This window comes from Spinacia oleracea, chromosome 4 (genome assembly GCF_020520425.1).
Source record: "Spinacia oleracea cultivar Varoflay chromosome 4, BTI_SOV_V1, whole genome shotgun sequence".
In the NCBI taxonomy this organism is placed as follows: domain Eukaryota; kingdom Viridiplantae; phylum Streptophyta; class Magnoliopsida; order Caryophyllales; family Amaranthaceae; genus Spinacia; species Spinacia oleracea.
Genome location: NC_079490.1, coordinates 89328674 through 89400762, shown reverse-complemented (window position 1 = coordinate 89400762; position 72089 = coordinate 89328674). Strand labels below are relative to the sequence as shown.

General features: G+C 38.7%; 4 protein-coding genes across 4 annotated transcripts; 1 reads left to right on the top strand and 3 right to left on the bottom strand.

Moving 5' to 3' along the window:
• Positions 1-15132: 15132 nt before the first annotated feature.
• Positions 15133-15936, bottom strand: LOC130471693 (DNA repair protein XRCC3 homolog). The gene is made up of 2 exons (XM_056841958.1): positions 15825-15936; positions 15133-15680 (listed from the first exon to the last, which is right to left on the bottom strand). The coding sequence occupies exons 1-2, from the start codon at positions 15934-15936 to the stop codon at positions 15133-15135; spliced, it is 660 nt and encodes a 219-aa protein (XP_056697936.1).
• A 327-nt stretch (positions 15937-16263) lies between these two features.
• Positions 16264-20311, bottom strand: LOC130460042 (protein FAR1-RELATED SEQUENCE 5-like). Its single transcript, XM_056827694.1, has 3 exons — positions 18433-20311; positions 16875-18330; positions 16264-16769 (listed from the first exon to the last, which is right to left on the bottom strand). The coding sequence occupies exons 1-3, from the start codon at positions 19263-19265 to the stop codon at positions 16554-16556; spliced, it is 2505 nt and encodes an 834-aa protein (XP_056683672.1). The 5' UTR covers positions 19266-20311; the 3' UTR covers positions 16264-16553.
• Positions 20312-23337: 3026 nt separating this feature from the next.
• LOC130471692 (uncharacterized) lies at positions 23338-24117 on the top strand. Its single transcript, XM_056841957.1, has one exon. The coding sequence runs from the start codon at positions 23338-23340 to the stop codon at positions 24115-24117; it is 780 nt and encodes a 259-aa protein (XP_056697935.1).
• An 8327-nt stretch (positions 24118-32444) lies between these two features.
• On the bottom strand, positions 32445-33677 carry LOC130471691 (uncharacterized). Its single transcript, XM_056841956.1, has 2 exons — positions 32896-33677; positions 32445-32790 (listed from the first exon to the last, which is right to left on the bottom strand). The coding sequence occupies exons 1-2, from the start codon at positions 33675-33677 to the stop codon at positions 32445-32447; spliced, it is 1128 nt and encodes a 375-aa protein (XP_056697934.1).
• Between the last annotated feature and the right edge of the window lie 38412 nt (positions 33678-72089).

The window sequence follows — 72089 nt, the reverse complement described above, 5'->3', positions numbered from 1 at the left end:
TGAAGATAATAAGTTAATTATTTTAGTAATCATATTTGCTTGCTAGAGAATAAATGTGATTAGTAGGACAATATTGATTGGACCTACAACTAAAATAATTTAATCCTATAAGGTCACACATATAAGCACTAATTGGAATGGGCCCAAAAGGCCCGATGGCAACCGGTCTATTAAGGGAAAGTATGTTGGGCTTTGGTTTTGTGTTAACCTAAAACTCTCACATTATAATAGTTATAATGTCAGGGATTTAGAAATCACGTTCATTCAATATCTGACAAAAGGAAAAACACAAAAACCCTAATTCTAATTCTCTAAACTCTGTACATCCCAAACAAAGCAAGAGACAGATTGTGATCGTTCTCTTCCGTACTAGCATACGTGGGATTCAATTCGTGCTTATGGACTGAGTAGAGGAGCAACAAGTGGGGCTCTAAGATCTTCGAAGCTTGCATACGAACGGGAGAACACGCTTCAAAGGTGATTATTCTTTCGACTTAATCTGATCTATACTATTGTTATGCATGAGATCCTGTGATAGATGTTAGGAAATTGTTTCCTGAAATTCCGCTTTATGCATCTATATGTTCCTACATTTTCAACGCATGAAGTGAAATTACAATTTTACCCCGGATATGGACAAAATGGGTCGCTGGTGACCAGCGGCCTAGCCAACCTCCTCTCGTTTCCCACCACGTACTTTGCTTTAATAATATAGATTGATTATCTTTCTCTCATAGTCACCGCGTAAATAATTTAAATAAAATCGTCACCTCTCACATGCTGTCACTATCATGGTCCTCATTATTGTTTTACCTTAATAAATAAATTTTACAATGGTCCACTTGCATCATTTGATAACATTTTTGCACAAATCTCTTAAAACTATACGCTTATCCAAGTGATGCCATTTTTTCAAAAAACGGAGAAAGTTTCTGCAACAACAATAGACAAGTTGAATGAGAACAACCTTTACTTGCGAGAAAAGGAATACGAGTATCTGTCTTCTTTACTTGGTAAATTCTTGGAAGAAGTGGGTTACTAATTGACTATAGTTATATATGGATGGACACTAGCGAAAATACCTTTGTTGATGTGGGCTTTTAAGGGCCTAATAACAGGCTTTTTGGTACTTTGGACCGTCTTAACTGAACAAACTAATAACAGGCTTTTTGGTAACATTTTACTAGCATTCTTTGCATCTTTTGTGTTACCGTTTGAAGCGAAATGAGACAACTTCATACAAGTATGTCTGTATGTGGATGAAAAATAATTAACCAGTCAAGTCAAAATTAAAGGGGCATTAAAAAATTGAAAGGAAAACAAGAAACCAAGATTAACAAGATTTATTTTTGGACATTGAAAATATTACTTCGTATTAAGTAGGCTCTAGGCCTATTATCGGGTTTACGGTCCGACTAATCTATTACCTAGTATTTAAAAAACAAAACTAAACTTTCTAAGAGGACACATGTCCCAACAAATCTATACCTTACTAAAATGACACGTGTACACCATCATGTTACATTGTTACTCTCCTCTTCGTTCATTAAACATTCCCGCGCAAAGGCTATGGATACACAGAGGGTAAGTGGTCCCTGTGTACCCTGGCCATATATTGGTTCAATCCACCTCAGCATCGCCACATCATCCCCCAATTTCAATTTGAAATTTCAGCTTCACTTTGAATTTGAAATTCAAATGGCTGAGAATTTTTTTTTCCTTTATTTTCTGTCGATGATACCAAAGTTAGAAGGAATTTTTTTTTTTCCATTTCATCTCATCTCTGTCAATGGTAGGTGATGAAAGGCGATACACCATTTTAATTAAGGTCACCATGTTAATATCGCTGTAGATTGCAATTTCCGTCGTGTTTTTGGATTATTTTGTTCGAATTAAGAGCTGTTATGGGCACGAAATCAATATTGTCGAATTGATTAATGTTTAATTTGTGAAAAAAAAATTCTGCATTTCAGATTTGATAAGATCCAATCGGAGAAGATGACTGCGGAGTTTCCAAAGTAAATATTCTGTTTTAAAAAGCGCCCAAAAAAAAAATTGAAAAATAGTGGTTGTCAAGGCTCGAACCCCGTACCGCAGCGTGGATGAATGAAAGAGTTATTGATAATGCTAGTAACCATTGTGACAGTGAGGCAAAGCCATTGGCAATTGTCATGCAAATTTCTAGTTAAGCACTCCTTGTAGTTCTAAACGTTAATGAGTAATTAATTTTACGTTGTATATCAATATTGACTCCCCATCATTGTGTTGTACGTTTTTATATAATGTATGATGATACCTCCCCTATTATGTTATACATTTGTATGTCTTATAAAAATGATGCCCAAATTTATTTTGTATTTTATTATTTTATTTTTTTGAACCGAAGTTATAATTTAAATCAATCATTTCATTAATAAACTATAATTGCAAGTTATAAGAATATTCAATAATTAAAATTTCTTGTTAAACAAATAGTACATCAAAATAACAACTTATAATATATATCCTTTAGTCCACAGTCGTACGTTGTTATATCCTAATTGCGTACACAAATGTTACATCATAGTACCGTACACAAATTCAAAAGTGTCATACCAAAGTCCTAAACCCCTCCGAAACAGTATTAAGTACCGTTTTTACTACTTAAATTAGACACTAATAAGTAACGATAAACAAAATGTTACATATTAGTCTATTGCCGAAAACCTATTCCTCAGCGAACAACCTACGCAACGACTCCCCGTAATCGTCGTCGTCCCAAATACGTTTCCATTCCTTGCAAACAGCTCGAATTATTTTCCCTTGACGGGCCGAAAAATTCGGGAAAATATGAAGAGCTAAAATGAGTTCGTTATAAAACACATCATGCGCCTACAACATTGAACATTTTAGTTAGGAATTGTTGTTTAACTAAAACTAACATTACGCAACCTAAATTAAAATCAAAATAAAGACCAAAACATAATTTTCAAAATTTCGGAATAATAACACTAACAAACATAATTAAAACTTCTCACCTAAATTATGTACCAAAACCAAAAATAAGAATAGAAAGTAACTAATATTTTCACCTTAAATTTTGTACAAAATATTATTTTCAAGTCAAAATTAACAATATAATTTAACTAAAATTAACACTCATTAAGCCTAATTGACCCTAAATAGAATTGAAGTAAAATTAACAAAAATAACCCTAAGTTTAGTGGTAAATTTGTTACGAAAAAAACTTGCCAAAATTACCAAAAAATGACTATTACTAAAAAAAATCGAAATCATGATCTTACAACCTCCCATTTGAGTAACTAAAAAAAAGAAAATGTTTAATTACCTTGATCTCCTCCATTGTTGAGTGGTTTTTGGTGGAAACTTGAGGGTTTTGGAGAGTGTTGGGTGGAAGAAAGGTGAAGTAGGATTTTTCAAGTGAACTTGAAGATCCTATTTATAATGTGTTTCCAAGTAAGTGTTTTAGGGCAATGTAAACTATAATGTGAGGCTTGAATTGTTATTGTAATACGAGAAACTTTTGAACTTCCGGATTTTATTTTCACACTGCCAAATGAGTTAAGTTGTATTGAGATGTTAGAGCATTCCCCAGCTGTGAACAATTAATTGTTGCTATTTACAGTTTTGTTGTATATGATTTTGAACAAATTTACTTTCGTTGAAAAACGAAAAAGTAAATCAGCTTTATTGATATAAGTGAGACGCGTGGTGCATGTAATAAATTAGAGGAAGCCAGCGCAATAATGCAATAAAAGTGGGTTCATTTTTATGTATTTTCTGAAAAAATTCGTAAACAATTTTGGTAAATTTTTTCACAATTGTGTAAAATTCATTTGGTTTATTTACTAGTAAAAGAAAAAATCAGATAAGTTGGTATATATATTGTTTTATTTCGCATGTTAGTTTTATAACGACATTAACAATATTAGATAGATATAACAATGTAAATTATCGTAAAAAACTCATATTTTAAAGAGTGGTAATGAAAAATTTATTGATTTAAATAAGTATATAATTTATAATATATAACCATAAATTAACAATTTTAGTTATCAGATCTTTTTGCATGTTATGTCAACGAGCCGAGCTCAACCGAGTATTTCGGTGTTCGACCTAGGATTAGGCTTGATGAGAAATTTCCGATCTCGAGCTCGAGCGGAGCTTAAATGAGCTTTCATTTTTCCGTTGTTTTAGCTTAGGTCACGAGTAGCTTGTTTAAGTTCAAGCTCGAGCCTAGCCGAGGTATTACCAAACGTGCCTTAATAAACGAGCGTTTAACAAACACGCCTTAAATTACCAATATCGAATTTAAATGATCATATGAATAAATTAAATATTATTTAAAAATATTATAAAACATAAAAACATATCCAAATTAAAAGGTAGCACAGTATCCTATTTATATTTTGTTAGCTGAGAAGATTAATAGGACTAAGTTACATTTGCTGTGAGGCTTAAATTATCACTGCATGGCTCGTGTATTAGGGCAACTCGAGCAGTGTAAAACCCTTCGTAATGTAAATATTCAGTTTTAAAAGGTGCCCAAAAAAAATTGAAAAATAGAGGTTCTCAAGGCTCGAACCCTGTACCTCAGCGTGGATGAATGAAAGAGCTATTGATAATGCTAGTAACCATTGTGACAGTGAGGCAAAGCCATTGGCAATTGTCATGCAAATTTCTAGTTAAGCACTCCTTGTAGTTCTAAACGTTAATGAGTAATTAATTTTACGTTGTAGATCAATTTTGACTCCCCATCATTGTGTTGTACGTTTTTATATAATGTATGATGATACCTCCCCTATTATGTTATACATTTGTATGTCTTATAAAAATGAACTCATTTATTTTGTATTTTATTATTTTATTTTTTTGAACCGAATTTATAATTTAAATCAATACATTCCATTATTCGGTAATTAACAATAAAACTAGAATAAAAACCTGTAACCAAAAAAATAATAAAGAAATATATTGCGTCCAAAGAAACCCCTACTTTATTATCTACTGTTACACTCTCCAAGTATTTAGAGAAAAAAATAATACAAAGAATGTCAAAATAACGCACATTCTAAAACTTAGTTTTTCATTTGATTTTGATTCATAAAAGCGTAGCATGATATCCTCATTCCTTGCCTCCAAATATGCAACTTTTTCCAACAGCATTTTATTTTCTAGAAATATCTTTTCAACTTGGAATTTCAAGCGCACAGTTTCTTGCTTGAGATTACAATTCTCATCTTGTAGCTCATCTAGAATGTTACCGTTTACCTCACTTTCCCAAAAGAAAAAACCACAAGTATCATCCTGTAAAAAAACCGATCATCATTCTGAAAACCAAAATGTTGGGAAAAAGTGATTTAAATCTACCTAATGAATCGATTATATTACCTTCCATACCGGGCAAGAGTAAAATTGTTGGCCCTTGTTTTTTGTGTGTTTGCATGTTTGTAGCTTGGCCTTGTAACCATGGTAACATTGAACTTGCTGTGCCTTACAAGAACTGCCTCGCGAAGAATTTGCCGAATTGGGTGTTCCTTGCTCAATAGCCATATATATTCTTACTAAATGTTAATTTTTGTTTTTTTTTTTTTGGGCACGTAATGTAAGTAGATATCCCACAGAAACGGTCATTATATAGAAGTCCAGATTGTTACCGTTGCAATTTAACTTGAATAAAAAAATAATAATCTAATAACAATACAACGAAAACCTAACCTAGTTAAATAATAAAAAATTAAAAAATCTAATCGTGGGAGATAGGATAACTAAAATGAATACAACAAATTAATAAAACTATAGGAAAGTTATTTGGACACATACTTGAAAATTGTTTGCAAACAAAGTCGACGACAATTATTAAATATTCCCATACACAAATTCTTCAATGACGGGTCCAAATCCGTAATCACCATTTGGTCCTTGATCTGCTTTTAATGTCCTGTCAATGTCCTGTTGGTCCCATACTCGTACGCGGCAGGCGTCGGGTGCCATGTTCAGATCAGCTCTGGACGATGCTAGCCTATCGATATATATGATCTGTTATTTTTAAGGGAAATAATTGTTGTTAGGTACATGTATACCTATGGTTTTCATAAACAAACGAGTGTTTGTTATTAATGTTGTTATAACTTACAAGCAGTAGAAGTGTGCATCCACCATAGCCCTGAATTGAATTTTTGAATTTTTCCCCGTATTTGACAAGCCAATCCAACACATATGCTGCCCAATTATACTTTGTTGCCTCTGAAGCTTTGTCTAAGACGGTGATATGTATCGGGCTTATCCAACCACATTTTTGTGTAGGACAAAGGAGAGTTCCTAAAGCATATAGTAAGAAATGTTTTTTGAAACTAATCTTGTCTATATGACAGTCGATTATTTTTGAATAAACCTCAGATTCTGTAACCGCACCATAAGATGTGTTTTGTTTATACTGCCTCTTTGTGTGAATATCTACAAGTTTTGAAGAATTATTTGGTAGCAAAAGGTGCTTCCCCGAATTTAAACCTAAAACCCAACTAATTGTTTCCTCGTCTATTTTAACGTAGTAATTGTCCCGTATCTTCAGCTCTAAGTTGTCCGGGTCAAACCTAGACATGATCCAATAACCAAATGTTGCGTCAATATGATTGACCCTTATATACAATAGTTCCTCGAAACCCATTTCCACCACCCATTTTTTTTGTGGTTCTGTTAATTTTGCAAGCATTTGTGCAAATTGACTTATACCACAACCCATTCCAGGAATCTGACCAAAAAAAAAAACAATACAGTACATGAATTTAGTGATTTATTTAAAACTATAAACATTTTAATTAAAAAAAAATCCATACATTTCTAATTATACAATCCCTATTTCTAAAAACTTCGATCATATTTAAATAATATTACATATGTAACTCATAAAATGTCACTAACCGTTGTCGAACATTGACCATAGTCGTTATGTTCCCCTTCATTAGCCTCCGTATGCTGTTGTGCATTGATATTCGGCTATACAACAAAAATGAATTTAAGTTACTATAATAAGACAAACTTTAAAAATCTAAATACCTTAATCGGCATAAACATACCTTTTTAATTGGACTTAGATTTGTAACATTTTTCTTTTTTTTCCCAGTTGGATGAGTTGCCGCATAGTTAGTGTGTTGGATAATGATGTTAACCAATCTTTTCTTCAGACCCAAATCCACCATTGCCTGAAAGTCTTCTGAATTTGAAAGTAACCTCCCTTCGCTGTGAAATTTTTTAATGTCGGCGACATACCAGATCTTGTAGTCATAGTATCCCATAGATCTAATTATATTATGCAGATAGTTGAAGTTTAATATGGTCGTTGCTATCATATACAATTTTGACGACCCTTTTTTATATTGGCGGCGTGGATGGAAAACAATTTTCCCCTCACGCCAAACTACAAGCCATATTTTGGCGGTCTGTGTTATTGGTTCTCTGCGATAAAACGATTCAATTACAAATTATTCAACAAATTAAAAAACAAAAACAAACCCAGATAAAGGTAATCGATTAACATACCTTAATAGCGACAGTCCTCTTTGATTATTCATTATCTGCCAAAAAAATTGAACTCAGATCTGGTTGTGTAGATTAATTTGAAGAAAGGAGATTTTGGTTTCCGGTAAACTAAGTGTGGTTGCTGGTGATATTTACAAAGTATTCCCCACAATTCCCGTAAATGTCGAAATAGTATATGCAAAAGCAAAAGCAAAAGCAATACGACGAATATAAAAAAAAATTATATTTCAATACGAATAAAACAAAGACGTCATTGATTTTAATATAAAAACTTTTTCAAGCCGTACAACGTAATATTTAAGAAAGTGCATACGATAAACGTTGCATGTAACCACTTCTACAACAAAATTCCCTAGTCTTCTTGTGTTAAATCAACGAACACTATCTTTTTCTGTTTCCCTTCCTTGAGCAAAAATTCGTCCTCTTCTAAAGGTTCTCGCTTTAGTAGTCGATCATCCGCTTTTGCTACCGCAATTAGTCGATCTCCCTTCTGGTTTGGTTTAATTTTTTCAAAAGACCAATTCTCAACTAAGTAATAGTCACGTTCTTCCATAAATACTTCACTTACATTAGGAGCGCATCGTAGATCGCTTACTATCTTGGAAGTTTCAGAAGGTCCTAAACGCTTGATAATGAACCGCATAAATCTCCTCCAATCAATTTTGAATTGCTCCTGTTGAAGTTCCACCGCCAAGTACTTACACCAACGGGGTGTAGATGGTACATCTACAACAAACATGTCCGAAATCCATGTTATATTAGGCTATTTTAAGTGTAACTCGCTAATAATATTAAAACGCCGTTTTAGTAGGAGTTAGCTTACCTTTTCCACATACTCGAATTTTTGATATTTCCTTCATTCTTGACGAACTTGTGACGCCATGAGTTAGCTTACCTCTTCGATTCACCGGTGCCATTCCCACAATAGTTCTTGATGTACTTAAATGTTCAACAAATTGTATTCGTGGTTTGTTTGTAGTTGTTGAATTGCTATTTCATTTTGTATGTCTTATGTATATATATGCACCAATGCACCATATATGGATTTGGAGCACATGTGTTTTCTGGCGGGAAAAGTAGAACTAATTAGGCGTAATTTAGTGTGTTGTTTATCACGTCGTTATGAATTTTTCAGACCAAATTAATAGTTTTGTTGTTAATTACGTAGATAATCGTAGACAAACATGGTTGTATGTAAAGTAGTTTCGTTATATATTGAATAGCGTAGTTTTCCCGCCAGACATTTGCATTGGTAGTCCCAAAAGCTGAAAAGTGGTTGCATTGTAAAATGTGCTATATAGCACTAGCTTCGATACTTTGCAGAAGTGAAGTTTAATGGGTTAAAGATTTAAGTTGTATAATATTATGTATGACTATAATGGGTTAAAGATTTAATTTGTATAACATCAGATCTTTATTTTGTATTTAACTAAAGTGAAATGAATGTCTAAAGTCTTCGTCACTTTAACATGATTTGATTGGGTTCAAGAGTCAAATTAACCTAGACAACCTTGGTAACCAAGATCAGAATGAGATTTGATTCGAGTATTCAAGACCAGATTAACACTTGTAACTCTTGTTTGTTCCTAATCCGTCGATACAATTGGTTCTACTTTGATCGGACCAAATGGCCAACTAAACCTAATCACCCCGTATTGAAACAAACCGTCTAGTGATTCGATTTAAGTGAGTGAAGTGTTTATTGTTTTGTTCAATTGGTTGACCTTTGATCGGAACGAATGTTCACCTAAACCTAATCACCCTGTGTGGAACGACACCATTTAATGAGATTTGATTCGAGTATTCAAGACCAGATTAACACTTGTAACTCTTGTTTGTTCCTAATCCGTCGATACAATTGGTTCTACTTTGATCGGACCAAATGGCCAACTAAACCTAATCACCCCGTATTGAAACAAACCGTCTAGTGATTCGATTTAAGTGAGTGAAGTGTTTATTGTTTTGTTCAATTGGTTGACCTTTGATCGGAACGAATGTTCACCTAAACCTAATCACCTTGTGTGGAACGACACCATTTAATGAGATTTGATTCGAGTATTCAAGACCAGATTAACACTTGTAACTCTTGTTTGTTCCTAATCCGTCGATACAATTGGTTCTACTTTGATCGGACCAAATGGCCAACTAAACCTAATCACCCCGTATTGAAACAAACCGTCTAGTGATTCGATTTAAGTGAGTGAAGTGTTTATTGTTTTGTTCAATTGGTTGACCTTTGATCGGAACGAATGTTCACCTAAACCTAATCACCTTGTGTGGAACGACACCATTTAATGAGATTTGATTCGAGTATTCAAGACCAGATTAACACTTGTAACTCTTGTTTGTTCCTAATCCGTCGATACAATTGGTTCTACTTTGATCGGACCAAATGGCCAACTAAACCTAATCACCCCGTATTGAAACAAACCGTCTAGTGATTCGATTTAAGTGAGTGAAGTGTTTATTGTTTTGTTCAATTGGTTGACCTTTGATCGGAACGAATGTTCACCTAAACCTAATCACCCTGTGTGGAACGACACCATTTAATGAGATTTGATTCGAGTATTCAAGACCAGATTAACACTTGTAACTCTTGTTTGTTCCTAATCCGTCGATACAATTGGTTCTACTTTGATCGGACCAAATGGCCAACTAAACCTAATCACCCCGTATTGAAACAAACCGTCTAGTGATTCGATTTAAGTGAGTGAAGTGTTTATTGTTTTACCTATTTAACCCTTAGTGAACGATAATGGACTTTTAGTTAGAAATTTACACATAATTTATAATCGGGCCTAATACTCACCTAAAATATGTCTTGGCAAGTGAAATTAAACGTATACATACAATTTAAAGTTAACGGTGTCCTTAGCTATGTGTATTTATAATACAATAAAAAACATTAAGACCGAAAAAAATTAAATAAATTTGAATTAAAGTTAAATAAAAAAAGGGAAAGATAATAGTGTAATTAATGTCAACAAAACTACATTTTGCTTTTCTTTTGTGTATAGGAAGAATCAAACGCGTGCCATTCATTGCAAAAAGTGTCTCCGTTTTGAAAATCTGCCAAAAAAAAAAAGAAGCACTCAATCTTCTCATCTCTGTTCACACTCCAAAACCCACCCCAACAAGGTGAACATCCGATATTCGTTCGCCGGAAACATAGGAAAATTCGTCAAGAGTTTCTTTGAGCCAATTGAAATGTAAGTTCTTAATTTGTTTCAACCATTACATAATTGTGTAACCGAAGTATTAAATTCGCCAAAAAGTGAATCCGAGAAGCTATGTTTGAGTGTTGCATGTAGCTATTCCACATTAAAAACCCGGAATTTATTGATTTGTTTGTGTTGCTCCGTTGTTAATGTTTGAATTGTGTGTAATAAAACCCCCAGGGAGGCAGATCCGGCGCATACGCACTACGATTGCATTCTTAAACTAGCGGCGTGCTACAGGGATGACTCCGACGACGATGACTCTAACTCCGGCCAGCCGCACAAGTCCCAATCCACCCAACCTTCTCAACTCTCAGAGGTACAGTATCACTTAACTTGTAATTTTAGATTTATCGTAACTAATTATTGTTAGTAGCGCTTCTCTAATTAGTGTTCCTATAAAAACCTTTGTTAGCTCGAACAAGAAACTGTCGATCCAATTGGACAGTTCGTGGGCAATGAAACTGAGGTATTGTTTGTAAAACCAGTGAGCCTTGAGTATGAATTACATGTTTATCTTTTTTGAATTTTTTTATTCACTATGTGGATTGATTTTAATTTGTAGGATTCTAATTTCATTGATAAGAACACCCAGAAAAGTAGTGGAATTAACAAGTCCGGTGATGATTTCACTAGCAATGAACCAATTTGTATGCAGCCCTTGTTGGGGGTAAGATTGTGTTGAACTGGTGACTAAAAATTATTTATTGGTTAACTTTTGTTTTTCGTTGTATAGTTATACCTTCTTTACCAAAAAAAAAACTCTTGTTTTTTCTGTTATAGGAGTCAAACACAATTAATAGTGTCACTGATGTTCGCGGTGAATTTGAAAACCCCGCATTTGCGGTGAACAATAGTCAACCATTAAATTTCAATTTTGATGATAATTTAACTTTCGAAGATTTCTCACAGGTAATGACTGCATCCCTATATTGATTTGGTTTGATTTATCCATACGAAATATTTAAATCACTTATTAAGAAATAATCACAACACCGCTTGACAACACATTTTATGTTTTGTAGGACAACATATGGAACGACATTAACTATTCCAATCCTGACAACCAATGTGACATACCTTATGAGGCTCCCACGGGCACGAACAGAGGGGTAGGAAACTTTTCATATATTCGTTGCCATTGTTTGTGGGTACAAAGATGATTATCTTTAACCAAACTTTTTGTTGTAGGATATCGAGGGTCAACAAACTAATAATACAATTGAAAGCGATCCAATATTACCCAATGAGGGTAATGCTGCTTCTGGAGTAAACAATGATCTGCCGGTTGAAGAGGGTAAGGTTCAAAACAAGCATGGTCGTCCACGAACGGTTAAAACAGCAACAGTTCAAAAAAAAAAAACGGGTGGTAAATGGGTAAAGGGCGGACCAGGTAGACCACCAAAGGAACAGGGGCCACGAACTAAGGTATTGGTCGTACAACATTATCTGTACTTTGTGTAATTTTTTGATTGACATTATCCTAACTCATTTAAACTATTTTGATTGACATTGTGTTGTAATTTTTGAAATATTTCAGCACACTGCCCTACGGACGTACCCTGGCCTTGTTTGTGACATCCTAACCGAGTTGTGTCCTATAAGGAAGGATTGGGTCATAGCTGCTGGTTTTGGGTCTATTTTGAACCTAAAAATAAGTAAGGTAGATAGATATTTCATTACCTGGTTAGAGAGTAGGTGGGATTGGAAAAGACGAGTGCTTCGCATACGCGATGATTATGAGATAGTGATTGATGAGAGAATGGTTTCTTGGATCACTGGAATTCCTGTAGGGGTTTATAGAATCCCCTTTTTAAATAAGACCGATAAGGAACTTGGAAAATTGTTTAAGGAGTACGTCAGGGAAAAGGATGGAGGAATAGACTATGTCTGGTTGTATAACAAGTGTTTATGGGAGGTTCAGGATGAGATGGTTTTTCTTCGCGATTTCATACTACTGTCATTTGGTTGCTTGTTTTGCATGACCAAATACAACTTCATATCCATCAAATTATTGGCACTACTGAAATCAACATACTTTACAACACCCCGAGACTGGAATTGGTGTGGGTTTCTTTACGACTGGATTGCAGGTCATGAGAAGGAGAAGGGAAGACCATCTTCGATTATTTTAATGGTTAGTGAGGATAGACGTTGTGCGCATCGTCCGTGTTTTTTTTTTTTTTTGTAATTAGTTATTCCTCCCCGCGAATGATAACTACTCCATCTTTTGGCAGATTGCTTACCTGGACAGGTTAAAGTATGGTGTTACTCCGTTGGCTTGGAAAACTGATACACCTAGATTAGGGGCATGGCTACAAGATGATGTCACAAACGCTATTGCACAAGATTTGGGACCGGATGGCGAATATGGCCATGCAGAGGTAAAAACCAATATCTAACTTTTTTGTTGTATTGAACAATATATGTTATTCAGTAGTGATCATTTATACGCCTATTTAGGTTGTACTGAATGTTGAGTATGGGAAACCATACCCCATTGGCAAGCCGTTAGAGCGGACCCCATGGGATGCCCTTGCTGAACGAACACTTCTTAGTAAGAGGACTGGTACACCAATGTTACCCTCTAAAGCGTCAACCAAAGCGGATAGTCGATCAAGGAACGTGGATTATAGATGCCGGGGCAAGAGGAAGAGGAAGGTACGAGTCTTTATTATATTATTGTTTGTTGTAACTGGTTTTTGTTACAACCTACTTCACCGTGATAATTATCACTAAACTACACAGGCCACACTTGAAGGCTCCGTACAACAAAATGCTTATGATACAAGGCGTGGACGAAGTTATAGAGCTGCCAATAAAAACATTGATGACCTTGATGGTCCTCATCAGGACGAGGAATACGCTACGGGGCCTGAAAACAGAAACCTGAATGAGGATGATGGTGTTGAGGAACCTCAAAACAACACGGGTGATGACATTGACAGTGTTGGAGTTGTTGATGGTTACACAACTGGCAGCGATGATGGACTTTCCATGCCAGATGCTTTACAGCATAAAACTGTCATTGAACCAAGAACGTTAAAGATTTCAACTATGATTTTGACCGTGAACAAGTTTCCAAACCAAATGGTGTTTAAAGCTGGTGATATCACGATTGATCGGATCATGCTTCAAACGTCCTTTAAGTCCAAAGGCGAAGTACATGATAATGTATGGGGGTTGCATTTTGTAATTAGTTAATAGGTCTCTGGATTAGTTTTCTCATACTAACATTGTCTTATTGGTTAGGTGATGTCTGCATGGTGCGCGTGTTTGAATGCTGATACGACCTCCGGAGTTGGCATAAGGTCTTACGTGCTTATGCCAGATCTCATGGTAAGCTTATTATGCAAATACATAGTAGTAGACACCCATTAACCTTATATACGAAGTAATGCTATGGATGTTTAAAACGTAGGGTGAATTGTTAGACCTTGAAGAATCAAGTGAGAACTACACAGAAGCTTTGTTAATGAAATCAAAGCAACTACTTGAGGACATCAACTACTACCAGATTGATTTGGGTGCAATACAAAAGGTAAGTAGTCTTATTTTCGCACAGAAATGGTGGTTTACGGCTATTAACTCTATGTTGTGCAATCAGCTTTATGTCCCGATTAAACGCCGAGGACGGTGGGTGGTTGTTAAAGTGGACCGTGTTGCGCATAAGGAGGATCTTAACTCAAATATGTTGAAAATGACTATTTTTGCACCAAGGCAAAAGGTTATGGGTTTAAATGCTAGGGATAAATTCGTATACAAACTGGTACGTACTGCTATTTTCGGGAAACATACTTCCGCCTTAATCTCGTATTAATTCGATAAAACCCAATTGTAACAGGAACGTATGTTTTTGGGTTTTCAATCGCACTTGGGATTAAAAAATGATGAATTGACCTTAAATACTGCCTCTTTTGATCTATGGTCAAATGGACCAAAAGAGAAATGTCGCCAGGACGGGGGTGTACTGTGTATGATCTACCTCTTGTCATCCGTTGAGAACGTGGCAGAGTGGTTGGAGGTAAGACTATTTAATTTACATGTGGAAATAAGTTGTTTTAATTTTTTTTTATTAATCACTACACTAACCGTGTGTTCATTAATTATGACTAGGGCTACGTAGAGGAGGTGAGGGACGTCCGGAATTACATGCTCGGACGGCTAGTTACAAACCCACACAATGAAATCAAAGTGGACGAGCTAATAAGGAAATTGACTGACGGACAATGATGGTTATTGATTTGGTTGTATGGTAGGATTTCATTAACAAAAAATTTAGTAGCGTATTACTCGCAGCATAACTGCGTCTTTTAAACATGTTAAACATTTTCTAATGTTCATTGGTCTTATTGGCACAATTTCTTAGTATCTTTTAACTACAAACACCGACAATCCCCTCTTCAGTGATGTTGAACATACATGCATCTACCTCTAATGATGGTGAAAATGCAATGTTTATAAATCTGTCAATTTGTTGGGTAAACGAATTAAATCTTTTGGACAACATTAGACGAGTGCGTACATTGCGTGTCCATGAGGCGCCCAAAGCCGGACGGACCTTTCTCCCGGACGATATAATGAAATTTTGCGTTGTATCGTGATCAGATGGAAATACGTCAATCACATTGTTAGCCACAACAACGGCAACATGATTGGATGCGGCAATTGTACGTAACCCATAACCAATAGCTTGTATAAGATCCTTTCTTTCGGTTGAGCCAACAACATTGTTTTCAAAATGACCAGTGAACATACTACCTATTGAATCAATAACAACAACGCGGATTGGCATTGATGAATTTTGAGACATTTTAATAAGTTTTACAGTCCATTCTAGCACATCCGGTATTTCATGAGGAGTGTCAACTTGCTTTGTAGTTATGTAATCCAAAGGATTTCCATTTAATGTTTCAAGGTCCCCTAAAACATATGGAACTAATCTACTTAAACGACGTATGGGAAAGGGACCAAGTGAATGGATATATATAGCCGAGGAACAAATACCACCCCTTGAAGGCGGCAATTGACAAGAGAGACTAATTTGAAGGCAAAATTGAGTCTTACCTGATGCATTTTCGCCACACACCTCAGTCACTTCACCGATTGTTATTCCCCCACTCAACATCGAATCGATTTCACTGCATCTCGTTGTGATTTTGTTTACACTAGTAGCCATTCTTTGTGATGTAGTAATCTCTTATAATTACTTTTTCTTTGAAATGGAGGGATTGAACACACCCTTATATTCACCTAGTTCTAACATGTCATTGATGGATCATGTTGTTTCCAATAAATAATATTCATATATTACAAAAAATAAGGGGCTGACTTTTGCATGACATGGGAATGCATTTTTTGACTACAATGACCAAACACATCATGTTTACATTTGGTAAGACTAGTATAATGAAGTCGTTGTTTTTATAATTGTTTCCCAGTGTAATAGATTCGTTGTATGTACATTATTAATTAATATAAATTATACAATAAATAGTATTGTTGCCCACAAATATCACTGGCTTAGCCTCACTGTCACAATGGTTACTCTTTCCTCCTCATTGAGCATATTGTCTACCCGTTGGTTGTGGGTTCGACGCCTAATACAACTCATTTTGTATTTTTTTTTTTTACACTGATAAAGTAATTGAGGTTACATCAATTACATATATAGACATAACGTAAAGTACATAGCAAAAAGGGAGGATTGGATTAAAAAATTCAATTCTTAAAATACCGTTTAAACGAAAATATATCTTTGAAGAAATCAAATTAAATTACATTTACACAAAACATTCACAATCTGGTGCGCCAATCGTTAATATCAAATTCAAATGACTGTGAACAATCCTGAGACAAATGTAATTGGGACGGGTGTGCTTGAGAACTTTGAGAAGGATGTACATTAGAACTTTGTGGGACGTTCTCCGCATATGTACCCCCAACGTGATTCGCGTGTTGTTGCCTAGCACGGTAACTTGGAAGATTTCCAAATGCGTTGCAAATAAGTTCCTACATTGCACAAACAACATTTAAGTAGAAAAGTAAAGTTATATTTCCTAATGAAAACTTGCATATACGATACGAATCACCAAACAAATAAAATATAAATTTTACCTCATTAGCAATAACTTCCTCTTCAGTAACCACTTTTTTGTTCTTAGAATTCCCACCGGCCTTTCCACCAAAAGGAGCATTCCTTTTTGTCTTTGCCCTACCAGTATGCCGTTTGTCAACCGGTGTTTTGATCCTGTTCTCGTCCACGACCGGTTCTACATCCCTTAATCTGGCTCTCTCACCAAATTCTCGTGGACGTAGCCTTCGACGACCAAATACATTTCTCGCATCTGGGTCCCACCAACATATAAGGTCGTCCCCTTTTTCCCCAGTCTTTCGTATTCCGACTACATCCTCCATTTTTAGCCGCACAACATCCATAGCCTCCTTGTACAACCGAAGTGCATCATCATTACGCATAGCTAATTCAGACAAGTAATTATGCCGTTGTGAAAGCTCTTTGGCTTTGCCCAATCTGATAGATTCAAGAGGGTCGAAGTAAGATACTCGAATGCTCTCGTACGACCTAACACACTTCATCCACCGTTGTAGTATGTACTTTTCTGGAACAAATTGAAAATCCTCTACATCCATTGCACGCATTATATGTCTACAAAGTATTCCCGTAAATTCAAACAAGTTACAAGAGCAATGTAAATCACCATTTTCCTTATCCACCCTAACATCATAACTTTTAAACCTTTTCCGCCAAAACGGTGAGGTTAGTTTTTCATCAGCTCTATACAACACCACTGATCCATGACATGAGGTTTTCGTGACATTTGTGTGTGTCAATCCTCTACGCTCTTTAACAACCTCAGCAAACTTCTCACTAGTGTACGTCTTAACCAATACATACTCAACTAAAACACTCTTATCAACATCAATCTTAGCAGGCTTATCAATGTTATCAAAATTATCTTGTTTCTCTTCCTCAGCTTTTATCCTCATACAATATTCATAATTATGAATGAACAAAACTAAACCACAATCTAAGTTCACGTGAGTTTTAAAAAATCTATTCATACCCTCACTCCTTTGTGTAGAAGACATACCTGCCCAAAACTTTCCTCTATTATATGCCGGAGCCCACTGACGCCTGTTATCATACGCGTCCTTCATCCACCCAGGACCCCTTAAACCGTACTCATCCATCACATGACACCAAGCTTCATCGAACTCATCTGGATCAATCAGATCATGTATTGCAGTTCTGATCAGGGTGTCTATTTTCTTCCAATCACTGAGACTACCTAGGTTCTTACTAGCATTCTGGAGCATGTGCCACAAACATAGTCTGTGACGGACGCCCGGGAAGACTAGCTCAATTGCTCTACAAATTGCTTTGTCTTGGTCGGTTAAGATGCCTAGTGGTGCCTTCCCCATACACTTCAGGAATTCTTCAAATACCCAAACAAATGAGGGAGTATTTTCATGGGAAATTAAGGCCGCAGCAAATATAATTGATTTGCCATGATGGTTTACACCAATGAATGGAGCAAATGGAATCCGATACCTAAAACAATATAAATGTATTGGATATTACTTTTTCAAACAAATGGACCAAAGTACAATTACAAAGAATTTAAATCAATAAAAACTTAATTAAAACACGTACCGGTTGCAAGCGAAAGTAGTATCAAAAGTAATAACATCCCCAAAATATTTGCATGTACCCCTACTACGTGCATCCGACCAAAATGCATTCGTAAAAACACCATCATCATCTACTTGTATTGAGCTATAAAACTCGGGATGCAAATCACGTTGTGCCTTAAAGTAAGCATCGAGTCCTGCGGCATCTGCAGCACTAAATCTTGATGAACGACGTTCGACGTTGATTGCGTTCCTCAAGTCTCTATTATTAAATGTAATATTTTCATAACCTCCCTTTTCAATTAGATGCGTACCAAAGTTCTTACTTATGCTAACACCACCCATGTCATTGATCATCGCCCTCTTAAATGTAGTACCGTCTATACATCTATAATTAACCATTTGTCTACTACAGTCAGGATTTAAAGGATGATTGTGTTGCAAGTCACAAGTCAATATAGTAAATAGCCCATCTCTACTTACACCGTAAATATTCATCTTACAACCGGTCACATTAGACCCAACACCTTTTTTCACCCCTCCCTTCTTGCATTTTAATCTAATAAGTTCCATCATATGCGGCTTTGCCTCATACTTTCCCACACCAGACTTAGATACTCCCTTTTCTTTGTACTCTTTTTTCAGCTTATTACTTTTGATAAACATCTCAAATCCTTCTTTGAAGGCATACAACTGACAAAATTCGAAAAACTCATGGCCCGTTGTAAAACACATCCCTACACTAGGGGGGTTAACGATAACTTCTTGTCCATCAGTTATTAATCTATATTGTGAGCTTTCAGGAACATTTTCATTCAGATCAGGGACACTTTCGTTTAGGTCTACCCAAGCCATACAGAACTCCCACGTATATCACTGTTGTACAAAATACGAAAAACGTTTAGGGTTTTATAAAATGCTGCCAAACGTTTAGGGTTTTATAAAATACAACAAACAAACAAATTATATACAACGATTTTAGAATAACCACTTAGTTTAGTGTTTAACCATATAGGATAACATACAACTTAATAACATTCTTAATACTACGTAATTATAGAATGTATGAAATAAACAAAAAAAACACCTTGTTTTCTCCGTCGTGCAGATCTACTTTCTCACCAAAAACAAATTTATCAAATTAACATGAAACTACAATTTTTCATTAACTCATCAATATCTGCCAAACAATCAAGATTCATCAATATCATGAAACTCCAATTTTTCATTAATTCAAACAAATTTAACTACCCAAAAATAAAACATTCATATAGCATTGTTATTTTCAGGAATTAATTAACTACATTTGACAAAAACAATTTAACGAAAAACTTACATTAATTTCGAAGCGAGATTTCGAAGCTGAATTTCGAAGCTTAATAATGTTGTAGCAGCTCTAAACGTTTTGCTAAAAACTTTCCTGTGCGTTTTTGTTTGTGGCAAACTCGATAAAATGGGAGATGATACAACCCCTTCAGCTTTGCCTTTATTTTCTTTGCTGAACCGTTTTCCAGAAAATATTACCGTTGAAGGTTGAATGAGCTTTTTTTTTTAAAGTTGAAGATTGAATTTTTATTTCTTTTTTTTTTAATTATTTTGCTGCTTGGGCGGGATTTGTTTTGGGGAGGAAAGGGGAGGTAATGTTCCCGCTTGAAAACACTAAAGGGCGGTTGATGCCAAATATTTTCCCCCTAAAACCAAATGCATTTCCCCCTAAAACTCAATTAATCCATGCTGATTTGGACCACTAAGATGGCAGTGTACCTGGGCCCCAATTACCCCCAGTGTAACTGTATCATCTCCCACATTCCCGTGGTTTTGCTATTCCTAAACAAAATGTCAGGAGCATATACTTCAGCAGGCACAAAAATTTTACACCCTTCCATCTTCCCCATTCTCGCTTAACTCCTTAACTTCATCTTCTTCTTTAATAAATTTAAGCAGTTACATTTCTAACTATTCATCTCCCGTAGACTCTTTATCTTTAATTACCATCAATCTCCAACTCCCCATTCACCCTTGAATTAGCATCACATCCAATTTCACCTTGAATTCAATCTCACCATCTTCCTACCGTCTTTAGTAGCATCTACTAACAAATTAATTCCCCCCTAAAAATTAATAACTCCTAAAATAATATCGGTTAATTACTATTTGTTTGCATAAACTATCATTGATACTCATCTATTAATATAATCCTAACTCTATTTAGGGTGATGATAAAGGTCGCAAGTTGCGACAACATTTAGTTGTCGCAATCTTACGTGTCATAATTTAATTGGTACATATAGGCGACACGTAGGATATGCGTCAGCGGAATATTTTTACTATCAATGCAATATTTTTACTATGAAAATTTGTAAACCCAAATTCTTATATGAGACTGTCCTCACCATCAACTGATGGTGAGACTAGTTCACACTTGCGAATTTAGGTATGTTACTTCTATACTTTAGACATGTTACTTTTTTTTTTATAATTTTAGAGGAGGTAGTTTTTTTAGTTTAGGTATGTTACTTCTATAGTTTATACATGTTACTTTTTTATACGGAGTAGTTTTAGGGGAGATACCTTCTTAGTTTAGGCATGTTACTTCTATAGTTTAGACATGTTACTTTCTTTTTTTTTTTTTTTTTATAATTTTAGAGGAAGTAATTTTTTTAGTTTAGGTATGTTATTTCTATAGTTTATACATGTTACTTTTTTTTTATACGGAGTAGTTTTAGGGGAGATACCTTCTTAGTTTAGGTATGTTACTTCTATAGTTTAGACATGTTACTTTTTTTTAATAATTTTAGAGGAGGTGTTTTTTTTAGTTTAGGTATGTTACTTCTATAGTTTAGACATGTTACTTTTTTATATATATATAATTTTAGAGGAGGTATTTTTTTAGTTTAGGTATGTTATTTCTATAATTTAGATCTGTTACTTTTTTTTTTTTTTTTTTATAGTTTTAGGGGAGGTACGCTATTGGTTTCGCGCTCGTCACACCATCAAGTTGATGGTGTGACTTGTCTCACAGGAGACGCGCTGATTTGTAAATAAGGTACTCGATATAAAGAAGGAAACAAATTAGAATATTAAGATTTTACTACCTTTTTATTAACATATATAATATGTTATATATTTTAGTTTCCAATTTAAATCATGACACATAAGCATGCCATGTCATCATTGTGACACGGCTTAAAGGTCGCATGTTGCAACCTTTATCATTTTCGCTCTATTTAACATAGTAGCTTCATCATATTCTTACGGGTCGTATTGTATTTCCGCAAGAATCGGTTTGATTGAAGCAAAATCCTTGATAGCTATTACCACTGAAAACAGTGAATTATTTGTAGTGATGCTTTCCAAGCTTTGATCTTTGATCAATCACAATATACACTGATAGTGATACACAATACACGTAGAGATGCTTTCCATTTTCTCAAAAAATGGATGCTTTCCATTTTCTCAAAAAATGGATGGTGGTCCTATATCAACAATTGTGAAAAGCGTGGACGGAATTACTATCATCGGGAGCCAAAAATTCCAATTTTACAGTGAGTCCAATTTTTGGTTTATAGGATTCAAAGTCCAATTTTTTTTTCTTCAATAAATTAATGTGAGTACAATTTCAATTTTATTCAAGGATCTAAAATTTGTTAATGATGCATTGTTTGTCGGCAAGTAACGTGAAGGTGTAACATTGTTTATTGCTTTAATTTCTTTGGTTAATTATTTGTTGAATGATGTCGATTTATTTGGATTAGAATGTAAACAAGGCGAAATATTGAGAAATTTGACGACATTTAACGTAAAGAAGGCGAAATAATGCCAATTGGTAGAAGATACACCCGGTTACACGTAGTTCTACGTGCAACCTGTTCATTTTTTACTTTTAACCCCTCAAAAGCATTTTTTATAGTTTAAAAGCACATATTTACAAATTAAAAGCATTTTTTACAATTTTAAAGCACATTGTTACATATGAAAAACAAAGTTTTGCAAGTAAAAGTATGTGCTTTTAAATCGTTAATGTGCTTTTTAAGTATGTAAATGTGCTTTTAAGCCGTAAAAATATGTGCTTTTAACCCGGTTGCATGTAAAACTACATACAACCGGGTGTACCTTATAATTTGTAAAATAATGCTTAGCTTGTAGTTTGTTCTAAAAACATGGACAACAATTTCAATGGCCAAGTTAAAAAATAATAATAGTATATATATAAAGGGTTTATGAGCTCTTGTGAAATCATCTTTGATCGGGCTGTTACGGAGAGAAGGCCAACGGTAATTGACAACTACAACCACCAAAGCTACACCTTCACTAATCACTGCAACAATGTCATTTAATTTTGTTGGTTTACAGCATTGCCAGCATGCTGATCAATCGTTCATTGTAAGCAATGCAGCCATACATCAGCACAGCAACAACAGCAACAACCACATCAATGCTCTAAAGTCCAAGCAAGCTTCTAGAAGATTTCCTAACTGATTCCCCTTGAAATCAGGAGGTTGTTAGAGCTGCATATTTATGATTCATGTAATGATATCTTGTATGTAATCTGAGATGTACAAACCAAGCATTCCCATTGGTTTAAACACATCACTAGTTGTAGCTAACAAAGCTGTATATATACAGATTGTTCATTGTAATTCATTTTCAACATTCAATAATAAAACATTCTCTCTTTCTCTTAATCTTTTCTAAGACAGAATTCATCCTAGAAGGAGAATTCTGACATGGTATCAGAGCAAGATCAATAGATCCTGCTCAAATTTTTTCCGCAAAATCTCTTTCTATTCTCTGATTAATCAGCCAGCTTGATTCAGATTGTTTCAATCAGCTGATTTGCTTGATCAATTTCTTGAATTGTTCGAGGTTTTTTGTTTTAGTTTGATTCAAATTCTTGAAAATTTACTCAAGAATCTCAAATTTCACTATGCCTGATCAAGAAGAGCCTTCAATCAATCCTAATTCAGCTTACTACCTAAGCAACAATGATCTTAATGCATCCAAGTTAGTCAGCATCATCTTCGATGGAAAATGCTTCAATGACTGGAAAAGGTCTATGATGATAGCACTCTCAGCAAGAAACAAATTATGTTTTGTTGATGGAAGCCTCAACCAACCAGCTTCAAACTCTGCAAATTTCAGAATATGGAACAGGTGCAATGATTTGGTGATTTCCTGGATTTTAGCTTCATTAGAACCTTCTATTGCTAGAAGTGTGTTGTATCTTAAAACAGCTAGAGAGATATGGTTGGATTTAGGGGAAAGATTTTGTCAATCATCAGGACCACAACTTTTCTCAGTACAACAGAAGCTGTATGACTTGAATCAGGAAGATGATGAACATATTTCAAGTTTTTTCACTAAGATTAAGTTGTTATGGGACCAACTTGATGGCCTAGATCCTTTACCATCTTGTGTTTGCACAGGTTGTAACTGCACTCTAACTCAGAAACTTCTGAAGTCTCAACAGGATCAAAGACTTATTCAATTCTTGATGAAATTGAATGAAAAGTATGATCATTCCAAAAGCACCATTCTGATGATGACACCTTTGCCAACAATATCAAGAGCTTATGGACTTCTTCTTCAAGAAGAGCAACAGAAAGAAGTCAACAGCAGTAGAAATCATGGTTTGGAATCTACAATTTTTGCTGCCAGAAAATTCACTGAAAATAAAGCATACAAACCAACAAATTTCATAGTGTAAAAGTGAGATAACTTTTGATGTAGGAATCAAAACTCAGGACAAAGAAAGAGATACACATTGATAATTTCCCAGCTAAATTCAATCGCAAGTTGCCGATTCTAATAAGAAAGGTATTTCAATCAAGTCTTAAATAAGTTCAGTTATGATCAAGGCGGAAAAAAAATATATTCTCAGTATCATTTCACTGGTTTTAGACTAGAGCATTGTTCTTTTCACTTTTTCAGGAAGATTAAGTTCATATTAGGGCAACAATGAAAGTAGGTCACCTTGATTTTGACCTGAACACGAACTGTTGTAGTATAGCACCAACTCTAAAAAAACAAGCCTATCCCTAAATAAAGCTACTACAACCCCAAAGCGAAGCCAAAAACAACTCATAACAAACTCTCTCATATTTTTAAGTGGTTCGCTTCATTTAGAGTGTAGTTGAATTCAATTTGGATATAGGGTATTTCCCCTGTTTTTAATGTGGTTTGGTAGTGTGTCAACTAATTTAACAATCAGAAATTTGTTTTACAATTGTTTATGGATATAAGGTCTTGACTTTATTTCAAATATCACATTGTTCAAGAGTGTGGAATGATGCATTTCATGCAACAAATTGCAAATCAAATATTGATGCGAACCAATACTGCAAAAAATGCCAAGCAGTCCAAAGTTCCCCATCGATAAGTGAAGTTGGAGAACACAACTAGCTAACAATACCAAAACTAAATAGCAACCTACACAATTTCAAATGTTATTTTTTTTAAAAGCATAATTACTAATAATACGTAATGGTTTTAACTTTACCTACGATAACTTTCGCATGTATTTTTTGGGGGAAAAATGAAAAAAAAAAACTACAAATTCCTAATTACATACTAATTATTACCAATACCTATTCCCATACGATGAACCAACATTTAACCAACCCGTTCATCGAACGGGACTAAAACTAGATATAAGTTAAAGTAACAACCCAACCACTTAACCAAATAATTCCAAAATATCCCCAAAAGACCACCCAGCCCTAAAACATTAACGAAACTAACAAACTACACTTGTTGTTGTTGTTGTTGTTGTTGTTGTTGTTGTTGTCGTCCTTGACCATTCTTCATCACAATAGAACCTGTTCCGGTGTTGAAACAATGGGCTTCGGACGAAGGCCCTATTCGTTGGTGTGGAAGATCTAGCTTGCTTGTGAGAGTTGTGTCCGAATTTACCTGCACAATGAGCAATATAACTGGCCTCGGGGGTGTTCCGAGGAAAGCCCCTCCGATGCCTAAGTAAGAACAATGCTCGGATTCTAGAGAGAGTTCTCTAGAGAGTAGTCTTAAGGCAATAAATTTGACGTACCTTGAGGTGTGAGCCTTGGCGGCCTATTTATAGTGTTTGTGTAGTAAATGCCCCATAGGTCATTTATTACTCGTTGGGCCTTGGGCCTTGTTGGTGGCTGAATAACCTTTAGAGGGGTAAATGACTGTTTATGTTGTTGCTTTGAGGCCATTGGGCTTTTGGATTGCTGGCCCAATTGGTTTCCAATTGGGAGCCCAAACAACATGCCCCCAGACCCGGTCCATTTAGAATTAAATGGGTGGGTTTCCACGTATCAGAAGTCCAAAAGTTCCATCTCTTTATTCAAAAAGAGGCGTTTTGAATCCATGCACTAATGACAGATGTCGAAAGTCTCTTCGGATGTGCTTTGATCGTGTGGAGTGGAATGAAAGTGGAAGTTAGGCGGTTTTCTAGGTTGTCACCTATAAATACTCGACCCAACTCGCCATTTCAAACTTTACTCATCTCAATCTCTCAAAATTCTACAGAATTCCGGTGATTTCTTCTTGTGAATTTCTTCAGATCTTTACAAATTCACTAGGAATTTACTTCGGGACTTTGCTCCGTTTGACTTGTCGGCAATTTCCGCTTCGGGGAAGGTAATTTGTTTGCAGTTTTTCTTACTTTTGGCATTACCCTGCTCTTTGCTCTTCGGTATCTAGATTTAGGGTTTTTACCATGGCTGGGGTAGATGGAAGAAGAAGTCTGCAGTGGTATCCTCTTCAAGTGAAGGAGAGGAAGATAGGGTTTCTTTGGAGAGGCCGAGAGAAGCTTCTCTCGAGGTTGTTGCTGGAGAGCGTTCGGGGGAGGAGGTTCGCGCTGAATCGAGCCAAGGGACTGGCATTACTGGTCACTTTCATATTCGTCCCCTCTTTCCAAGACGTTGGGAGGAGGCGGATCCCAAAGGGAGACTTGCACCTATCTTTAGCGATAAATCTGAGATTGTCTGTCCGGTAGGCAGAGCTGTTGATGGGGACTGGTTGGTGAGGGCGAGGCAAGATCATTACCATCGTTTGGCCGAGGACCTGTACGACATCCAGTATGCTTTGGGCTATTGATGTGAGCTTCCTGTTCAGAAGCTTGCGAGGGTGACTCGCCCTCCTCCAGGCTTCATTGTTGTGTATACTCACCACTTCGACTAGGGGCTTCAGTTCTTATGGATCCCTTCATCGCTCGTGTTCTGGTTGAGTATAACATTTCGCTTGCTCAGTTGACGCCCAAATCTATGCGACATATCATTGGGTACCGCTGGATGTGCGACTACCTCGGTTATCCGCCGTCCCTTCGGGTCTTTAAGGAGATGCACGAGCTTGTCAGGAACGCAAATGCTGGTCATGGCTGGTGGACCATAATTAACAAGAAGTCTCGGAAGGGCGGGGTTTCTTATTTGACAGCGTTCCCTTATGTATCCTCGGTCCACAAGTGGAAGGGGCAGTGGCTTCAGTTTCGGGTGCCTGTTGATCCGAAGCACCCAAACTATTACTCGCCTCCGAAGTGGTTCGTGAAGGTGGACCAAGAAATATCGAGGATTGGCCTATCAACCCGCGAAATACGTACCACACTGTCCTGCTGGAGTGGTTCTGAGCGAGAACGTCTAGGGAACCTGAGTTTTGGCTTTCGAACTTGCACTACATCACTCGGGAGGTCATCCTCGCTGCCGCTGGTCTCAGTAGGATCTACGACAGGGGTGAGAATTTTTGTGCTGAGATCGTGTTTCGGCTGAGGTATTTTCCTCCCTATTTATAGTGCCTTAGATCTGATTTTTCTTGTTTTTCTTTTGGTGCAGAGGAAGGTGAAGCTGCTATTAAACCGAGAATACTCGACTACAAGAAGGAGGGCAACGAGATTCTTCAGCGTTGTCCGCCATACGATTTTGTCAAGGGTAACCCTCGTCAGCCGAAGTTAGAGAATCACCAATTCTCGTAGCACGCCCTCGCACATCTTCAAGACGTTCAGGCTGACCCTTGGGACTCTAACAACCCTGGAGAGGTGGTTCCTTTGTAGACCGTTCTTCCCGAATTGGTAACTACTTATAATCCGATAACGTTTTTCAATTTAGCCTTATCTTCGGCTCCGTGCTCCTTTATTTCTTGTGTCAGGGCTCAGACCTCTGTTTTACTTTGTATTTCAGGGGCCCGAGGTGACAGTTGCTGCTCCTATCATCTCGTCTTCTTCGTCTCCTCCTTCTCTCGCCGCGCCTGAAGTAACTAGTGCTTTCTTTTTATTTTTGACACTTGGTCTTTTTATCGACTAGTTCTGATTCCCTGCTTTTTTTTGCGTTTTTAGGAGAAAATGAAGCCAAGGAAGAGGAAGATTTCTAAGGAGAAATCTCCTTCAAAACCGAGGATGAAGGTTTCTAAATCTTCTGGGAAGGTAACGCCTAGTCCCGAGGTCCTTGAGTTCATGAGACAACGCCCTCCCATTTCTGAGGCATTGATTCGACAAGTTGTTGTTGAGGATCTGAGCCTTGCTGAAGCGGGTGAACGCTACCTTGCTCGACAGATGGGTCCACCCAAAGATCTTCGTCGTCTCATCCTTCTTCCTAGACGAAAGCTGAAAAGTGCCGTAGCTTCGGTTGCGAGCTAACCAGTGGATCAACCTCTTGTCAAGGAGACTCCCATACCTTCGCCTCTGAAGCCGATTAATGCTGACGAGGTGTGGGTCAAGGATGTTACTCATGAGGAGGTTCCTAAGGCGACTGAAGTGCCTTTGGTTCCTTTCGAGGTTGTTGTTCTCGAGGGGGGAATGTGTCTGCTGCGAATCCGGAGACCCCTTCGAAGGTTTTCATTGACCTTTTGGCCATGGAGACCGAAGTGGTTGTTGCTGCTGAGGAGAAGACGAGGGACGTTCTGCAAGGCGTGGCTGAGGAAGAGGGTACTGATCCGAGGCGTCCCTTTAAGAGACCTCGGGAGACTTTGGGTTCAACTTCCACTTCTACTTTGGTATGTTTGGTCCATGTTGATCCCTGCTCCGACGTTCCTTTGAGGAGGGTGCCTGCCGCGGTTCACGAGAACATGGCCCATTATGCCCGTCCTTGTTCCTGGGCGAGGATCCTTCTGCTCATGCGAGGTCGTTGGTGGGCCCTGCAGCAGCTCGGGAGAACATGCTCTGAGCGATCCCGCAGTTCAGGGTACCGGGGGAGGAGGAGAGGCATCCTACCCACATGGCCCAGTACCATTTGAATGAGGTAAGTGAAAATCTTGTTTTCTCCGTTCATTCCTTTTCATGTTTGCTTTGTTGTATGTCCTTCGGATCTCCCTTTAATTTGTTTATTCTTTTCTTTTCTAGGCCACCTTCTGGGCCTCTTTCTCGGCCGAGTTTCAATTTCATGATGAGGGGCGGCTTCAGAGGTTCGAGGAGATCTATGCTCATGATATCCCCAACCTCGATGAGAAGGACAACTTCCTCGTTTCTGAGCTTGAAGCGGTTAAGCAAATGGTTGCTGATTTTACCTACGAGGGAGGGATTGAGGCCGAGAATATTGGTACCGAGGTTGGAAGGCTTCTTGTCCGAATGACGGCTGACTCAGAGAAGTTTCGTTCTCTTGAGAAGGAGAAAGTCGAGCACAAGGCCAACTTCGAAGCCAAGCTGAGGGAGAAGGAGGATATCATCGCAAGGCTGGTGGAGAGCCAAGAATTTGTTGACACAACTGTTGCTCGGGTTCATGTGCTGGAGGATAATATTCGGATTTTGAAAGCCGAAGTTCGTAAGCTTGAAAAGGAAAAGGCCCAAATGTACACTGCTGAGCAATGTCAAGATCAGTACTGGGATGGGCTCTGTGCCGCTCGTCGTATGTTCGCTAAGACATGCCAAACTTCCCTTATGCTGAGAAGGTGCCTAAGTGGCTCAAGGCTCAGGATCATGAGGTCGAGTGCCAAGCCAACCGAGATGAAGCTGCGCAGGAGCATGAGCAAGCTGCCAAGGAGCAGCAGACTCGAAAGGCTGCTTTTGAGGGTGACACTAATGTGGGCACCTCTTCGAAAGCTACCCTTCAGGGGCCTGGCTGTGGTGTCCCTTAGTAACTCGGGCTGTCGTCTTCCTTAGAGTCGGTTGGTTCCAGTTGAGGACTTCCGAATTTGCGCTTAAATCTCTTCTATTTTTGGCTTCAGCTCTGCGATGTACTTAATAACTTTAGCTTATTTTTGCTTTCTTGTACTTCGGTAGACTGTAATCATCTGTTGATGGCTGCCGATTTTAGCTTTAAACTTATTTTCTTTTCAATTTTTGAGGATTCCTCGGGTGGTTCCGAGCTTGTTGATGTAATATTATTTTCCCCCAGATATTGAATGGAAAATGGTTTCGATTGCTAATTGTGACCGCTTTTGTCTATCTTTGCCTTTGTTTATCTTTTGAGCTTCAGTGTCTTCGGTTTTTCCGAAATTTCTTCAAATCCAAAGGTCTGTTTACCCGAGTTCTTCAAATCCGAAGATTTGTTCAGAAACTTGTCTTTGTTTCAAGTTCTTCAAATCCGAAGATTTGTTCAGAAACTTGTCTTTGGTCAAGTTCTTCAAATCCAAAGATTTGTTCAGAGACTTGTCTTTGGTCAAGTTCTTCAAATCCGAAGATTTGTTCAGAGACTTGTCTTGAAGGAAATAGTGCCCTTGGTCCAAGTATGCATATAATATTAAGTCTAATAAATGAGGTTCAATATTAATTAACAAGTTAATAATTCAGTGAGATCAAGTGAGCTGAATGTCTAGCTAGAGGCCGCTTCAATTCAAGTGGAATTAATTATATTAATCCACAGCTTACTCTTGACTGAACCCGTAGGGTCACACAAATAGTACATAAACGGATCAAGTATTTAATGGCATTAAATACTCCATCTATGGATATTCGGAATCGACGGATCTTGGTTTCAGTGGGAGCTGAGATCGTCACAAGCAAGAAATGAATACTCCGGAAACGATGATATTGCCGGAAACGGAAATATGGATCGTATCGGAAATATAAATATTATCCAAGTCGTAGATGTTGCCGGAAACGGAAACATGGTACGTATTGGAAAATATTAATGGAAATGGAAATATTGCCGGAATCGGAAATATTGCCGGAAACGGAAATATTGTCTGAATCGGAAATATTATCGGAATCGGAAAATAATTCCGGAAACGGAAATATTAAATATTTGTTCGAAACGGAAATTAATTCCGGAATCGGAAATGTTAAATATTGTTCGTATCGGAAATGAAATCCGGAATCGGGAAATTAATCGGAAGCGCGTCGTACGAATTAGCATCAGACGAGCTTGCTAGACGAAGGCCCAACACGAAGCCAGGCCCACGTCCAGCAAGAGAAACGCGCACCACAACGCACCAGCCAAGGCTGCGCCAGGCCCACCGCAAGGCAGGCCCAGCGCGCGCCCAAGGCTGCGGCAGCGTGTGGGCTTCGTGGCAGTGGGCTGCGAGTGCTCGTGGGCTGCGCGCGCGCGCATGGCGCCCCTCGTGGGCTGCTGTGCGTGCGTGTGTGTGTGTTTGTGTTCACATACGAAACCTAAAGCGTATAGGATTCATTTAATGATTAAATTCCTAATCCTAAAAGATAAATTAATTAAATAAGAGTTCTACTAGGATTCTAATTTAATTAATTCGTATCCTAGTAGGATTCCAATTCTCTTTCCATACCCCTATAAATATGTGGCATGGGTTCACAATTTACAACGAGTTTTGAAGTATTCAAAGTGATTTTTGAGAGCGAAAATTCAGTCACATTTTTGCACATAATTGCCGAAAATTATAGTACCTTAAGGGAGATTCTAGTTGGTCAATCTTAAGGCGGATCCGGACGTGCTGTGGACTATCTACGGAGGGACGACACTTGGAGTCCTAAAGACTTGTTCTTGTTCGGTTCGGGCGCAGCTAGGGAGGGCACGCTACAAAGTGTATGCATCTGAATTATGCTAAATGATTATGTGTAAATAATATGTTTCCTGGCTTTATGGTTTTTCCGCATGATTTATGTTTATTCATATGTATCATAACCTAACATGTCTTTGGTCAAGTTCTTCAAATCCGAAGATTTGTTCAGAGACTTGTTTTGTTTTGAGTTCTTCAAATCCGTAGATTTGTTCAGAGACTCGTATGTTCTTCCAATTTCTTGTGGTTCGGGAACTTAGGCAAGAAATCGCTTGTCTAAGGATATAAGTGCCAGGTCTCTTTTCGGAGTGGATGATGCCGGGTCCTTCCCAAGTTGCCGACAGCTTTCCGTGGATCCTCCCTTTCTGAACAGTTGCAGCGTTCCTGAGCACTAAGTCTCCGACCTTTAGAGGTATGGCGTTGACCCTTCGGTTGTAGTGCTTGCTGACTCTTTGCAAGTAGGCTGCGTTCAGAGTTCTGGCATCGCCCCGAGCTTCATCCAGTAGGTCTAGTGCTTCAGACAGAAGTTGGTCGTTGCTTTCTCCATGGATTCCATTGTACTTGTTGTATGACTGGATCCGTAAGCTTTCTGTTCCAATCTCTACAGGAATGACAGCCTCGACACCGTATATCGGTGGTCCGGAGGGACCAAAGTGTTCCTGGTAGCTCCTCTTTCTCGGTCTTCCACTCTCTTCTTGAGTGCATTGAGGATCAGCTTGTTCGCGGCTTCGGCTTGTCTGTTGCTTTGAGGGTGGCATACTGCCGAGTAAGCTAGATGGATACCAAACTGCTTGCACCAACTCTGTAGCGGGGTGTATCAAACTGTTTCCCGTGGTCGAAGACCATTAGCCTCGGTATGCCAAACCTTGTGATGATGTTATGCCAGAAGAATTTATGGACTTGAGTTTCTATGATGGCAGAAACTGCTTCGGCTTCAATCCACTTGCTGAAGTAATCAACTCCTACGATCAACCACTTCTTCTGGTTCACAGCCGAGGGAAATGGACCGATGATGTCCAATCCCCATTCTTCAAATGGTAAGAGGTAGAGTGTTGATTGTAGGGTTTGAGCTAGTTGGTGGATAGCCGATGCGAATTTCTGGCACTTCTCACACTTCCTCGTCATTGTCTTTGCTTCGGAAACCATGGTGGGCCACTAGTATCCGGTTCCGATTGCCTTATGTGCCAAAGACCTACCTCCAATGTGGTTTCCGCATATGCCTAGGTGGATTTCTCTCAGAATGTAGTCGACGTCGGTTGGTCCGACACACTTCAGCAGTGGAGCTGAAAATGACCTTCTCATGAGCTCTCCATTGGCATCGATGATGAACCATTTTTTGAACTTTTTCAACTTTCTTGCTTGCACCTTATCTTCGGGAAGTTCCCCCCTCTCTTTATATACTATGACTGCGTCCATCCAACTAGGCCCGGGGTGCAGATTGCATACTATGGGAGGTGGTAGATCGATGCTTCTTTTTAGGTACACTTCCACATGTACTGCCCTGTTCAGGTCGATAAGCGTTGAGCTTGCAAGTTTCGACAGTGCGTCAGCTTGTGTATTCTGACCTCGTGGAATGAGGATGACTTCGAAGGATCTTAACTTTGACGTTAAGGATTTAATTTTTGCTAGATAATCTGTCATGCTTGGCAATTTGGCCTCATATTCCCCTCGGATCTTGTTGGCTACAAGTTGTGAATCAGTTTTGAGGCAAACATGTTTGGCTTCCAGAGACAGGCAAAGCTCTATCCCTGTGATTGCAGCCTCATATTTGGCCTCATTGTTGGTTTCTTTAAAACCAAAATTCAAGGCATACTCTATGATTTTTCCTGTTGGAGGTATCAGTACAACCCCGGCTCCTGAGCCGTTGACTATGGAAGATCCGTCAGTGTAGACCTCCGAAGTTCTCTTCGTGTTATCCAACATCTCTTGGTACGAGCATTCGGCCAAGAAGTCAGCGAGTGCCTGCGCCTTAATGGTTATCCTTGGGTGATACTTGATGCTGAACTCTGAAAGTTCAAAAGCCCAAGCAGCCAATCTTCCCAATCTCTCTATTTTGTCTAGCAATTTTTCTAGTGGTTGGTCGGTTAATACCACGATCTGATGAGAGTCGAAGAAGGGTCTCAGTTTTCGTGCAGCTACCACCACTACATAGGCTACTTTCTCAATAAGTGGGTACCGAGTTTCGGCGCCTGTTAGAGTTCGACTGGTAAAATAGATTGGATGTTGCGTCTTTTCTTCTTCCCGAAGGAGTATTGCACTTACAGTCCCTGGACTAACTGCGACATATAAGTATAGGGTTTCCCACTCTTTTGGTCTGGCCAGTGTCGGCAGTTGTGCTAGGTGGGCCCTAAGCTGTTGGAATGCATCTCTTTGCTCTTGTGTTTGCATCGGTCCCCATCTTGCTCACCATGAATCCGAGGAATTTCCCTGATTTCACCCCGAAGACACACTTCTTCGGATTCAGCTTCATTTTATACTTCCTCAGATTGCCGAAGGTTTCGGCTAGGTGTTTGATGTGATCTTCTTCTTTGACGCTTTTCACTATGGAATCGTCCACATAAACCTCGAAGTTCCTTCCCTTCTGATCGGCGTATCAACTAGCCTTTTGTAGGTTGCTCCAGCATTTTTCAGCCCGAAGGTATCATTCTATAGTTGAACACTCCTACACTTGTGATAAATGCGGTCTTTGCCCTGTCATCGGGGAGTATGAACACTTGTAGAGTCTACCAATTGATCTATCCTCGGTAGAGGATAGCAATCCTTGGGCCAGGCAATCTACGCACATGCACCATGAGCCGTTTACTTTTTTGACCATCACTACATTGGCCAACCACTTGGGGTACATACATGGCTCGATGAAGCCTGCCTCTTGCAGCTTCTTCACCTCCTCGGCGATGGCTTTGTTTTTCTCCGAGGAATAATTCCTCTTCTTTTGTTTGATTGGCCGGGCTTCAACACTGACATCCAGTTTGTGACAGATCATCTTTGGATCTATCCATGGCATGTCAGCTACCGACCATGCAAAAATATCTTTGTGATCCCTCAGTAGTTGGATAAGATCGATTCGGAGTCCCGAGCTCAGGCCCTTGCCTATTCGGACACTCATGTCTGAATCATCTTCGAGGAAGATATCCTCCATTTCTTGATCTGGCTCGGGAGAAGGGGTTTCGGGACGAGCATCAACCTCTGCGGGTTTCACCAGACTGCTCAATCCGGCCGTTCTCCTATTCGCCTCTTTTTCCTCTCTCGAGGGATCTTTCTCTTCTTCTTCATCTTCAGAACTGTCTCCCAGCCTTGGCTTTCGGATGGCGGTGTGGCAAGTTCTCCTTGCGACCTCTTGATCATCTTTAACTCGCTCGGCGAAGCCTGCGTGCGAGACATATATCATCATTTGATGGTATGTAGATGGGATTGCTTGCATTTTGTGGATCATGGTTCGTCCCATGATGACGTTGTATACTGAATCGCAATCCATCACTAAGAATTCCTCTCGGACATTCCTCGCCGCTTGACCTTAGCCAACTGTGACTAGTAGGGTTATCTTTCCTCGGGGAACTGCTGCGGAGCCGTTGAATCCGATCAGTGGGTAGCCGACCTTAGTTATCGAGTCTTCTCCTTCCTCGAGGATCAACTTCTCAAAGCAGTTTCTGAAGATGATGTTCATGGCGCTTCCCCCGTCGACCAATACTCTATGAACATTATGGTTGTTGAGATCCATGGATATTATCAGTGGATCCTCGTGTTTGTATTGGACTCCGAGGCAATCATCAGCGGTGAAGGTCATGTTTGGAGGAATGGGTTCCTTCTCCCCTACAGCGCTGAAGTTGACTCGGTGGGAAAGAGATCTCAAGTGTTATTTTGCTGGCGTTGGTGGACCTCTGCCCCCCGAACACCACTAAGATGTCGTTCATTTTGTGCCACGTGGCCTCGTAGATCCTTTTTTGGGGTTGCTCCTGTGGCTTGCCATTTGGAGCTTTTTCCTTTTCCTCCCTTTGGTCGGCCAAGTATTGTTTGAGGTAGCCTCGGCGGACGAGATCCTCGATGTTATCCTTCAGGTGATTACACTCTTCCGTGTTATGGTCGAAGTTATCGTGGAACTCGCACCACTTGTTCTTGTTCATGTGAAGGGGGTTGGATCTGAGTTTGTTTGGCTTCTGCCATTTTTCATCATTCTTGTGGAGGCTGTGAATTTCTTTTCGGGGAAGAGAGAGTGGAGTGTAGTTGGTGTATTTGGGTTGAAGTTCACCCTTTCTCCCTTCTTTCTTCGGGCTTCCATATCTCGCACCTTGTTTCTCTTTCCCTTTTCTTGAGCTGCCCTCGGGCTTGCTCTGATTTGTTTTTGTATCCCTCGGCTCCGAGGAACCTTTCAGTTTTGCAACAGCTTTGTTGAACTCCTCGGTTCTGATAAACGCATCTGCCATTTGAAGTACGTCAGCTATCTTGGTGGGGTTTTTCATTGACAGTTTGTCGCGGAATTTCCCTTCCCGAAGCGTGTGCTTTAAGGAAAAGATTGCCACATCGGGCTGCAAATTTGGAATGTTGGTTGATTCTTTCATGAACCTGGGCATGAAGTCTCGAAGGCTTTCGCCCCTCTCCTGCTGAATAGCAATCAGTTCGGCGGGGGTTCGCTCGGGGAGATTGTTGCTCACGAACTGCACACAGAATTTCTCGCTTAGATCTTTGAAACTATCAATCGATCCCTTTGGCAGTGATCTGAACCATTCTCCTGCCACTCCGGTTAGCGTGGTTGTGAAGTACTTACACCAACAAGCTTCAGAATGGAGGCTCAAGAACATCTGCTACTCGTAGGAGATGACGTGGTCCCTCAGATCCGTGGTTCAGTTGTACGTTAGGTGGGCTGGCAGCCTAACCTTTGGGATTTCTTCCATGACCAACTCTTCCACAAACGGGGAGGATGTTGGGGTCATGATCCTCTTCCCTAGCCTCGCTATAATGCCTCCGCTCGCCGAGGTTCCTGCATTTGAACGCTCGAGGGTGCGTAGGGGGCTAGGGGAACGATCTTGCCTCCTCCTTCTTCTCCTCGTTGCTCCGCTGCTGGCCTCAGGCCGGTCACTGGATCTTCTTGACTCACCCAACCTCTCGTGAATCGATGGTCTCAACCTGCTGAGCACCGAGCTTCGGATCCGAGTGTGCTGACTGGTAGTTTTGTTTTGGAAAGCTTGTGGAGTGGGAGACCTGAACCACTCTGGTTGCTGTGGAGCTCTTTTCGATGTGTCCCACGTATTTTCCACCCACCTTGACGTTATATGGGTTCCCGTCAAGGGTGGGAGTGTTTGGTCAGGTCTTGCGACTTCTTCGCTAGGTGGCGGTTATAGGTTCAACCTTCGTCTATTTCTCCTCTCTTCGCGGCGGTCATTTGCCAGGCCTTGCTCTTTCTCGATGAAGAGGAAGTTTTGCATGATGGTTATGGCCGCGGTGAGCTCTTCTCGCGTAGGGATTGGAGGTCTGGAAGTCACTGTGGTGGTAGCCCTGCTAGGTTGTGACCTTGCTTCTGACCGTGGGCGCGCCTCCAATCGAGGACGCACCTCTGCTTCGGACCCTGAGTTTCTATGAACGCTAACGCTATTCTTATCCATTTTTGGAGCAAAAATGGCTGATTTCTCAAGGCTTTGAAGTATCTTCCCCATAGACGGCGCCAAATTGTTCCGGCGTTGAAACAATGGGCTTCGGATGAAGGCCCTATTCGTTGGTGTTAAAGATTTGGCTTGCTTGTGAGAGTTATGTCCGAATTCACCTGCACAAGAACAATATAACTGGCCTCGGGGGTGTTCCGAGAAAAGCCCCTCCGATGCTTAACTAAGAACAATGCTCGGATTCTAGAGAGAGTTCTCTAGAAAGTAGTCTTAAGGAAATAAATTGGACCTACCTTGAGGTGTGAGCCTTGGCAGCCTATTTATAGTGTTTGCGTAGTAAATGACCCATAGGTAATTTATTACTCGTTGGGCCTTGGGCCTTGTTGGTGGCTGAATAGCCTTTAGAGGGGTAAATGGCTGTTTATGTTGTTGCTTTGAGGCCATTGGGCCTTTGAACTGCTGGCCCAATTAGTTTCCAATTGGGAGCCCAAACAGAACTTGTGTCCATTGAAGTAGTAACTGTTGTAGGTATAGTACCAAACATGATTTGTCTGGTCAGTGCTGCATTTATCGCGAAGTGGTAGCTTCCAAATAAATCACATTCATATTGTTAATATTAAATCCAATATGGTAATGAGTTTCAGTTTTGGTATATTATTGGATATTTATTAAGGAGATATGTTATGTTATTGTATTCCTATTTTACGAGTTAAACTTTAGGGATAGATTTGTTAGTATATTGGTTTCTCACTTTCTCCTAAATTGTAATATTCTAGTAATATTGTGTTTCCTAATACTAGGACTAAGGTTAGGAAGTTGGGGTACATAAATTGGGATTTATATACCATTAAGATAGATATGCTTGAGATCCTAAGCTTGGGCATAGTTTGAGAGAAACACCTGTGAGGTTCATTGATTGTATTGTTATTAGCAGTTTTGATTAATAACACAAGTTGGGACGTGGGTATATACCACGTTATTTATATTGTGCGTCCTTTGTCTAGATTGTTATCTCGACTGTTCCTAACAAGTGGTATCAAGAGCTAAGGTTCGTGATGGACAAAGTTGGTGGAAGGTTTGAGATTCAATTGTTAATGGAAGAAACAATTTTGTCTTATGGCAGAGCACGATGAAAGATCTCCTAATTTAGAAAGGGTTGTATAGAACCCTTGAAGACAAAAATCCTACTGAAATAGAAAAGGCAAAGTGCGAAGATATGAAGTTACATGCGGCATCGACAATCCGGTTGACCCTTGCAATGGAAATTAAATATGATATTCTTGAGGAAGATAACCCTATTTTTTTTGGGAGAAGTTGACAAAGACATATCAATTCAAGTCTTTGGCCAACAAGTTTTTTCTCAAGAAAGATTTGTTCGGACTCGAGATGGAAGAAGATGAAGATTTGAGAGATCATCTGAATTGTTTCAATGGCTTGATCAACCAATTGAATAATTTGGATAAAAAATTAAAGGATGAGGACAAAACTACTTATGTCTCTACCAAAGAAATATAATACTGTGATTATTTCTTTGTTGGTTGGGAAAATGAAGTTGGCTTTGGAAGATACTATTTTTGTTCTTCTAGAGAACGAAAAATTGATGAAGCAAGGATCAGGTGACTCATCAGATGGAGGAGCATTCGTGGTAGATGCACGTGACAAGAGAAAGAAATTTGGTAAGAAACATAAACCTAATATTAAGTGTTTATATTGTGGAGAGTTGGGTCATATACAAACTATGTGTCCCAAAGCATAAGAAGATTTGAAGGAGTTGAAGAAAACTCGCGAGAAGGGACGTGTTTCGTATGCGGAAGGAGATGATGATGATGTTGGTGATGCTCTTTTGGTTCAAGAAGATAAGGGACCAAAGGACGCTGGGTGCTTGAATCGGGAAGTTCTCATCATATATGTGATAGGAGGGAATGGTTCTCATCCTACAAAGAGTGTGAAGGGAAGATGATTACTTTACCGGATGGTAAGAAGGTAAAAGTTGACGACATTAGTGAGGTTGCGGTAAAACTTTGCAATGGTTGTGTTCGGAAGTTAGCTGAAGTAAGATACGTACCAAAGCTAGAACGGAATCTAATTTCATTTGGTAGATTTTGTTTTGGGTTATACTGTTATGATGAACAACAAGTTTGGAGGTCACTAAAAAGGGTTCGGTGATACTCAAAGGTTGGAAGAATAAAAGAAATCATTTGTGCTAGAGAAAGATGTTCTTGTTCGAGGGGAGGCATTGTCAGATGGACAACGGTGTTTCAATGGTGACCGTTAAATTGATTGTTTAACCATATTGGGTTGAAGTGGAGGAATTGTTAATATTAAACCCAATATGGCAATGAGTTTTAGTATATTACTAGGTATTTATTTAGGAGATATATTATGTTATTGTATTCCTATTTTACGAGTTGTATTTTAGGGATAGATTTTTTAGTATATTGGTTTCTCCTAAATTGTAATATTCTAGTAATATTGTGTTTCCTAATATTAGGATTAGGGTTAGGAAGTTGGGGGTATATAAATAGGGATTTTTATACCATTATGATTGATATGCTCGAGATCCTGAGCTTGGGCATAGTTTGAGAGAAACACATGTGAGGTTGATTGATTGTATTTGTTAATAACGGTTTTGATTAATAATACAAGTTGGAATGTGGGTATACCACGTTATTTATATTGTGCGTGCTTTGTCTAGATTGTTATCTCGTACTTTTCCTAACACATAGCATGCCCTTGAGTAATCTGATTCTAACCAACAGTAGCAAGAAGACCTCGAAGATTAACCTGATAAGCAAAAGGAGGCACTTCCATATGAACCTTGTGCCCAACTTCCATAGCGTATGCTGCCATACTGATTGCTTGCCCTAGGAATATGGGACACCGTCGATCAGAGAGCTGAACCCTTGTCGTTAAACTGGCTACATCCCTTAACAACAGGGGATAACTCCTAATGGTAAGAAGAGACATCACATCACTTTCTAACTCCAATTTTTCGACCTTGTATTTGCTCTCTTATTGCATAGAGCTCGGCTGCTGGTGGAGTCATAGCGTTGAATTTGCTTGACTATCCAATAAACCAAGTGCGCACCTAACACGATTCACTATACAAGATAATAATATCACAAATTTGGGATCAAGGAATAGTTAACATATTTATACAAACAAGAACTAATAAATACTCTGTAATAGATTATCATAGTTAACATACCAAGTACAATTTAAGTTTTAGACTGGCATGTATATCCTTCTTAATCTATTATAGGCATGTGTTTCGATCAGCCAGATCGATAAAATAAATCATGCTTTCTCTTCCGTTGGGTTAAAGTCCAACCAATTACAAAATCATGCCCTCGTCTATATCCTTAAATTTTCTCGTAAGTATGGGAATATACAAAAAATGAGAGGTTCTCTCTCTAAATTTTCTCTCTATACAATCTGAAAATAAAACATCGTAAAATTACTACAGAATCTAGTGAATATTGAAAGCAACTGTTCATTTTCTTCTAAAAGTGCATTTATTGCTATATACAAAGCAAATCTTTTCTACTATTTTTTAAACAAAGAATAAGTCAGTTTCTCTCACTTCTCCCTTCAAATTCTTGTTTCCATCTTCTTATTCTCTGTGTTTCTTTTAAAACTTTTTAGGTAAAAAAGAAGAAAAACAACTAAATCTCCTGCTGTAGTATGGTCCATTTTTGTATTCCTCTGTCTGTTGGTACTTTTGTTATTCTATCTAGATTCCGCTTTCACTTTCAACTTGCTATTTGGGATGACTTGGATAATTTAATTGATATTTTTCTCGTTGACTTAAATTAGAAAAGTATTTTATCCTAGGTAGAGTTTAGTTTTTTTCTATCCAGTTCCCTACAGTCTTTTTAACTTTGCATGCAACAATGGAAGCCATTTCTCCATTGAGTTTTCTGAGGAAAAGAGGCCCGTATGTGGTGCCACCGCCGGGAAGTAAAGATCCATCAAAGGGGGATTTCCAGAAAATGATGGTTGGGAAGTTTATAAATGATCGAGATTATAACGTTGAGGATGTGAAAAACTGGTAATATTCATGGAGAATGAGGGGATATGTAGTTGTTTGGAAGGAAGAGGACCTGTTTTTCTTTGTCTTCCAAGATGGGGAAGATTATATAGACTTTATGGGTAGATATCCAACACTCAACTTTCAAGGTGCTCTGATGGTGATGAAGTCATGGTATCCAGCGGCATCGTTCCGTTCTTTCAATTTTTCGGAGACACCAATCTGGGTTAAGGTTGAAGGCATACCGTTAACCTTTCACACTCCAAAGGTTGCTTAAGTAGTGCTGAGAAAAATAGGCAAGATTATGAAGTTTTATGATAGATCTCTGGTTCCAGGTTTTAAAAGATGGATGAGAGCCCTAATGTGGGTAAAAATTTCAAAGCCGCTAGTTCCAGGGTGCTTCTTTGAATATGAGGAAGGAAAATCTCTGCGGGTTGATTTTAGATATGAAGGAGTGTTTATTTTCTGCAAAAGATGTGGGAAAATAGGGCATACTATAATTCATTGTTCAGCACCATGGCATCATGTTCATCGGGAGATCAATGAGGATATTGTAGAAGCTAGTGATTTGCGGATTATGTATGGGCGAGAGGATGCTCCTCTCTATTCTAATAAGATCAAGGGACTGCCGAATTATGATCTTTATCGCACAACTAGAGTAGACCTTTATCTCCCTATTAGGTCTGATTCTATGCATTTTCTGGAGGATAATGATAATGATGATGATGACAAGGGGGGTGATGGAGATGATGAGGCGGGTCCAAGTAGAAGAAGGAGACGATGTAGAAGGAATGCCTTATATAATTTATCCTCTGGTTCATCTACTAGTGAGAAATATTCATCTTCTTCGGATGGAGATATTGATCCTTTGGACAAAGGGAAAGGAGTGGTAAGGAGGGCTGCGATCAAGGAGGCGCGTGAACAAGACGATAGGTGAACAAGAGAAATGGAGGTAGATCAAAGGCCGAAGAACGTGGAGCAGATCCGACGTGGCAATACACTCAGAATTTGTGAGAACAATGAGGTTCCCAAGAAAGTTTCGAAAATGAAATTACGTGTGCAGAAGACGAAGAGTTTTAAGCACAAATGGGAGAAGAGATACTTGGAGCCAGCTGGGCTAATTTCGAATGGCTAAGTGGCAAAGCAAATGAGTAAAGGTACGCACAATTCGAGTAAGTTTAATCAATGTAGCCAACACTCTTCCTCTGTAATTGGCCAAAAAATAAAACGTCTGGTTTCCAAATTACCCTATCTCAATATTCCCGCCAAACATGAAATCCCTACTCCACCAAAAAACTTTTTCAATCCTCCTCTTATAAACTCACCCAGTTCACTTAAAAAACTCAGTTCCTCCACTAACACACCATCATCAGGTATGAGAGAAATGCCATGTGGGGGTGGAAACCCATCGCAAGAAAATACCTCACAAGGTTCGCCGCAACCCAACTCGTGAGGCCCAACCATCCAAAACTTAATCCAAGAAGTTGAAAATTGGGCCCAACCAACCCAAGTTCCGTTTGCGGACTCTAATAGTGATATTCAAAGATACCCGATTCCAGAAAACCGAAACTCACTTAATGACCAGATGGAGATAGGGTACTATGACTATGTGTCAAAAGATTTATTTCTAGCAAACGGGCCAGATTCATGGTCATAATTATGGGAAGCCCTTCACAATATTGATTCGCCCAATTCCCCATTGATCAACCCTGGTTCTCATGTTTCTCTCCAGTCAGGTTCTTCTAGTTCCTATCACTCTCCTTGCAGTGATATTCCCCATGTTGAATTTGCAAACTTAGCAATTTTCAAGACAATTATGGAGGATCAGATGCAAGCTATTGAGTCCATGAATGCAGACATGGATAAGCAAAAATGGAAAGGCAAGGAGATAAGCAGTGGTCGTGATGATGAAGAAGAAAATCAAGCAAAAATGGAGCAGATGAATGATAAACAGAGAAAGCCATATCATGGGAAGAAGTATAGGAAAAAGGCGTCAAACAACGAGAATTTTTCAGTAATTTCCTGGAGGAACGATTAATCCCACAGATTGGAAGGTGAAGACTGCAGAACAACAGAGGAAGTCAATTTGTGAACCATATAATATTCAGATCAAGACTGGAAGGCCATCAGTGAAACGAAAATCCGAAGGGAGTGTGTCGACTTCAGAGAAAATTGAATCACCTCAGAAGAAGAAAAAGAAAGAGTGCTCTTTCGCGGGATTGGTGGGATCAGAGTATGCTAGGGTCATGGTCCTGCTATGAAGGAAATTTTGAGTTAACTTGCATGAAAAATAAACCAAGTAATGAAGGTAAAGATGGGCCAATTTCTGCTTCACAGTCTATTGATGGCTTTGAGGTTGGGCCTAAACAACCTCAAACGGAACAATGAAAATATTCGCATGGAACTGTAGGGGTTTAAACTCGCCGGATTCTCCTACAGTTCCATTTCTGGCATGGTCAATCCGGCAATTTTCTCCACATGTTATGTTTTTATCGGAAACTAAGGCAAATAGTCATGTAATAGATAAGGTAGTGGCTATGTTTAATTTTGCAAAGTATGAAGTAGTAGAATCCTCTGAATATGCGGGAGGTTTGGCTTTATTTTGGTACCCTTTTTTGAAGCTAACGGTAGTTAAAAAGTCCACTAATTATATGCATTGTAAAGTGGCAGATGTTTTTGATGGTGGTTTGAATGAATGGAATTTAATTTTGGTGTATGGATCACCCTATATAGAGTATAGAAATATGGTATGGAATGATATTAGTAAGTGTATAGCAGAATCCAATGGTAAAATTGTTTATTGGGGGATTTTAACCAGGTGGAATTTAATGATCTGAAATTGGGGGGAAGTAAACAAATTCCAGGTAGAGAGAGCTTCATGGCATGGAGGAGACAATGGGATTTGGTGGATATTGTTATTCCAGTAGGAACACGCACAAGAGGGGGGGGGGGGTGAATTGTAATTAGAACTTTGATAAAGTTTCTTGCGGAACTTAAGAAACAATCAAGAAACTGAGAATAGAGAAGGCAATAACAACAATTGTGAAAACTTCTTGATACTAATCAAGAAGAGAATTCTTTTATTATGGTAATGCCTCGATTACAATAATCTCTCCAACACAAGTTCCTCTCAAACTCGTGTTCCTCACAGTAATCTACTTCGATTACAACTCCTTAACTTCTCTCTCTCAGACTTAAACTCTAAGTCTAAACAGGATAACTCTATCCTTACTAATACAAAATATAATTCGTGTTTGGATAACTCTAGATATTAATAATGCTTTTGTGAGGATATAAGAAACTTAGGAACTTTGAATTAACTAGGACACAAACTGTTTTAGAAAATCTTAGACAAAACGTTTTTAGGAAAGCAAAAACTCTCAGAATGTTTGTGTGCTTTAAACCAAAAACGATTTCCCTTTTATAGTGTTTATCCTTAGGGTTAGTTCCCTTCAAAACCTCAACTGCTAACTGCCAGCACTTTGGTCTCCACGTCCCTTGACTTGAGGAACAAGGGGAAGACCACTTCCCACGTTCAGCCATGAAGCAGTTGGTGATTTGACTCAATCAAACCCTAAAACATTTCTTTAAAACAGATTTTATTTATCTACAAAAACTTAGGAGAATTTTTAGGAAAATAAGTTTTGTTTAAATAAAATAAAACGTAAATCTATTTTATATTAAATATGCAAAACTTGTTTTTATTTATGAAATGTTTTCCATAAAAATCGCTTCCAATAAAATAAATGGCCTAATTAAATCATAAGTTCCTTGAGTACTCTATATACCATTAGCATAATTAATATTTACATAAAATTCTAAGTACAGTGGACTACCTAGACTTCATGTCTTCCCTTTGTCTGGAACTTGCAACTCAGAAGCTTCAGACGTTCCAGCCAAGGAACATTGATGAGTTCCTCTCTAGCTAACACAGGAACTCTTGGCTATGAGTCTGTAATAGTTCTTGTGGATATTCGGAACTCTTGATATGTAACTGTGTTGCTCCTCTTGTGACTTCAAACTGGAACAGATACAACTTCCATCTCTGAAACTCCATTGACTGTTCCAAGTGTACCTCAGGAACTTCACCAGTTTATTCAAGTTCCTATCCTAATAGAAACTTGGGCATATGCCTGTTCAAAGTCATTTAGCAACCATAATCAGGAAGTTTGCAATATGTGTGTGTCATCAACCAAAACATAGGAACAACAATATTCCCCCTTTTTGGTGATGACAACACTTGCAAACTTTTTACAAAGAGAGTAAGTACAAACAAACAAGAACTTATACAGACTATTGTGAAACAGAACATAAAAATTTGAAAAACAAAAGAGAAAGATTAGAGAGAAGAAAGAGGAGCACCCTTGGCTTACAGAGAGATTCAGAGAGATTGATTCAGGAACTGGATTGAGTGTGCCTTGGAAGTTTGCACCCATGACTTCCCCCTGTTGACATCAACAAAAAGCATAGCACGAAATATAGCCATTCCAAACACAGTGCCCCACGATCAACGTTTGGCAAGTTAAGCTAGCCTCAAAGTATTAAACTAACTCATACAATAAATTGAAAGCAAGCAGTAATGATCAAGACTAGAAAGCATAGATATGTGTAACCAAGCAAGTCAAAATAAGATGGAACAAATACCCAAGTTTGAAAATTATACAAACCGAAAGCAAATTAAAAAGATTGTTCCATGGCAAAAGATAAAAGAAACATGGGATAGGGTGATTTAGGCTTGGGATGGGGAACCAGAACCAGCAGTTTCTTCTATCACAGTCTCCTCAAAAGATTCCAGATTGTTGATCTTTGTGAGGATTGTGGCACGAGTTGCATTGGCTTGTTCTGAGTAGTGGTGAAGATCGTTTTGGAGAGTCTTGACACTTGTAACCAATGCACCTATGTGGGCCTGCATTGAGCTAATCCTGTGATCTGTTCCCTCCTGTAGTTCCACCAGACGAGCAACTGTTGCCTTTAGCTCCAATATCTGATCATCCTTTGTGTTCCAGGCACCCCCATGATCTTGAACATGTTCCTGTTCAGATGGAACACGACGAGCTTTGGACTTTTTGGAGGATCTGGGTGTCCTTTTTCTTGGCCTAACAGTTTCAGGCAGTTCCTCTTGATTCAGTGGAACAGCATCCTCCTCTATGGGCATCTCCTTGACATCCCCTTCCTCATTTATTTCCATGAAGACAGGCCCTCTTTTCTTGTTCTCCTTCATTGCTACCCTCATGCTCTTTCTTTTTCCTACACTCTTCCTGTTCCCTCGAGGTAAAGGGACCTCTATTTGTTCGAGTTCCTCCTCCTCCTCCACTTCTTCTTTAACTGCAATTCCTTCCTGATCTTCCTCATCTTGTTTCTCTTCCTTTCCAGCCCTAATGACTTTACCCTGAACCACTTTAAGATTTAATAGATGGAGCATTTCAAGTTGAAGGATTTGGGTGGATTTTAAGGGAATCACAAAGTATGGGCTAAGGTCAACTGAGAAGCTTTTGAAGATTTCTGTGAGAAGGGAGGAGTATGGAATTTTGAATTTGGGGATACAGGTGGATAAGTGTTTGATCATGATTGCAGGAAAGTTTATGGGAATTTTCCTTTCAAGACAATACATGAGACATGCATCAAACAGACTTGCTATGTTCCTTTTCTGAGTTCGAGGAACTACACCTCTCCACACAATATTAAACAGTAATTTTTGAAGAGGTGAAAAGCAGTTGTGTGAGGTGGAGGTGGATACTTTAGAATCTCCTCCAATGGAACCAACTATATCTTTCTCATCTACATTATCTATGGTCACTGTGATTTGACCTTTGAGCCACATATCAAAACCCCTATTGGGTGTACCAAACAGCTGTTCCAGATAAGATGCATCAAATTCGATGCGAGTTCCATTCACTTTACTTGAGCATACATTATCAACACATGCAAAGTTCTTGCAGAATTCTTTCATAGCTTCAGGAATTAAGGGGGATTTGGCATAGGTACTCAACAGACTTACCCACTTTTGTTGTTCAAGGATTTCCATCAACTCTTTAAATTTCGTGGCTTCACACCATGTTGAGTTGATTGCGAACCCCTCGACCAGATTGTTTTCCTTTGCAGTGAGTTTCTTGGACCCTTTTACTTCCCCCTGAGTTTGAGCAATCTCCTCTGTTTCCTCGATGTTTTCACCAGAAGCTTCCACTCGTCGTTTTTTGGATTTTCTTGTGGAGGATCTAGGGTTTGAGATTGGGGATTTCATTTCGATGTCAGTGTTGGTTTGTTCCCCCTGAGTGATTGCGAGCATTGGATTGTGGGATCGAAGAGGAATTGGCGATTGAATGGGTGAGGTATCCATGGGAACAGGAGATGAAGGGTTTCTCTTTCGTTTGAGGGATGTGAGATCAGTGTTGTTGCTTGTGAGAACCATGGTTGAGGTTTTTTTATTTTATAGGTGGAAGGAGAGGTGATGTCAGTGGAGAAGGCGTGTGAGAGAGAGAAAGGGGGTTGCATGGATTGATTGTGGAAAGTGAAGAGTTTCTCCTATTTATTGCCAATGGAACCGTTCCAAACATTCTTTGAATATGGGTATTCGGTTTTTAATAAAAAATAGATAAAAATAAAAGGAAAATGAAAAAAATTGTGTTTGACTTTGACTTGCTTAATTTCGTATCTCTGACTTAACTAGTTTGAAAGGAACTGCTTACCTTGCTCATTTGATGTGTGAGTGAATTTGCCACGATGGTAAGCTTCAACTATGTTTGCACACAAGATTTTGTGTTTGTAATAGTCTATATGTACCATGATTTTTGCTTTTGCCTTAGAGGAACTCCAATTTGGCAATTACCTTAGCTTGATCATTCCGAGTTCCATTCTCATTTTCTCATGTTTCTCTCTGTTCAAAGGCTTAGTTAAAATATCAGCAATTTGGTGATCAGTTTGGCAAAAGTCTAATTTGATCAAACCTTTCTCAACATTATCTTTAAGGAAATGGTGTCTGATGTGGATGTGTTTGACTCGGGAATGATGAACCGGATCTTTTGAAATACAAATAGCACTAGTGTTATCACAATAGATAGGAACACAATCATAGATAATACCAAAATCTCTTAACTGTTGTTTTATCCATAGAATTTGTGAGCAACAAGCTGCAGCAGCTACATACTCAGCTTCAGCTGTGGATAGAGCAACAGTATTCTGTTTCTTGGAACCCCAAGAAACCATGCATGGACCTAGGAACTGTACCATACCTGATGTGCTTTTTCTATTCACTAAGTCACCTGCATAATCAGCATCTGCATATCCTCTTAGCTCGAAGGATCCACTTCTTGGATAGTAAAGGCATAGGTCATCAGTTCCTTTGAGATATCTTAGTATTCTTTTCACTGCAGTTAGATGGGACTCCTTTGGATTTGATTGAAATCTTGCACATAGTCCTACACTAAAAGAAATGTCAGGTCTACTGGCTGTTAAATATAATAGAGATCCAATCATACCTCTGTATTTTGTTTGATTCACACTTTTCCCATTTGGATCAGTGTCTAATCTGGTAGCAGTTCCCATGGGAGTGTGATTTACTTTGGCTGACTCTAGCTCATATTTCTTTAGGAGTTCCTTCACATACTTTTGTTGGTGTATCATGATTCCCTCCTCGGTTTGCTTGATTTGTAAACCAAGGAAGAAGTTGAGTTCCCCCATCATACTCATTTCAAATTCACTGCTCATCAAGCTTGCAAAATCCTTGCACAAATTTTCATTAGTTGCTCCAAATAATATATCATCAACATAAATTTGAACTACTAACAAGTCAGTTCCTCTAGATTTTAAGAATAAGGTTTTGTCTATTCTACCTCTTTTAAAATCATTTTGAAGGAGGAACTTTGATAATCTCTCGTACCAAGATCTAGGGGCTTGTTTTAGTCCATAGAGAGCCTTATCTAATTTGTAAATGTGATTTGGAAATTCGGGATTTTCAAATCCAGGGGGCTGTTCCACATAAACATCTTCCTCTAAGAAACCGTTTAAGAAAGCACATTTAACATCCATTTGATAAAGTTTAAAACCCATGAAAGCAGCAAAAGCAATTAAGATTCTAATGGCTTCTAATCTAGCAACAGGTGCAAATGTTTCTTCAAAGTCAATGCCTTCTTGTTGATTATAACCTTTGACCACTAACCTTGCTTTGTTCCTTATGATTGTTGCATGTTCATCTTTCTTGTTCCGGAACACCCATTTTAGCCCTATCACCTTCTGGTGCTTTGGTTTGGGTTCCAAGTGCCATACCTTGTTTCTTTTGAATTCATTTAATTCTTCTTGCATGGCAATGATCCAGTCAGCATCTTCCAGAGCCTCAGTGTGATTTCTTGGCTCAAATATGGAGAGGAACGCGTGGAATGCGCAAAAGTTCCTTAGTTGTGACCTTGTCTGAGTTCCTTTTCTGATGTCACTTACAATGAGTTCCATTGGGTGGGACTTTAGATGCTTCCAAGGTTTAGGTTGGAATTGAGCTACTGGTGTTGTGGCATTTTCGTCAGTTCCTTCTATGACCTGAGTTCTCTGTTGGGGTTCCTCTGGTGTTGTTTCTGGATCTTCTTGGTTTTCTGCTTGTTCCTCTAGTACGGGAACTTCTTGATTTTGTTGAGCAGTTCCTCTTGCTGTGTGTTTGCTTATTTGGAACTCCTCATCATTTTCTGCAGCACGAGATAAACCAATCTCGAAAAATTCTTGTTCCTGTACTATGTCAGTTTTGTTAGATTCATCAAATATTATATGTACACTTTCCTCAACACACATAGATCTTTTGTTATAAACTCTATAAGCCTTGCTATTTAAGGCATATCCTAGGAACACTGCCTCGTCGCTTCTTTCATCAAACTTCCCCAAGTTCCTTTTTCCATTGTTGTGGACAAAACATTTGCTCCCAAAGGCTCTAAAGTAAGAGATGTTGGGTTTTATACCTTTTAGTAGCTCATAGGGGGTTTTGTTTAGGATTGCCCGAATCATAACTCTATTTATAATGTAACAAGCAGTATTGACTGCTTCAGCCCAGAAGTTCCTAGGCAAGGAACTGGCTATTAGCATGGTTCTTGCCATGTCCTCTAGGGTTCTATTTTTCCTCTCAACAACTCCATTTTGTTGTGGAGTTCTGGGAGCTGAGAAATTGTGGTCCATACCTTGTTCCTTGCAGTATTCATCGAATTTGTAGTTTTCAAATTCTGTTCCATGATCTGATCTTATATGGATCAGTTGGTGACCTGTGGTTTTCTGGATTTTCTTTGAAAATGTAACAAACTCATCAAACGTTTCATCCTTGCTTGTTAGAAATATGACCCAAGTAAAGCGAGAGTAATCATCAACAATAACTAATACATATTTTTTTCCACTTCTGCTTTGAATTCTCATTGGTCCACATAAGTCCATATGGATGAGTTCCAATGGTTTTGTGGTGCTTACCAATTTCTTAGATTTAAAGGAACTTCGGACATGCTTGCCTTTTGCACATGCATCACACACTTTATCAGTTAGGAACTTGATTGAGGGGAGTCCTCGAACCAGTTCCTTTGATCTTAGTTTGTCAAGCAACGAGAAACTAGCATGTCCAAACCTCCTGTGCCATAGTAGGGAATTTTCTTCAAGGGCACTGAGGCAGGTTAGATTGTTCCTGGGAACTGTATTGAGATCCACAGAATATGTGTTCCCTTTACGAGTTCCTTCCAAAATAACCTTCCCAGTGTTATTGTTTATGATTTGACAGTTTTCAGAAGTAAAACTTACAGAGTTTCCTTTGTCACAGAATTGAGAGATGCTTAGTAGACTGTGCATCAAACCCTCGACTAAAAATACATTTTCAATGGCGTAGGAACTTGACCTTCCAACTTTTCCAATTCCAATAATTTCTCCTTTCATGTTGTCTCCAAAGGTCACAGTTCCTCCATTGTAGGCTTCTAGTGAGAGGAATTTAGATTTGTCTCCTGTCATGTGTTTGGAACACCCGCTGTCGAGATACCACGAGCTGTTCCCCTTCACTAGAATCTGTAAAGAGATCAAAGGTTAGTTACAGGAACTCGGGTTTCCTCGAGTTCCTTTTCAACTATAACTTCAGACTTCTTAACCCATTTTTGTTTTACATAATTTATGTTTCTTTGATCCTGTTCCTTCATCTTGGAACACTCAGTACTTATGTGACTTCCACTTCCACATGAGAAGCAGACTTTTACACTAGGAAGATCCACATACTTCTTCTTATGACTATTTTTATGGTTAAAGCCCAATCCTTCTGTTCTCTTAGATTGAGCATTCTCAATCCATTTGGGAGGAACTTTAGGTGGTTGTCTCTGTGCCCTGGCCATGGATAGTTCCCTTTCCAGTTTCTCTTTTTGTTCCTTTGTGGTGATCAGATCTTTGTTTAAATTTTCTAAGTCGATGTTAAAAATTCCCATGTTGATTTCCAAGGATTTTGTAGGATCTAAACTTAAATTAAACATCTTATATTGACTGAGTTGAACTTGTAGAAGGATGTTTTCATTTCTAATTTTTTCGAATGATTCATTAATAGAGGTATTTCTATCTAGTAATTCAAAGAACCTGCCTTGGACATCAGATCTAATATTGTTCAGATAATTTATGTGGTCTTTACTGAGTTCCAAGGCTCTATCACTTTGTGCTTTTAATATACTTAGCTTTTTGTAATCATCTAGAGTTTCTAGCAACAGTTCAATTAGTTTTGATTTTGAGAGACACTGAAGAGTGGAGGAACTTACTTCTTCTGATGGAACTTGGTCAGTTCCTTCTGTTCTAGCCATAAGGCAGAGATTTGCAGTTTCTTCATTTGGTTGTTCCTCATCGTCTTCTGAGTCTGTTGCTTCGCCCCATGCAGCTATCATGGCCTTCTTGAAGTTTGGTCTGTTGAAGGTAGACTTGTTAAAGCGATCTTTGACCTGTTCCTTCCCTTTTCCTCTGGTCTTGTCGTTCTCCCACAGAGGGCATTCACGAATTTGGTGATCAGTTTCTCCACATTTGAAGCAACCTTGCTCAGTTTTGGAACTAGTGATTTTCTTGGCAAAGTTCCTTCCTTTCTGGTTTCCTGGTTTGAAGTTCCTATAGAGCTTTCTCATTCTTCTGACCAGCATGGCAGCCTCTTCTTCATCTGGTTCAGATTCATCGAGTTCCTCAGCCTTTAGAGCAAGTCCTCGATTTCTTGAGCTCTCGGGAACAGCAGCTCCAAGATGCAGTTCGTGTGTCATCAAGGAACCAGCAAGTTGTTCAATGTTGAACTTGGTGAAGTCCTTGGTCTCAAACAGTGCAGTGACCTTTGTTCTCCAGCGATCATCTTGTGGCATGCTTCTTAGTATTTTTCTTACCTGTTCATCTGTGGGAATGATTCTACCAAGAGAAACTAATTCATTGGTTATGTTAGTAAATCTAGTGAACATTTCTTGAATAGTTTCTTTTGGAAGCATCTCAAATCTTTCATATTTAGACATCAAAAGGTCAATTTTGGAACGCTTAACTTCATTAGTTCCTTCGTGGGTTACTTGAAGTAGTTCCCAAATCTGTTTTGCGTTCTTGCACCCCATGACTCTGTTGTGTTCATGAGGTCCAAGCCCGCAATGCAAGATTTTGACAGCCATGGCATTCATCTCATATTTATCAAAGTCTTCTTTAGAAAATTCAGACATTGGTTTAGGAACTACCTCGTTTTCAGCATTGGTCTTTGTTACCTCGAAGTCTCCAACTTCAATTACACGCCAAACTTGGTAATTTTCAGCTTTGATGAATATCTCCATTCTATTCTTCCAGTATGAGTAGAACTTGCCATTGAACATAGGTGGCCTTTGTGTCGAGTAACCTTCTTCCAGTTTCTCTTGTGAGTTCATACTTTCAGGAACTTGACTCAAACAGGGTTTCCTGTGTTTTGGTGAGTACTGGCTCTGATACCAACTGTTATTCCAGTAGGAACACGCACAAGAGGGGGGGGGGGTGAATTGTAATTAGAACTTTGATAAAGTTTCTTGCGGAACTTAAGAAACAATCAAGAAACTGAGAATAGAGAAGGCAATAACAACAATTGTGAAAACTTCTTGATACTAATCAAGAAGAGAATTCTTTTATTATGGTAATGCCTCGATTACAATAATCTCTCCAACACAAGTTCCTCTCAAACTCGTGTTCCTCACAGTAATCTACTTCGATTACAACTCCTTAACTTCTCTCTCTCAGACTTAAACTCTAAGTCTAAACAGGATAACTCTATCCTTACTAATACAAAATATAATTCGTGTTTGGATAACTCTAGATATTAATAATGCTTTTGTGAGGATATAAGAAACTTAGGAACTTTGAATTAACTAGGACACAAACTGTTTTAGAAAATCTTAGACAAAACGTTTTTAGGAAAGCAAAAACTCTCAGAATGTTTGTGTGCTTTAAACCAAAAACGATTTCCCTTTTATAGTGTTTATCCTTAGGGTTAGTTCCCTTCAAAACCTCAACTGCTAACTGCCAGCACTTTGGTCTCCACGTCCCTTGACTTGAGGAACAAGGGGAAGACCACTTCCCACGTTCAGCCATGAAGCAGTTGGTGATTTGACTCAATCAAACCCTAAAACATTTCTTTAAAACAGATTTTATTTATCTACAAAAACTTAGGAGAATTTTTAGGAAAATAAGTTTTGTTTAAATAAAATAAAACGTAAATCTATTTTATATTAAATATGCAAAACTTGTTTTTATTTATGAAATGTTTTCCATAAAAATCGCTTCCAATAAAATAAATGGCCTAATTAAATCATAAGTTCCTTGAGTACTCTATATACCATTAGCATAATTAATATTTACATAAAATTCTAAGTACAGTGGACTACCTAGACTTCATGTCTTCCCTTTGTCTGGAACTTGCAACTCAGAAGCTTCAGACGTTCCAGCCAAGGAACATTGATGAGTTCCTCTCTAGCTAACACAGGAACTCTTGGCTATGAGTCTGTAATAGTTCTTGTGGATATTCGGAACTCTTGATATGTAACTGTGTTGCTCCTCTTGTGACTTCAAACTGGAACAGATACAACTTCCATCTCTGAAACTCCATTGACTGTTCCAAGTGTACCTCAGGAACTTCACCAGTTTATTCAAGTTCCTATCCTAATAGAAACTTGGGCATATGCCTGTTCAAAGTCATTTAGCAACCATAATCAGGAAGTTTGCAATATGTGTGTGTCATCAACCAAAACATAGGAACAACAGATATTACTTTCCCGGGAGTAAATTTCACCTGGTGTAATAACAGAGAAGAGGAAGATTGTATATATGAAAGATTGGATAGATGATACTCAACGACAGATTGGAGAAACCTGTACCCAGAAGAAAACATTTTAAATTTGCCCATATTAGTATCTGATCACTCTCCTATCATTTTGAATACCTCTCCTAATGCAGAAAAGAAACACAGGACAAGGAAAATTGATGGTTAGTGTCTACTGTTTCAATAGGAAAAAGAAGTTGTAAAAAAGGGGTGGGAAGTTCATATTTCTGGATCTCCTATGTATTCATGTACACGTAAACTGCAGCAAATAAAATACTCACTGTCAGGATGGTGTAGAGAGTATAGAATAGCACACAATATTATTTGGGACAATGGAGGGCAAAAATGTTTACAAGCACAAGAAAATTTGGGAAACGATTTGGATTTGAAGGAAACTAAGAGGATAAAATACGAATGTTTTCAAGAAGCTATGATTAGATGAGCTTACTGGACACAAAGAGCAAAAGGAAAATGGATGGCATTTGGTGATATGAATACTACTTTTTTCTACAGAAGCGCAAAACCAAGAAAAACCAGAAACAAAATCATATTACTTAAAGATAAAAATGGAGATTGGATTGCAGATCAAAAACAGATTAAACACACAATTATAGAGCATTTCCAAGATCTTTTTCAAGCAAAGGAAAGAAACATGAGAAATGGGTAATCCCGGATGATATTCAGACCCTTCCTAATAAGTTAAATTCAAGACAAATTGCCATTTTAAATAGATATTTTTCGGAAGCAGATGTTAAGGAAGATGTTTTTCAAATGGGGGGACTAAAAGCTCCTGGGCCAGATGGTGTTCCTGCTGTTTTTGTCCAAAAAACATGGGATATAGTTGGGCAAGATGTCACTAGGGAAATACTTCACTTCTTTTCTTCAGGGTATTTGCTGAAAGAATGGAACCAAACTCTAATAGCCCTCGTTCGAAAGGTGGAATGTCCAGAGAGCCCATCACAATTAAGGCCAATAAGTCTTTGTAATGCTATTTACAAAGTGATTTCTAAATGTCTCACCAACATATTGAAGCCGATTCTACAAGATTTGGTTGGGCCATTTCAAAATGCTTTTGTACCAAAAAGGCTTATGGGTGATAATTGTCTGTTAGCTCATAAGATTATAACATATATTAACAGACAGAGAAAGGGATTTAATAGGCTTGCTATCCTAAAGATTGATATGAACAAAGCCTACGATCGAGTTAGGTGGGACTTTGTGGAATGGTTGCTCGACACAATGGGATTCCCTGCAAAATGGAGGCATTGGATAATGCAATGTCTCACGATAGTATCTTACTCAATCCTTATAAATGGAGAGCCAACTACACCTTTTAAGCCAAGTTGTGGACTACGCCAAGGTGATCCAATTTCGCCTTATATTTTTATTATGGTTATGGAAATCTTGTAAAAAATGATGATTAATTTGGAAAATAAAGGGCATATTCAAGGGATACGCATTGCAAGAGGGGCACCAAGTATTTCACACTTATTTTTTGAGGATGACTCACTTTTCTGTTTCAAAGTTGACAGTTATTCATGCAAAAAAATTCGAGAAACTATTGATCTGTTGTGTAAATTGTCTGGAGAGGCTATCAATTTTGATAAGTCTTGTGTGATTTTCAGTCCTAATACTCGTAATCCTTTAAAGCAAGTTTTGAGAGGGATTTTAGGTACTCCCTGTTCAGGAAAGATAGGAAAGTATTTGGGCTGCAATGTTGAAATAGATGGAAGATCAAGCCAAGCATTCCAACCTCTGGTGGAGAAAATTCAAAAGAAGATTACTTCTTGGAAGCATTTGGCTTTATCTCCTGTAGGTAAGATCATTCTCATTAATGGTATTCTAGCAGCTTTGAGTGCTAATATTCTAGTAGCTTTTTTGATCCCAAAATTGATAGTTAGAAAAATGCCGTCTATGCTAATGCAATTCTGGTGGAACGGGAATAAAGACAACAAATGGATATGCTAGGTTAAGAAAACACTTCTAGAGATGCCAAAGGGGTTAGGGGGTATAGGGCTAAGAAACATAGAATATTATAATAAAGCTTTGGAATATTTGGTATTTACTACCTTAAAAATACACCACTTTTGTATTTACTACCTTATGAAAAATTTATTTTAAATTACTACCTTAAAGTTCCATTTTTTTTGTATTCACTACCATTTTACAGTTTTCTCATTTTAAAATTGAGATATCTCTTTCGTTTTTTTATCATTTTAAGTGATTCAAAGCTTATTCTTCTCATTTATGTGTAAGGATTCCATAGGAATCCTACTTATTAACATTTCGTAAAAGTTTAAACAAATTAAATATTATTTTTAAAATTTTAAAATGTTTATGAATTATCAAATGAATTTTTTTGAAATGACGTTATCAATGAAATCCCTATAGAAAAAGGAAAATAATGAACTTTGAATCACTTTAAACGATTAAGAAACGAAAGAGATATCTTAATTTTAAAATGAGAAAACTGTAAAGTGGTAGTAAATAAATAAAAAGTTGGAAGTTCAAGGTAGTAATTCAAAATAAAAATTTCATAAGGTAGTAAATACAAAAGTGGTGTATTTTAAAGGTAGTAAATACCAAAATTTCCTAAAGCTTTTATCCTCAAGCAAGCAATGAGAATTCAGAACAACCCAGACCTACTTGTATCTAAATTGATGAAGTCAACTTATAAGAAACTCCCTATTGAGGCAGCTCTTACTGATACAGTACATAATAAAGCTTCTTGTGGATACAGAGGAATGGTCTGGAGTGCTCAAAGTATGAGGAAAGGCTTTAACAAGGTTTATTTATAGAGGTGATACAAGTATAAACTCAAGAACCTGGTTACCTTCTAATGAAGTAAGATACAAAAGAGAGTAGGATCAAAGCTTACAACAAGTTCAGAGAGTTAAGGATCTGTTTAATGCAAACAATAAACAGTTGAACACAAATCTGATATGGAATAATTTTGAAAAGAAGACAACAAGAGAAATTCTTAATACTCATCTATCGCAGCATGATAAAGATGATTGTTTTCATTGGGTTGGTCACTCAAATGGAAATCATTCTGTCAAGTGCTTATATGCTTACCAAGTGTTGAGCAATGTAGAACGTAATGAAACTAATAGTTTGGATCGATTTTGGAAGAACTTGTGGAGTATGAATCCGCTGCCCAAATGGAAGATTTTCATTTGGAAAATCCTAAATAGAGCCCTTCCAACAAAAAAGGGACTTAGTAGGAGAGGACTATTAAATGACAATGCTTGTGTATTCTGCCACTTTGAGGAAGAGAATTAGCACCATCTTTTTCGGGACTGTTGGCTAGCTACTCACGTATGGAAGGCAAGTCATTTAGGAAACTAAGAGTGCAAGAAATATCACGGTTTTCTCTTGGATTAAGAAATTTTTGATCTATCTATGGAAAGAAGACGGGCGTGAGAGCTCGCAATTTAGATTATTTGTTGCTGTACTATGGGGGATTTGGATTCACAGGAATGATGTGATTTTCAGGAAGAGAAGTTTTTGCCCTCTGGGGATTGTTAGAAATATAGAAACATTAATGCAAGAAGTGGAATTAGCAGATAATGAAAGAAGAAAATTGATGACAGCTAGTAATACAACTCATGTAGGGAATCAAATTTGCCAAAATGAAAAGCAAGTGTGGATGGTAGGAGACAACACAATAGCAACAAATACTCTTTTGGTGGATGGGGCTTGGAAGTGAAATAAATACATAGGGAAAATAAGTGCAGGTATAGGTTGGGTAATATCAAAAAATTTGGGGGAATCATGGGAAGGGGCCGATAAGGTAGGTTCACATAGTGCCTTACAAGCCGAAGCCCTTGGAATTTTCGAAGGAATGAAGCAAGCTAGATCTAAAGGAGTTTTGAATATCATCATCAAAACAGACAGCTTACAATTAGTCCAAGCTTTCAGAGATCTTTCAAGCTTCCAGTTTGAAATAGCAAGTGTATGCATAGATATTAGGAAGATGGCTACGTTTTTTAATACTTGTTGTATTAGGAAGTGTAGAAGATTGGATGTTATTCGTGCTCATAATCTAGCTGTGAAGGCTAGAAGAGGTGATTACTGATTTGTTTTTGTTTTCTTGTTTGTAATTACTGCCAAAAAAAAAGGGAATATACAACATAAACTTGCATTAAATCAAGATAAATTGAAAAATGTGGAAGTACAACACCAACTTCACCCGGAAAACCATCATATTGAGCACCATCTTCATCGACTTGTCGTCAAACAATAGGAACAACTTCTCTCGTTTGGCCAAAAATTTTGGGGAAAATATGCTCGCAAACAATGGCTGACACAAGGTCACCGACGTTCTCGTTTTTTCCATGAAAAAATGAAAACTCGAAAAAGACGTTCCCAAATTTTTAGACTAAAGAATGATCTAAACCAATGGGTAGACTCCCCAGAAGATATAACAAATTTATTCTTTCAAGAATTCTCGACTAGATTCAAATCAGCTCATTCTAATTCAAGAAACATCAATATCCTTGGATTCAACCTTGTATTTCTGAAGAAGATAATAATAATTTGACACAACCTTTTTTAGATGACGAAATAAAACATGCCTTTTTTTGACATGACACCTTATAAAGCCCCTGGTTCGGATGGCTATAGACCAATTTTTTTTCAATACTACTGGCCAATTATTGGTCAAGCAAAGCCATTAGAGGTTTCTTTCATAATAGAATTTTATTACGACAACTTAATCATACAATTATTACTTTAATACCTAAGACAAAAAACCCAAATAGGGCACATCATTATTGACCAACTAGTTTATGTACAACGATTGACAAAGCTATAGCCAAGATCTTGGTCAATAGAATTAAACCTTTGTTAAAAAAGATAGTAGGTCTGTACCAAAATGCATTTGCACCCGAACGCGCAATCCAAGAAAACATACTAATAATACAAGAAATTCTTAATATGTTTTTTGTAAGTAAAAAAATAAGACATGATGGCTAGCTCTAAAGCTAGATATGGAAAAATCTTATGATAGGGTAGAATGGGATTTTCTTTGGGCTACTTTAAGGGAATTTGGATTTAATGAAACATTGATTAACTAGATTAAGCCTTGTGTCACCACAGTATCTTACTCCCTGGCAATAAATAATAATACAACGCAAATAATTTCTCCAACAAGAGGATTACGACAAGGGGATCCTCTTTCCCCAGTACTTTTTGTTATTTGTTGGAAGTATTATCTCGGAAACTCTTATTACATGCTCAAGACAAAACTAGTGGCATTGGTATAAAAGTCACGCCCAAGGTTCCTAATATTCCTTGCTTACTCTTTGCAGACGACAACTTATTATTTTGTAATGCTAAATCGACAACTTGTGCGATGCTAAGGAATATTTTAAAAGATTTTTCCATTATGTTGGGAAAAATGATAAATTTTCATAAGTCCTCGCTAGTCTTTTCAAAATATGTGAATAACAACAGAAAAGGCCAATTAGCTAGCTTTTTTAATATGACTCCTAAATCATTGCTTGGATGTTATTTAGGAGTTCTATTTAACTCAAAGAACTTCACTAGGAATAATTTTCAACATTTAGTAACAAATGCAGAACAAAAAATGAATAGTTGGTCCTCAAATATGGTTTCCAAAGCCGGAAAAATTGTTTTAATTCAGAGTAATCTAGAGGCCATGCCTTCTTATGCAATGACGACAACTCGGCTTCCAAAGACAATTTCTAATTCTTTAGATCAAATCAATCGTAATTTCTTCTGGAAACAATCTGGTGACAAAAAGAGTATACCCATGATTTCTTGGGATAAATTTGTCTTCCCAAGAATCAAGGTGGTTTAGGTCTCCACAAAACCGATGCCGTAAATTCTGTTGTTCTGCCAAAATTAGGATGGAAAATAATTTCTGACCAAAATAATTTATGGGTCAAAATTATCCAAGCTAAATATTTACAGAGACAATTTTTTTTTAATTGTAAACCTCAGGCAAAAGATTCTTGGATATGGAAAAAAATTCTACAGATTCGACCTCTTCTACTTCAAGGTATATGGTGGAAAATTGGTACGGGATCTTATGTTCTATTTTGGTTAGATAATTGGTGTTATTCCACTAATTCAATCTCGCTATTAAATTTAGATACTTCTGTTATAGAAGATTTGAATATTATAGTAGATCACTTCACTACTCCTTCGCGGACATGGGATGAACATGCTTTAGCTTTGGTGGTTCCTCCTTCAGTAGTTCAAGTCATCAAAGGTATTCCCTTACCTACCACGAACCTATTAGATCAACCATGTTGGGGTCTTTATAGTAACGAAAACTTTACAGTTAAATCTGCCACTTGGTTAGCACATAATGCTATTTCTCATGTTAAATGGGAATACCACTGGATTTGGAAGCTAGATATTTCCCCTAAGTTTAAATTCTTTTTATGGCAACTTTTGCACAATAGTTTACCTACTAGGGATGATCTAGTATATCGAAATGTTGACATTCCTAGCCCCTTCTGGGGCTCTCACAATGAAACCCAAGATCACCTCTTTCTCCGTTGCCCTTCTACTAAAGAATTTTGGGATTCTGCTACAACTATCCGTTGGTTAGGCACGCACCTTCAAGAAACTTCTATTGTTTCTTTGTTCCGAAATATGCGAAATACTGTCAGTCTCCCAATTAAGAAAATAATTACTTCCTTCTGGAGCATGTGGAAAATGAGAAATACAACTATTTTTAAACACGCCTCGTTCTCTACTACAGGACTCTAAACAAGAGTTTTTAAAAATTCTAACGAATGGAGAACTCGCACTTGTTTCGACTCTTTGGAATCATGTTCACTAAACAAAACTCCAAAAAGTTCATATCGTTGTATCCAAGTTTCTTGGACGCCACCTGCCCCTCGCTCATTCAAACTTAACTTTGATGGCTCTGTTCGCCATAACTCAGGTACAGCAGGTGTCGTAATTAGAGACCATATTGGAAACAATATCGCTAGTCGGTCTTTCAATCTGGGGGCTACCCCCCCTTTTCTTGCAGAAGCTATTGCACTTCGCAATGGCTTACTATTGGCAATAGATCGAAAACAATATTCGGCATATTCTCACCGAGGGAGATAATTTACTTATAATTCAATTTTTGAAACAACGAGCTCTTTGCCCATGGAAAATACAGCTGCTTATGGATGACAGAAAACATCTACTCTTTAACTTCGATAGCAGTAAATCGAGACATTTATATCGAGAAGCTAATCGAACTGCTGATTACTTAGCATCCATTGGTCATCACATTACTAGTCAACTAGATATTGATCCTTTCGTAGACAATATATTTTCTTACCTTAGATAAGTTAGGATACAGTCTTGAGAGAAAACTATCCTAACTTCTGTGTACCTTTCCTTTTCAAAAAATAAAATAAAAAAATATCCAGAAATTTTGTCGGTTTGCAGTTTTGCACCGGGAAATGAGAGATATTTGTATACTAGTACATGTTACACTTCGTATGATTATAAATCCATTAAATTATCACAAAATCCATCACACTAAACAACATTGGGGAAAGGAAAAAGTTTCACGTCTGTGGCATAAGTTTGTAGGTTGTGGTGACAAGCTCGTAGCCTTGTAGGACATAAGATTGATCTTGCCATGAATCTCCAAAATGTCATACGAAGTAATTAAAATCTAGTGAATAATCATAAAAATCAATTAATAATGGCATCAGATCTGGGACGTACGTTAGATAAACATTAGTGACATGTATGTGGTTTGCACTTTCATTGTTCTGGATAATATTAAACTGTCAGTTATCTTAGGGTAGAGGCTAAAGTAATATATATGCATCACAAAGGATAAGGATATCAGGGGTACAGAGTTGGCCGCTCCTTCCAAGATCTCTCTCTCCCCTCTCTCTCTCATCTTTTACGCTTTGGTTTGGTAGAAAGTTATTGGAAGGAAAAGACGAGAAACGAAAAGAAAAATATAGTTTGATGAAAATCCATATGAGATTTGACGGGAAAGGAAGGGCATTGAAGGAAAACATCATTAAAAGTTGTCTAATCATTTTCATTTATGTTTCCCTCACTTCCTTCTATAAAACCAAACAACGAAAAGCAAATCAAGTTTCTTTTCCTTTTTTGGTCGTTTAGGACGGAAATACCTTCTTGTTTTTCTATTGTTTTCTCTTCATGTTTTGTTTTGTTCACAATTTATTCTTGGGATTTTCCTATATTTTTCTAGGTTCTTTGGATAAATTTTCTATTTTTAGGGTTTTAATAATGGGGAAGGTGATATGAAATCATATGAGTTTCGAGTTTATCATCAACCCGTCGATCGGAAAAAGTGTTGCACAGATTATGAGGGGCTCTACTTGGAAAGATGCTAAAACATCGAAAATCATTGCTCGAGTCAAAATAGAATCGGTGGAGTACGAGTTGTACTTTAAGATGCAAAATAGCAATGGTTGTGATTATATCAGTTATATATATATTTTTCTAAATATGTAATATGCAGATCTATTTTATCATTGTATATGTCGTATGACTAATTATTAATAATATTGTTTTTCCTCGTTATAATGGACTTCCAAAAGATATGTTTATAACATAACCAACATACAAATGCAAAATATTACTGAGCATATACAATCTGATCACAAAACCACAATAAGTGCATACGTCAACAAAAGACTAAACTCTAACTCAGAACTACTTGAAGAACTAACTTATCATCTACTTGTGGAGATAGTCGTGCTTTAGATGTATGCACAACTTGCGCCTAGTGTCTCTCCCTTGTCCTTTGTTTGAGTGCCCAATTGGCTTAGTGTAGACACCTAAATCGTGTCTCCCCTATCGGATGATAACGATAATATTATGCTTGGTAGGTGGTTGGTGCAACTTCGTGCGGAAGTCCCAATTGCTAAAACATGTTCCAAAGTTCAAGATCCAAAGTCCGATTCCCGAGACCGTTCCCATTACGGAACTCGGTACAAAATTCAATTTCCAAAAATCATTTTCAAAATACAAACACAATATCACCCCATGGACCTCTCCATTGGTTTTACAAGGCCTTTTCCAGACGAAATGACACTAAGCAATCCAAATTCGGGGGCCGACCCACAAAACCGAGTAAGCCGGGCCTCATCCCGTAAAACCGAATTCAAAAACCCGAAAACGGCTAGTTTTGAGTCGCAAAATCAAAGCCTTACCCATTAAGTAAATGCTACGTGCCAAAGTTCGTACATTTCGTACAAAGGTATGCTCACTAAAGCCAAATGCAAGGACGGTGTCATCGTCCTTGCATTGGCGTTTCCTGTGCCACGTCAGCGGCGCCAGGCGCCATAGCCTGCGCTGGGTGCAGCTGGCATTTGGCGTTTAGCCATCTAATTTTCTATTTAAACCCTGATTTCCAAGCATTTTAGGGTACCAAATTACAATCAGAACGTCGTAATTCTGAAATTCCCCCTCAAAAATCAAATACAAAAACTTCAAATTCTCATACAAATCTCAAGTGTTCAAGCAATTGGGAGCTCCAAGAGGAATTCTAACCTAATCCTAACTAGGTAATTCCGAATCCCAACCCTAATCTACTATGTGTTCTATAATTTTTCTTTCAAAATGATTAGTAAAGTTGACACTTTTGCTCTCAAAAGTGTCACTTATAACAATCACATATTTTTACAAAATCAACACTTTCTATGATTCAAATACAGAGTTATAGATTCCATGATGTTTATTTGTAATCACTTTCTTAAACTAGAATCATTTTCAAGATATGGAGCAAATCAAAGGTGAGGCCTTTTTAATATTTAAAGGTCTAATCTTTGAAATTCAAGACTCCTCTTTTCAATATTCAAGTACAAGTTTCATTTTCAAGATTCCATGATGTTTAAGGTTGTTTGTAATCACTTCCTTAAACTAGATTCATTTCAAGTTATGGAGCATATCAAAGGTGAAACCTTTTTATCATTAAAATGCCTAATCTTTGAGATTCAAGCTTCCTCATTTCAATATTCAAGTGAAAATTTAATTTTCAAGATTCCATGATGTTTAAGGTTGTTTGTAATCACTTCCTTAAACTAGAATCATTTCAAGTTATGGAGCACATCAAAGATGAAACCTTTTTAACATTAAAAGGTCTAATCTTTGAGATTCAAGACTCTTAAGTTCAATATTCAAGATTCAATATTTCAAGTTCAATTTCTATGTCCGAAATCTAAGACACTTTTGGATGAGCAACTTGTCCTAATGTTGAGATTTTTAGACTTGAATCCGTGTCGGACGCACTTATTATTAAGTAGTCGTTTGGTGTTCGGATCTCAAATACAATAGTTTAATTTCAATATCGCATCTTTTCAATTATGCCCTTCAATACCGCAATTTCAATAATGCCTTTCAATATTGCACTTCAATTTCGCACCTTTATTATTTGCTATTTCAATTCCGCATTCTTTACTCATCTCACTTTGAGATGATGTGGTTTTGTACGCACTTTCAACAATTCCTTTATTTATTGTGATGTTGCTTTACTTGTTTATTTCTTTCATCACCTCCCATTCTAAATACAAAAAAATGAAAAGTTACACCACGCTTAACAAATATAATTTCTTGGAAAAACCGGCCTTAGGTTCCCTTAAATTAACTTTAAAGCGAAGTGGTCACAATAAAAGTAGAAATTCTATGTGCTAAAATTCCAAGTTCAAACCTACATAGTGTCATGACTAGGTTTATTTGAAAATGCTCTTTGCCATGCACTCGAATACAATTTTTAAGGCTCACGGAATAAGCATTTCGTTCCCTTGCCCGGATCTCACCGATCCGTTTCTAAGATTTAATGCCTTATCCACTAAAGAGTCAACTTTGGTCTTTCAAACAGGACACTTAAAATTTTTTGGTGGCGAATCCTTCGAAATCCAAAATCATACAAAGCTCCAAGCCTTCCGTAGGGGAATAAAAAAAGTACGGAAAAATACTCCCTACAACTCTTGCGACTCCGCTGAGGAGTTCTGATTTCAAATTCGATAATACGAGCATGCTTTGAGAAACAAGCCACTACCTTCCTCAAGTTCTGGATGCCGGCTTCGGCGCCAGGCGCAGGCCCCTGCGCCAGACGCCGCTGCCTGCATCTAGCACAGTGGCTTCCTGTGGGTGGTTGCCCATGCTGCTTGTAGGGGGTTTTTTTGTGTCAAAACTTGTTTCCCGTTCTACAAGAGGAGCGGTTCTTTAGAAAACCGTAGAATTTTTGTACCTCGAAGGAGTCGCCACCAAACATTGTTTAAAGTCTCGTTTGGAAAGACCGCAAGTGACTCTATTTTGGATAAGGCCTTAAATCCTTGAAACGGATGGGTGAGATCCGGGCACGGGAACAAAAATGCTTATTCCGCGAGCTTTAGAAATATTCAAGTACGTTGGCACAACATTGTTTTCAAAAATAAACCCTAGATTAGACTATGTGGGTTTGTATTTAGAGCAAATTGAATCTCTAATTGTATGGTGGTCACTTTTGCTTTAAAGATTGATTTAAGGAACCTAAGGCCGGTTTGTCCAAAATATCTTTGTTAAGCGTGATGTAACCTTTGCGTTTTGTTGTATTTAGCATATTGGTGATGAAAGCAATAAAGCAAAGAAATTAAGCAACATCACAATACTAAATAAAGTGCGGAATTAGTAAATACAAGACCCCCTAGGAAAGGACTAGGGAGTAGTTCCACATTGCCTAGAAAGGGACTAGGAAAGTAAAGATGCGGAATTGAAAGTGCGGTATTGAAATTGCGGTATTGAAATTGCGATATTGAAATTGCGGTATTGAAAGTGCGGTATTGAAAGTGCGATATTGAAATTACGGTATTGAAAGGTGCGATATTGAAATTGCAATATTGAAAGGTGCATAATTGAAATTTGTACTTGGGCACATGAGATTCGAACGCCAAGCGGCTCCTTAAAAATAAGTGCGCCCGACCCGAATTCAAAGCCAAAAATATCAACTTGGGAGAGGTTGCTCAACCCAAATATCCTAGATTTTGCATGTTAAACTTGAACTTGAAAGTTTGAATATTGAAGTTTTGAACTTGAAATTATTGAAGTTTGAACTTGAAATGATTGAAATTTGAACTTGAAATGATTGAAATTTGATCTTGTATATTGAAAATGGAGTTTTGAATCTCAAAAGACTAAAACTTTAAATGTTAAAAGGTGTCATCTTTGATTACCCCATGTTTGAAGATGATTCTAGTCCAAGAGGTGATTGTAAACAACTTGGACATCCTCGAATCTTGAAAAATTTGTATTTTGCATTTTGAAAAAGTTTGTATTTTTGGAAAACATGTATGATTGTTGCAAGTGGTGTTTTTTAATGATTAAAAATACCAACTTGCTAATCATTTAGAAATCAAAGAAACATAGTAGATTAGAATGGGATTAGGATTTACCTAGTTAGGTTTAGGAAAGAGCTCCCAATTGCTTTGGAATTTAGGAATTTTGTATGTGTTTTTGAGGAGTTTTTGAGTTGTATTTTGAGGCGTAATGTCGAAATTACGACGTTGTATTGTTGTTCTCCTCCTCATTTTGCTGAAAATGAGGGGTATTTATAGAAGGAATGGGTGCAAGGCACCAACACACGTCAGCGCAGGGCGCTGGTGACGTGGCTTGAATGCCGCCAAAGCAACGACGGGGAATCATCCTTGTTTCGTCTTGTAGTGTTTTACATGTTGTACAAATAGTACTAGGTTTGGCGTTTTGTATTTGCTTGGAGGTTAAGGCATCATTTAGAGTCTAAAAACAAGCCTTTCTCGGGTTTTTGAATTTCGGTTTTACGGGACGGGGCCCGGCATGCTCGGTTTTATGGGTCGGCGCCCGACTTTGAATTACCTTATATGATTTTGAGTGGAAAAGGCCTAGTAAAACCAATGGGATGGTCTACTAGATGAGATTGTACTTGGATTTTGAAATTGAATTTGGAAAATTGTATTTTGTACCGAGAACCGAAAGGGGAACGGTCTCGGGGGTCGGATTTTGGATCTTGAATTTGGAAATATTCTTAGCAGTTGGGATTTCCGCCTGGAGTTACTCCAATCACCTAACAAGGATAATGGTATCGTCATCTTCCCAAAGGGGAGACACAAATTAGGTGTCTACAGAAGCCCCCGCTTTGACTGAGCGTTCGGTTAGGAAAGCGCAAGTCAAAGTATCTCGAAAGGGACGGAGAATGATCAAGATGTTCTGCAATCAAGACCACTCTTTGTACGCCGGTACCTGCATAAAATAGGCGTTAGAAAAAAGGATAGAGTCTACCTCGATGCGGTTGGTGCTGACTCCGGTTTGTACTTGTATTTTTCCGCCTTCAGTTCAGGACGGAGCTTGGCATCGAAAATCTTGAATCTTGAATTTTTTGAATCTTGAATTTTTGAATACCCGGAGTTAATCCGTTGGGGATGTTCTTTGCTGGGGATACGCGCTTTTTACTGGCCCTTAAAATTTTGAAATCTCGACTGACTTTCCCGGAGCTTGGGTCCGTTGGGAGTTGAACACCTGACTCGTTGTATTTCTTGGACTTTGTGTTCTTGAAATATGCATCTGTTTGCATTTAGAGATACAGGTGTATACCCGTATTTTCGATGGATGGCTTGATGCGATGTTTGATGCTTGGTGCGGAAGACCGTAGCATCAAAGGATGTGCAATCAGCATGGGAGACCGCGTGCTAAAGATTCGCGCATGCGGGGGGCAGCTCTGGGCGCTGGTGCTGCGCTTGGCGTGGGGCTCAACTATAAAAGCTCCCCTTGCCGTGCCATTTTAAGGCACACTCTCTTGAATTCTTTGCTCTTTCCTCTCAAAGGTCGATTAGGCTCTTCCCTTGATCTTGTTCTTGCCTTATCCATGTAAGTATTTCATGTTTTTGATTATGAAATAACTCTAGGATTGCATGTAGTTTTGATTTTCTCGTACTTTGAAATGATGCTTGTATGCTTAAGCTTTTTGAATCTTGTAGATGACTGTTTGATAGCCACTTGAACTTGAACTGTTGGAACTTGTAGTTTTGAATTTTTGAAAGTGTTCTTGAATATATATTTTTTGTATCGGCTTCGGCATGGATAACCTAGGCGTTGTTGTGGAAATTGTATACCTACTTTGGCATGGGTAGCCTAGGCATTGGTGTTGAACTTGTATACCTGCTTTGGCATGGGTAGCCTAGGCGTTGGTGTTGAGCTTGTACCTTGAACTAGAGGTCCACTAGGGATTTGTCTTGAATTTTTTTGACTTTGTTTAGTCTAGTATAGGATAGCCCCCAGTTTAGAATTTTGATACCTTGTACTCCACTTGATTTAGTATGCCTCGTCACACTCGGAGGAAGCTCGCCGAATCGTCGGTAGTTCGAGCTGCTGAGGAGGATGCTTCTGATGATGAAGCGACTGCAATAAATGCTCCCAACGGGGGTATGGTTCCCCGGGATGCGCCTGCCTTTAGTGGTGCTGGTTGGAGCCCTTCTAACCTAGTGTTTCGGCCAGAGTGGCACTTGTCTCAGCGGCCTCGCGCTGGCATGGTGAGTCTTGTATTGTGCTTTGAATTTGTATCTTGTATTTATATAGGTTTGGAGTTAACTCGTTCACCTGTAGGCCGATGGAAAGCCGTTTCGTACTTTCTGGTCCTTGGTGGAGGTTCAGAGGGCTTTTAAAGCTCTTCGTGCTGATGAGGAGGCCATGGCGATTTGGTCGCAGACGGGCCTGGCCGACTTCTGGCGTGCCATGGGAGGCTCTTCGAGAAGAACGGGGATCAAGCCTCGATTGTGGGATTTGTTGGAGCGGTGGTGGGATACCACCAACACTTCCCACATGGCATGGGGGGAGAGCACCATTACCCCCTTTGAGTTTGCTATGATCACGAGTCTTCCTTGTTTTGAGAGGAATGTGACCTTTCATCCGGAGCTGACGTGGCGCTCTGCCGCTGCCAGGGACTTGCTTGGCCCTGTTGTTGACTTGTCAGATGATGATGCTCATGCTTCTGTGCCTATGGTCGTGGAGGCTATCTGCGGTGTGGGTGTATCCGCGGAGCAGAGGGTTAGGCTCTTCCTCCTAGCCTTGGTGAGCAGAGTGATGGTCTCGAGTAGGAACAGTCGGGTGCACATCCGGTTCCTATCCGTCCTGGGGGACATGAGAGCTGTTTCGAGCTATAATTGGGTTGGCTTGGCATATAGCCACCTTTTGTATGAGATGGAGCGGGCTTCCCGGACTGCGGTGGGGAGTGACCCGAGCATGGCTGCTCTGTGGAGTGTGCTGGAGGTATTTAAGACTCCTTGTACCTTGTACTTTGTACTTGTATGCTTGTATTTGAATTTGACTTATGTTTTGCTTTCTTCTTGAAAGATTTGGATATATGAGCACTTTCCGATTTTGGCGCCGGATCGTACTAGAGATGCGGCTTACCCGTATGCTGCCTCTTGGATAGGAACGGTGCGCAGTAGTGTGCCTCTGGCGGCCTATCGCAAAGCTTGGAGAGTCCTACCTGCTGACGAGGTAATTTTCTTGTACTGTTGTGCCCTCTTTGTATTTGTATTTGTATTGTTGCCTGAGTTGTCTGTTTTGTAGGTGGTATGATGTCCTTTTGCCAACGCGCTTATACCTGCCTCAGCTGCACGTGCCCATTTCCTGTCTGGGTGACGGGTTTTGCTTCCAGGTGTGTACCGCCATATGTGGTACCTAGGGGAGAGAGTGTCCCCTCAGCACAACTCGGGGGAGAGACTTATCCCCAAGGACCCACCAGGGTCCATGCTGGCGTTGGATGAAGAGTTGGCCCGGCTCTATGTGGAGGCTAGGGGCGATGCTGTTTGCCGCTCTTGGAGGGATTTTGTACACAGGAAGGGGAGCTTTGACGACTTCCTGAGGAGGCTGACTCCACCAGTACGCTTCGTACTGCCGGTGAGCTTTGAACCTTGTATTCTTGTATTCTTGTATTGATTGGATGATTGCATGATTGTATGCTTGTATGTAGGAGGAGGAGGTTGATCCTGAGGACATTCTCCATGCTGATAGGATCCTCCGCTATGAGCATTCGGACGGGGAAGAGGTGGTGGAGACCAACCCTTTTGCTTCTCCTCCGCACCGGAAATCATATGATGCTGTAACTGAGCATTATGCCGCTGTAAGTACTGTTGCATTTTTTGAAACTGTTTGTAATCTTGTACTGGGGAATTGATCTTGGATTTTGTATGCAGGTGCCTCGGGCGAGAGTGCGTCGCTGGATGCTCTTGCTTGATTCTTGGAAGAGGCATTGTGCCAAGCTGACCCGAAAGCTTTCTGGCCGGGACAGAGAGGTGCCTTTCTTGATCTTGAAATTTGTATTCTGGAAATTCGAACATGGATGTTGACTATTGAAATTGTATTTTGTATAGGAGCGCCGTCGAGACCGTAGAGGATCCGTTGACAGAGAACCCCAGGCGGAGACGTCCTTGAGGTAGAAGGGGCAGAGCTTGGATCTGGGACAGGGGTCCGGTTCTGGTGCTCATCAGAGGCATTTTGATCTGAGCGGGGAGCTTCCCCTTTTGTACATGTTGATCCCACCAGGCATTCGTTTGGAGGTGCAGGCGGTTCACGGCCCTTTGTTTCTTCTCCTCCTGGTTACTATTTTGGAGGAAGTGGTCCACAGCCCTGGGGTGCAGATTCCTGGGCTTACTATGCAGAGATGGAGAGGATGCGCCATGCTCAGATGTTTGGGTCGTACCAGTATATGCCGATGTCGCCGCCGTATCAATATTCCTCTCCTCAGCAGGGAGTTCATCCTACCACTGACACACTTCGTATTTCGGAGCAGGATCCTAGTACCCCTGGGACGGAGCTGGATCAGGAGTTGGAGCGTCTCAGGAGCCGGAACAGGGGCAAGGCACCTGTGGTTGATATCACTGCTGGTGACGACTCGGACTGACCCTGCATGGTAGCGAGTTCCAGCTTGCCTCGGTTGATTTTGTATTGGTTGTATTGTATTGTTTTTGTATGGATTGAAACTTGAATTTTTGTATGGTTTGTATGGCTTTGAACTTGAATTGGTTTGCAAAATTTGAAGATTGGTTTTTTGTATGCTTGAATGTTTGGAATTGTATGCGTTGTGTGTGCCTTGAAATTTGTGGCTAGATGCATGCATGAGAAATTTGCCAAAAAATTTTGAAAAAATTTGCCCATTTTTTCGGGCGTATATACCCACTATAAGCCCCCACTTTGACTGAGGTTTTTTGGTCAGGAAAAGCGCAAGTCAAAGTATATTCAACTTTTGCTATGCATATGCAGACTCGACTTAGGACGCTGATCTAGGACTTGGATGCTTGAATTTTGAAATGACCCGAAATCTGCCCGAAGCGTTGATCCGGACTGCTTGAAGTTGCGCGGTTTGCGGCTTTGGAATCTTGAATAATGGAGGTTGTACTCTGCTGTCCGAAACACTAAAGAGTGTGTACTCGGAGTCATAAGAGAGGACGGTGGCCTCGTCCTTAGATACAGGTCCCTGCGGCTTGGCGCCTGGCGCTCGTGGGCTGTCGTGCAAGCCGACTCTTGTATAAATAGGGAGCTTGTTGGATCATTTCTTACATCAATCCTTCCCTGCTATCATTGCATAATGCTTCCTCTCGAAAAGAAAAGAAAATATGGTTGTGTCCTTTGAGAGTGCCTTGAACTCGTGGCTTGGTTCGCTAGGCAAATTGGAGAAAAGGGAGCTTGATGGCATGCATCTTGGGGTGCTCGTCTCTTTCCGGTTTGTAAAATTGGATTTGCACTTCATTCTTGCGGCTCTGGAGGCTTGGGATCCGAATCATCATGTCTTCCGTTTTGGAAATAATGAGGTATGTCCCCTCCCTGAGGAATTTAGTGCTATATTGGGGTGGCCCATCATGCTGGAGCCATGCATGCCTAGTGTTTGAAGAACACTTTTTCTTGAATTTCGAAAGGTATTTGGG

Coding starts and splice junctions, on each gene's coding strand:
- LOC130471693 (XM_056841958.1), bottom strand. CDS start 15,936: ATGGCTACTAGTGTAAACAAAATCACAACGAGATGCAGTGAAATCGAT. Junction 15,681..15,824: donor GTGTGGCGAAAATGCATCAG/GTAAGACTCAAT, acceptor CATATGTTTTAG/GGGACCTTGAAACATTAAAT.
- LOC130460042 (XM_056827694.1), bottom strand. CDS start 19,265: ATGGCTTGGGTAGACCTAAACGAAAGTGTCCCTGATCTGAATGAAAAT. Junction 18,331..18,432: donor ACTACTTTCGCTTGCAACCG/GTACGTGTTTTA, acceptor ATATTGTTTTAG/GTATCGGATTCCATTTGCTC. Junction 16,770..16,874: donor AGGAAGTTATTGCTAATGAG/GTAAAATTTATA, acceptor TGTGCAATGTAG/GAACTTATTTGCAACGCATT.
- LOC130471692 (XM_056841957.1), top strand. CDS start 23,338: ATGCCTGATCAAGAAGAGCCTTCAATCAATCCTAATTCAGCTTACTAC.
- LOC130471691 (XM_056841956.1), bottom strand. CDS start 33,677: ATGCAAACACAAGAGCAAAGAGATGCATTCCAACAGCTTAGGGCCCAC. Junction 32,791..32,895: donor GCAAAAATTAAATCCTTAAC/GTCAAAGTTAAG, acceptor CGACCTGAACAG/GGCAGTACATGTGGAAGTGT.